The sequence below is a fragment of the Procambarus clarkii genome, chromosome 7, assembly GCF_040958095.1.
Source record: "Procambarus clarkii isolate CNS0578487 chromosome 7, FALCON_Pclarkii_2.0, whole genome shotgun sequence".
In the NCBI taxonomy this organism is placed as follows: Eukaryota; Metazoa; Arthropoda; class Malacostraca; order Decapoda; family Cambaridae; genus Procambarus; species Procambarus clarkii.
The window spans coordinates 7,756,818-7,828,906 of record NC_091156.1 but is presented as its reverse complement, the minus strand read 5'-3'; the positions used below and the strand labels follow the sequence as shown (position 1 = coordinate 7,828,906).

General features: G+C 40.1%; 3 protein-coding genes across 6 annotated transcripts; 2 read left to right on the top strand and 1 right to left on the bottom strand.

The window, feature by feature from the left end:
- Positions 1–12,500: 12,500 nt before the first annotated feature.
- LOC123761322 (2-hydroxyacyl-CoA lyase 1) lies at positions 12,501–21,739 on the top strand. The gene is given in 15 exon segments (XM_069312305.1): positions 12,501–12,566; positions 12,568–12,594; positions 13,168–13,276; positions 14,333–14,502; positions 14,793–14,897; positions 14,899–14,978; positions 15,819–15,846; positions 15,848–16,001; positions 16,226–16,386; positions 18,370–18,549; positions 19,813–19,878; positions 19,880–19,953; positions 20,308–20,533; positions 20,686–20,874; positions 20,876–21,739. Coding segments are annotated over 15 exon segments (1,719 nt in total). The 5' UTR covers positions 12,501–12,515; the 3' UTR covers positions 20,975–21,739.
- Positions 21,740–23,759: 2,020 nt separating this feature from the next.
- On the bottom strand, positions 23,760–30,599 carry epsilonCOP (coatomer subunit epsilon). The gene is made up of 6 exons (XM_045747280.2): positions 30,452–30,599; positions 29,464–29,627; positions 28,197–28,349; positions 27,902–28,037; positions 25,386–25,610; positions 23,760–24,207 (listed from the first exon to the last, which is right to left on the bottom strand). The coding sequence occupies exons 1-6, from the start codon at positions 30,545–30,547 to the stop codon at positions 24,091–24,093; spliced, it is 891 nt and encodes a 296-aa protein (XP_045603236.1). The 5' UTR covers positions 30,548–30,599; the 3' UTR covers positions 23,760–24,090.
- Positions 30,600–30,844: 245 nt separating this feature from the next.
- On the top strand, positions 30,845–39,229 carry Syx18 (syntaxin 18). 4 transcript variants are annotated; one of them, XM_045747277.2, is made up of 7 exons: positions 30,845–30,979; positions 31,469–31,744; positions 32,226–32,423; positions 33,775–33,916; positions 34,815–35,101; positions 36,032–36,157; positions 36,736–39,229. In XM_045747277.2, exons 2-7 carry the CDS (start codon positions 31,469–31,471, stop codon positions 36,838–36,840), a joined length of 1,134 nt encoding a protein of 377 aa, XP_045603233.1. In that variant the 5' UTR covers positions 30,845–30,979; the 3' UTR covers positions 36,841–39,229. The 4 variants fall into 4 exon arrangements, with proteins under 4 accessions (XP_045603233.1, XP_045603235.1, XP_045603234.1 ...); XM_045747279.2 differs by having other exon boundaries at positions 30,973–31,078; XM_045747278.2 differs by lacking the exon at positions 30,845–30,979 and adding an exon at positions 30,984–31,120.
- Positions 39,230–72,089: the final 32,860 nt, after the last annotated feature.

The following is a 72,089-nucleotide window of genomic DNA, read 5'->3' as shown; positions in this document are numbered from 1 at the left end:
GCGTACTCTGATTGGCTATAACCAGGGCGCTGGCTCCTTGCTATTAACTGGTTTTGGATGTTCTTGGCGCGAATTCAGAGAGGGATATATTCTGCTGAAATCTGCCATTGCTATTAGATTTTCTTTTAATTTGCGGTTTATATGGATGCAGAAATCGGTAATTTACCGTATAATGTAATTATACTGTTAGGGTTGTCATCTCAAGGCAGTCAGCTTCGTCCACTGGGTATTTTTTTCACTAACAGAAATAAATTAAATAATAATGAAGAAAAATGCGGGATAGGGAACGGGGAAAAAATGGCGATAGAAGTAGGAGCCGGCTCTCACCCAAACCCTATACAAATTAACGGCCTAACCAACAAGGTTACACCGAGAGCTGGTATACCCCCATATATAAACTTGTTGGTTATCAGTAAGCTAGTGTCACGGCCTTAATAACTTTTATGCAGGTAGATGATATACCTCAAGCCACCACCAAACCAAACCAAACCTCACCTAACCAATGCTAATCTAACCAATATATTTATTATTTTACATGACCATCCAGTCGAGTTTTTTACAGAGACATTGATATTCGTGTACTCAGGTTTACTTGTAAGTTCAAGGCCTAAATATATGAAGGCCTAAAAGTCAAGTCTAAGATACGAATTTACTTCTATATTTGCACAAGAGTTCTTATCATAATTCTAATTATTGAGTACACAAATAAGCATTTTTTTTATGTAGTTCTCATATATATAATATATAGTAAGCTAGATTTAGTATAGCGGGCATCAGTAGTCGGAAATGACTAGGCTATGTGTAGCAGTGGGCGGCCATACAATGACAGCGCTTCCCGCCCTCCCTGTTGCGTAATTTTTAGAACAATATATATGTATATCCTGAGCAAGGCGAGACAGATGGGCAAGTCTCCTTACACCTGCTGCCTCTCTTCACTTAACAGGATATAGGCACTTGGGTGCTAGTCGACTATTGTGGGTCGCATCCTGACAAATTTCCAACATATAAATAAACCCTATGTGATATGTGGCGTGGAAAGATTCTAGAAGGCACAAAAAACATTTTATCTGCACACCTCTCATTAAATTATATATTAGCTAGTTACAAACTGCTTGCACTACAACGGATATAAATAACAATATACTGTATAGAACAATAAAAAATATATAATATTTCACTAATAAAATGCTAATAGTACTAGGCTACTTCTAGACAACTAGTAATAATGCAATGTTTAACATGTTGACTCTCCAATATGGGTAGTCTTTATGTATTTTACAGTCCATAGGTATATTTTTATTTATATGCAGTTGACGATCACGAAACACTGATCATTTGTATGCAGAAAATCCACAGAGAAATGGATAAAACGTTCATCTCTCTCTTCTCATATATATGAGAAGGCACGTTACTTACTAGTCCCATATATATATATGAGAAGGCACGTTACTTACTAGTCCCATATATATATATGAGAAGGCACGTTACGTACTAGTCCCATATATATATGAAAAGGCACGTTACTTACTAGTCACATGTATATGAGAAGGCACGTTACTTACTAGTCCCATGTATACATGAGAAGGCACGCTACTCACTAAAGTCACATGTATATGAGAAGGCACGTGTTGCTTACTAGTCCCATGTATACATGACAAGGCACGCTACTCACTAAAGTCACATGTATATGAGAAGGCACGTTACCTACTTAAGTCCCATGTATATATACATGAGAAGGCACTTTAATTACTCAAGTCACACACACACACACACACATATATATATATATATATATATATATATATATATATATATATATATATATATATATATATATATATATATATATATATATATATATATATATGAGAAGGCATGTTACTTACTGTCCCATGTATATATGGGAGAAGGCATGTTACTGACTAAAGTCCCATGTATATATATGAGAAGGCACGTTACTTACTGAAGTCCCAAGTATATATGAGAAAGCACGTTACTTAAGTTACATGTATATATATTAGAAAGCACGTTACTTACTCAAATCCCATGGAACGTGACTTTACCATATATAAGTAAACTACATGGGACTAGTAAGTAATGTGCCTTCTCATATACATGTGACTAGTAAGTAACGTGCCTTCTTATATATACATGTGACTAGTAAGTAACGTGCCTTCTCATATATACATGTGACTAGTAAGTAACGTGCCTTCTCATATACATGTGACTAGTAAGTAACGTGTATTCTTATATACATGTGACTAGTAAGTAACGTCCCTTCTCATATATACATGTGACTAGTAAGTAACGTGCCTTTTCATATACATGTGACTAGTAAGTAACGTGCCTTCTCATATACATGGGACTAGTAAGTAACATGCCTTCTCATATACATGTGACTAGTAAGTAACGTGCATTTTCATATGCATGTGACTAGTAAGTAACGTGCCTTCTCATATATACATGTGACTAGTAAGTAACGGGCCTTCTCATATACATGTGACTAGTAAGTAACGTGCCTTCTCATATACATGGGACTAGTAAGTAACGTGCCTTCTCATATATACATGTGACTAGTAAGTAACGGGCCTTCTCATATACATGTGACTAGTAAGTAACGCGCCTTCTCATATATATGGGACTAGTAAGTAACGTGCCTTCTCATATATACATGTGACTAGTAAGTAACGTGCCTTCTCATATACCTGTGACTAGTAAGTAACGTGCCTTCACATATACATGTGACTAGTAAGTAACGTGCCTTCTCATATACATGGGACTAGTAAGTAACGTGCCTTCTCATATATACATGTGACTAGTAAGTAACGTGCCTTCTCATATACCTGTGACTAGTAAGTAACGTGCCTTCACATATACATGTGACTAGTAAATAACGTGCCTTCTCATATACATGTGACTAGTAAGTAACGGGCCTTCTCATATACATGTGACTAGTAAGTAACGTGCCTTCTCATATACATGGGACTAGTAAGTAACGTGCCTTCTCATATATACATGTGACTAGTAAGTAACGTGCCTTCTCATATACCTGTGACTAGTAAGTAACGTGCCTTCACATATACATGTGACTAGTAAGTAACGTGCCTTCTCATATACATGGGACTAGTAAGTAACGTGCCTTCTCATATATACATGTGACTAGTAAGTAACGTGCCTTCTCATATACCTGTGACTAGTAAGTAACGTGCCTTCACATATACATGTGACTAGTAAGTAACGTGCCTTCTCATATATACATGTGACTAGTAACGTGCCTTCTCGTATGCATGTGACTAGTAAGTAACGTACCTTCTCATATATATATGGGACTAGTAAGAAACGTGCCTTCTCATATACATGTGACTAGTAAGTAACGTGCCTTCTCATATATACATGTGACTAGTAACGTGCCTTCTCGTATACATGTGACTAGTAAGTAACGTACCTTCTCATATATATATGGGACTAGTAAGTAACGTGCCTTCTCATATACATGTGACTAGTAAGTAACGTGCCTTCTCATATACATGTGACTAGTAAGTAACGTGCCTTCTCATATACATGTGACTAGTAAGTAACGTGCCTTCTCATTTACATGTGACTAATAAGTAACATGCCTTCTCATATACCTGTGACTTTAGTAAGTAACGTGCCTTCTCATATACATGTGACTAGTAACGTGCCTTCTCATATACATGTGACTCGTAAGTAACGTGCATTCTCATATACATGTGACTAGTAAGTAACGTGCCTTCTCATATACATGTGACTAGTAAGTAACATGCCTTCTCACATACCTGTGACTTTAGTAAGTAACGTGCCTTCTCATATACATGTGACTAGTAAGTAGCGTGCCTTCTCATATACATGTGACTCGTAAGTAACGTGCCTTCTCATATACATGTGACTAGTAAGTAACGTGCCTTCTCATTTATATATGGGACTAGTAAGTAACGTGCCTTCTCATATACATGTGACTAGTAAGTAACGTGCCTTCTCATATACATGTGACTAGTAAGTAACGTGCCTTCTCATTTCTATATGGGACTAGTAAGTAACGTGCCTTCTTATATACCTGTGACTTTAGTAAGTATCGTGCCTTGTTTTATATATATTTATTTATTTATTTATTTATTTATTTATTTATTTAAGGTATCTTCTTATGATCACAAGGCAAATATTGGTGAACTTTCAAGGCGAACCAAAGCACATTTCGCTCCAGCACACCGCAGCCAATCACAGTGAGCGTAACATTTCTAGCAGGTGCCGCGACCAATAACTAAACGGCGCGCCAAGCAAGGATGTGCGCGCAGCTTGTGCCCCCCATGTCCGCTTGCCAGAAATTTGCGGGAAAAATTCATTATCGCAACTAGTCAGTCATATATGTATATATTTCCTATGTTTTGTTGCCGTTATGAACTCATAAGACACACATCCTATATGTTTGTTCAAGATGGGGAACGATGTAAATAAGGTTTAAGGGAGGAAGGGGGACGGTGATTTGAGGCATGAAATTAATTTCAGGCTCATATTGCCGCCATCACGGCGAGTCCCGTGTGTCATATGGGACTCGCCATGACAATTATTATGACACGAATGATATAAATTTTATTTTGTAGTGAGATTTCTAAGGTTAGGGTTATATATGAATATAATGTGTGTATGTGTAATAAGGCACCTCCCATCCATACACCACTCCTCACACCCATGCACACCTTACACCCTTATAAACCCTCATACACCCACATATGTATATATATACCTCCCACATCCATATACACCTCCCACACCCATATACACCTCCCACGCCCATATACACCTCCCACACCCATATACACCTCCCACACCCATATACACCTCTCACAACTATATACACCTCCCACAACCATATACACCTCCCACAACCATATACACCTCCCACACCCATATACACCTCCCACAACTATATACACCTCCCACAACCATATACACCTCCCACAACCATATACACCTCCCACAACCATATACACCTCCCACACCCATATACACCTCTCACACCCATATACACCTCCCACAACCATATACACCTCCCACACCCATATACACCTCTCACACCCATATACACCTCCCAAACCCATATACACCTTCCACACCCATATACACCTTCCACACCCATATACACCTCCCAAACCCATATACACCTCCCACAACCATATACACCTCCCACACCCATATACACCTCCCAAACCCATATACACCTTCCACACCCATATACACCTTCCACACCCATATACACCTACCACACCCATATACACCTCCCACACCCATATACACCTCCCATACATCCATATACACCTCCAACACAATCATATACACCTCCCACACACCCATATACACCTGCCACAAACCCATATACACCTCCAACACATATACACCTGCCACAAACCCATATACACCTCCAACACATATGCTCAAACCCCCCCCCCCCATACACATACAATCCTCCCTCACTCATATACAACTCCGACACTACTGCACACCTTCACCCATATTCCCCTATGCACACCTAGCATACCCATATACACCACCCACATCCCTGCACACACCTCCCACACCCATGCAAACCTCCCACACACCCATATAATCACATGTTTGGCGGAAAATGTCTTGGGCGATAAGCCTAGCACACCGGGAAAGGCTGTTTTGGCGGGAAATAAAACGCGGCAACAATGGCGCCCAGCATAGGCTATTTTCTAATAAGAGTATTTATTTTAATGGAGGTGATTTTTTTGCAGTTATTATGTAAGTTATTATAATGAACGTACATTTGACATTCTCAATAGGTGGAGAATGAATTTTGTAATGGAAATTGGGTGCTCAAATTTTCTAGTTAGGCTAACGTAAGGGTCTGTGCATTTTATCAGACATCTTGCCTACACATCCTCGATTACAGCCCAGCCCATGCACCCCCACTTGCATCACCCTCTCACTCCACCCCGAATACCCCCCTCATCCCTCACACATTACCCCTGCACCTAATCTTGCACTGCCCACTCACCCCAAACCACATAACTCCCTATCCGCCCCCTCCTCTCCCCCCATTCATTCCGCATTTCCCCACACCCGCATTAACCCCACTCATCCTATCCGCATTACTCCCTCACCCAACCCGCATTACCCCTTCACCCCATTGGAATTACCTCTTCATCTTTCCAGCATTACCCCTCCTCACTTCTCCCTCAAATCATTCGCATTAGCCCCCCCGCCACCCCCTTACCCTTTCCGCATTATCCTCTCACCCCTTCCGCGTTACTCCCCACCCCTTCCCCTTCCACGGCATTCCTTGTCCTTTTGTGGCATTCCTTATCATCTTGTGACATGCCTTCCGCGTGCTATATCATGATTTCATTTTTCATGTGGCATGCTTTTGATGTACTGTGGTATACTTTTCATTTGATGTGACAAAAGTTAAAAAAATATATAAGGGCAATGTCTAGCGTACATAGAATGCAAGAAATGGATGTAGCCTAATCCTCTTTGGAAAAAAAATGTTGGAGGATTTTAAACTTATTTTTTCTACTAGGAAACATTCCTGTCATGAAGCGAAGCAGTCGCGGAAATTGTGGCATTTAGTAACGAGTTCATTATTATTGTCCCTTGCTAAATTAAATAAATAATAGGTTGCAGTTTCCTCAATTTATTATATGGGTCTGTATCTATTCGTGCGCTAGAGATATCATGTTCATGGCTATCTACTCAGGCAATAAAGTGAGAAACCATGTTTTAGACTATTTTGATAAGTATAGAGTAACACTGAGTGGGCGTGATGCAGGATTCTGCAGTAGGCTTTATAATCAAAATTAACAGAAAGTAATAAAGAGTCCACCCATACCCATCTCCCACACTCATACACACCTATACCCACCCACCCCAATCCAAACACACCTCCCAGTCATATAATCACATGTTTGGTGGGAAATATGTTTTGGGCGGTAAGTCAAGCACACCGGGGAAGGCTGTTTTGGCGGGAAATAGAACAAGGCAACAATGGCGCCCAGCATAGGCTATTTTGTAATAGAAGTATTTATTTTAACTAATATATAAGTTAGGATAATGAACGTATATTTGACAGGTTCAGTGGGTGGAGAAGAGTTTTTGTAATGAAAATTGGATACTGAAATTTTCAGGTGAGGCTAAAATTGGCCTATGCATTTTAGCAGATCGACATCGTGGATTCAAGTTCAAGTATATTTATTGAGACAAGAAAATACATCCTAAAGGGGGAATAGAGTAGCTTAGGCTATTTCTACCCTCCCCCCCTCCCAGACATCGTGATTACACATCTTCACCAAGCCCACCCACCCTAACCCAGTTCTCAACCCAGGCACCCCCACCTGCATAACCCCCGTTTCCCCAAATCCCATAACACCTTTTCCAAGCCCCACCCGCCACTGATTCCGCATTTCTCCTACCCTCATTACTCCCTTACCCCACCTGCATTACCTCTTCACTTCACCCGCTTAACCCCCCTCCCCGCAACCCAATCCATATTACTCCCTCACCCCATCAGCATTACCTCTTCACCCCACCAGCATTACCTCTTCACCCCACCAGCATTACCTCTTCGTCCCACCAGCATTACCTCTTCACCCCACCAGCATTACCTCTTCACCCCACCAGCATTACCTCTTCACCCCACCAGCATTACCTCTTCACCCCATCAGCATTACCTCTTCACCCCACCAGCATTACCTCTTCACCCCACCAGCATTACCTCTTCACCCCATCAGCATTACCTCTTCACCCCATCAGCATTACCTCTTCACCCCACCAGCATTACCTCTTCACCCCACCAGCATTAACCACCCTCTCCCCTTCCGCATAGCGCATCTTGTATGAGAGGTTAATTCTGCATTATTCCCTACGAAAGTTGCTTTATTTCATATAAACGCCCAATTTCTTGAGCTTTATTTAATATACAACTTCTGTATATTTCTGTATATACTTCTGTATATCTGTATATATGTACCTCCAAATATAATTCAAGTACCACCGTAATTTGTTCTTACGTGAATTGTACTAATAAAATTATTATCTGTATTATCATTATAGGTTTCTGTAAGGGTGTTGTCTATGATTTGCGTTTGCTACTGTTTTAATTGCTGATTTATGTTGAATAATTAGGGCTCATAGGTAGTTTTAACTTGTAGATCCCCAGGCACAGGTATCGTAGCTGAGATATGGAATAGAATGGAATGATTACGAGAAAGCACCAAGCCATTACGACTATATAACACTGGGAAGGGGTCAGGATAAGGATTTGGGATGGGACGGGGAAAGGAATGGTGCCCAACCACTTATGGACGGTATGGGATTGAACGCCAACCTGCATGAATCGAAACCGTCGCTCTATCGTCCAGCTCAAGTGGTTGGGCCTGAGATAAGGCTATAGATGAACGAATAGGTGTTACTAAGGCAGAACGAAGTACGTAGCATAGGACTTTCAACCCGTGTCAGTTAGCGCTGCATTTAGAAGGTTGTATCATCAGCAGAAAAAATTGGCGTCAGGTGTTGCGTGGCATTTAGCAGGTTAATGCAAATGAGAAAGAAGAGGGGACTAAGCATACTTCCCTGTGGAATGCCAGTGTTAATTGGCAGTGTGGGAGAAGTAGCATCGTTCACAGAAACATACTGGTGGAGTCTGTACCTAGTCAAGCATAAGACGAAGTTCAAGAAAATTCAGAGATACACCACCAGACTAGTAATAATTCTCGAGCTGAGGGGCATGTGCTACGAGGAGAGACTACTGGAATTAAACCTCACGTCACTGGAAGATAGAAGTTAATGGAGACATGATTACCACCTACAATATCTTTAGGGGAATTGACAGGGTAGTCAAAGACAAATTATTTAGCACGGGGGATACACAAACAAGGGAACACAGGAGGAAACCTAGTACCCAAATGAGCCACAGAGATATTAGAAAGATTTTTTTTCAGTGTCAGAATAGTTAGGGGAATAGAATGCATTGCACTTGCAAAGTGATATATGGTGGAAGCAGATTCCATACTCAGTTTAAAGATAAAATCTAGATATGACAGAGCAAAAGGCTCGACAGGAATGTTTATACCAGTTGGGTGATGGTTGAGAGGCGGAATAAAAGAGCCGAAGCTCATCCCCCGCAAGCACAGCTAAATGGGCACAACTAGGTGCGTACTGGTGCCTGTTGCTGGGGTAAGGTTGCACGTCTAGCATGACGGGATACATTAGCCTCTCTGCACGGGTGCCATATTGGGTTATAATTGACGCATATATTTAGCTTATTGCTGCTTTTGGGGATACTATTAAAATAAACTGGTCTATTTATTCTGAAAAGTGCATGAATTGCTAAAATAAATTGGACTACTTTTTATTATATATCAGCTGATTTTAGTCCACTTTCAGCTGTTCAGCTCTGGCACCCCTGCTCCTGTGCTGTAGTTGCCCCTAACCCAATAATAATAAGCATATATTTGTTATCAGTGAAGAGTATCAAACCATCTTGAATAGGAACAACAATCCAAGACTTCAGAAGCAAACCTTTTATTTAATTAAGATTCATCAAGCTCACAACACTAATCATTAAGCCGTGTTGAGGTATATTTGAAATCATGCTTAATTTTGCCTGTAAAGAGAGCGCCCTTCAAGTGTTGGGTATTGCTCGTGTGTTGGGCACGGGGGCCCGTTCTCTGACGGCCAAGACCACATTTAATACCCTTACGAGGCCAAACTTGGGTAACATTAAGCCAAAAGAGACCAGCAATTTGTTCATGTGCGGAACTTTTTCCAAACGAGCTGGCGGCGTATCTCCCATAACATCAGTCGCTGGTGAGAAAACATTTGTCTGTTTTCAGTGTGTTTATTGGCAGCAAAGTGCTTTCGTTTCCACTAACAGGCGATGTTTATTTCAGCCCCGTGCTCCTAAGGTTTCCCTACGTCAAGAAACTGTCGTACGAAAGTGCCCTTTCCTATCCTACCCGAGGATCCAGAACAGAAAAAGGACATGTACGTCTATATCGCGAGTCACTTCTATTTACTAGTAAGACAATTTTTGGCCGTATGTAGAGTGTACGTCAAAATGCGACGCTCTATTATAGTAGGGCGCAAGGGTAGTCATACGGATTTGTGATTTACCCTTAGAGGGTGCACTGGAGTAAATTTATTTATTTATTTATTTTATTTATTTATTTATATATATACAAGAATGTACATTGGGTTTGTGAGAATACATTGGGTAGTACAGTATTTACATTCTTGTAAAGCCACTAGTATGCGCAGCGTTTCGGGCAGGTCCTTAATCTAGCAGATAATTTTAAGTAGGTAATTTCAATCAGAATTGATAAATGAAAGATACATTACAAGAGAAAAATGAGAAAAATGAATAAGAGCATTTAATAAATAAGAGCACCTCTGCTCCTATTCTTGTAGAGCACCTCTGCTCCTATTCTTGATGTTGTCCTCCAAGTTGTTAATGTTCTGGGGGATGAATGTGTTGGTAGACAGTTTCTTTCCAGTCCATTGTTGATGGAATTTCAGGTATTGGGGGAACTGCTCAGAAGGGATACTTCATTACACTCAACACACTATATTAATTCTATGACTATACTGTGGATTTCTTGTAATTAAAAGGGTTAGCAAATTACTGTACTTTAAATTTATGTTGAGAAATTGTAAATGTATGTATTAACGAAACAAAAATCATTAATCAAACTGTAATCTGATATGTATATACAGTCTGCATAAGGTTCATCCTTTAAATTTGATGCTATATGTTTTTTCAACATGTCTTGCCCACTCTAAATGTGAGCTATATGTTATTCAATTTCTGTCTATAAATTTAAGTTTTTACAACTGTATAATTATCAGTTCAGCCAGAAATGTAATGACTGATATAAATTAGTTATTAATAAAGCTTCTGAATTTGAATAAAGATAACATCTAACATCAATACCTAACAGTAATTATTAATGAAAATACAGTATTTGAATTCTAAGTTGTCACAGTTTAAAAACAATATAACATAGGCAGTCATTAACTATGTGCAATGCATGAACATATCATACAGTATATGATTAGATTAAATCAGTAATGTTCAGAAGATTTGAGCAGTTCACTTTTTGCTATTTTAGCTCGATTAGCTCTCAACGAGTAAAGTTTATAGTCTTATCTTGGTGTACTAGTATTATCTTCCCTAAGAGATAGCAGCAGTAACCCTGATCATCACAGATAAAAGCTTGAAGGCTGTCACAGTGGTAAGAGTGTGTTCACCAGGAAGTCTGTAAATATATCGTTTAATAATTATATAATTGTTATCCTTTTGCTGACATTTTGTGGGCATTTATTTTTGTTCATGCTTGATTGCTTTATAAATTCACTTTCATGACATATTCCCTTTCACAGTAAGTAGTAGCTAATAATTTTCAGTGAGTTAAATTTGTTAGTTCAGTATACAGTAGTTCAATATGAACTATACTGAAAATAATTTACAGTATCAAATGTTGATAAAAGTGTAAGTACAGTATAGCATAACTTTGCTCAAGTTGACTAATTGAGACCAGACCTGTTCCATTTCACAAAGGAGTACAGTGCACTGAATGTTTTGCCAGGTTCTGCTATTTACTGTAAATGTTTTACTTCTCTGTGAGGATGTTTGCCAGTTCCTGAGCCGCGTGTTCTCTGGTTCCGGGGCTGCATGCCCACTAGTGGTGGTTTCTTGTTCCAACTGTGGGTTGATCTTTGATCCCCTATGTGCTCCACTTGCCTCCATGAGGCCAGATATCGGTCCTGGCTCATGGGTTAATTGAGAACAATTATCGGGAGCCTTATATTTGGGGGTGGATTGGTAATAGCAGGACAGTTAGGTCAGGTAAACCACTGGGGAGCTGGACAAAGGGTGGGTTTCATTATACTTGCTGCTCTTATTTTGCATTAGTTCAATATTTATTACTAAAACTAGGAGAATAGTAAAACTTTGAGATATAAATTATGGGTATTTTGTTGCCGAGTTGAGCCAGTCTATCAAGACAGCTTGGTGAAGTAGGTACCACAGTATTCTGGTGCACCAAGTCTTTACACAGAGATTATCACACTTACGTGATGCATCAATGAGAAAATCCGTAGGAACCGTGATGAGGATTCGAACCTATGAACTGGGTGTTCCCAGACACACACTCCACACAACTAGGCCACGACTTTAATTTTTTTCACCACGTCTTTGTACATTAACCAGTTCTTTCTGGACTTACTGTGATCCATTCAAGCAAGATTGCCCAATACAATATTGCTAAAACTTTAATGTTCTCATGTGTTGATGTCTTTGTATTTAGATAAGTATGTTCCTGTATGTTTTTATGTAAAGAATGTAACTATATGCTGCATACTCTGTATACATTATCTCTCTATATACTGTATGTTTATTATAATATGCAGTATATATATTTTTTATTTTGTTTAATTAAACATTTATTTCAGGAAATAATAAGAAAGTAAATGAAAAGATGTCTGGGGAAGAAATTGATGGTGTTCACGTGTTGGTGGATTCATTGGTTCGGCCAGGGCATTGAATATATGTTTGGGGTAAGTATGCAGAATGTTGATTACAAGAAATGTTTAATGTTCTCATTAAATTTTTTTTGTCATGTGATAAATTTCATCATTTACTGTACTGTAATTAAATTTTTAACGACATGTTTTGCTTCATAATTCATAAATACTGTAATAATAATTTGCTGTGTGTAAGAAGAATACAGGACACAATATGAAAAATCATAGAAATCTTAGAGATAAGTTCACTTGGGGCAAAAACTGAAATATGGTGTATATAAGATGGTCAAAATTGAATGTAGGCAACTTAAATTAAGGGTGTTCAAGAATGTGTGTTATTTTAGTGCTGGATAGGACTGTCTTCAGTGCTTTCCAATCACTTTATATGACATTGCAAGGATGCTATAGGCCCTGTGGCATAAATCTTGCATATTACCTAAATTTACTGGTGACATACCTTCTATGCATGCAGGAGGGGAGCATTGTACCATTACCTCTGGAAGCAGCAGAATATCATACTTAAAAAAGGAGCTTTTTGCATGCTGAGAGCAATTTTTTTTGTAATTGCTGTACATGTACAGTACAGCACTTATGTTACTTTTACAGGTAGTTGGTATTCCTATTGTGGAGGTTGCAGTGGCCGCTCAACAAGCAGGGATTAAGTATATTGGTATGCGAAATGAACAGGCAGCATGCTATGCTGCCCAAGCTATAGGTAAGAAGTTGAACTTTGAACATTTGTACAGTATTTTTCATACCAATATCCTGTATGTATAGAGCATTAGAAATTTCAAATACTTATATAAATTATTTTATGTGGTAATTACATTAACATTACAGTACATTTTATTCATTCCTTACTGAAAACCCATTTCTTGCATGTGAAATTATAATACAGTAACTGTATAGATAATATTATAGGTAAGCACAATGGACAGTGCATATTTAGGATAATTTTAATGATAAATCTGTGACATCATTGGAAATATTATTCAGTTGTAATTATTAGAGTACTTTATTTACATTGAAGTGGTTCTGGAAATGTAATTTACTTTTTAAATGCTGTGCTTATGTTTATTTGGTGTATCATGTAAAATATTCATTGCTCAACATTTTAGATCACTACATGTACCATTGTAATGATATTAATAATGCCATTGTCAGTACAGTACTGTATTTCCTTATTTCACACTTCTGGTAACATTTATTTATTTTGGTACAGGCAAACACAATTCTCTGGTAGCCATAATTCCGTAGCTTTCCAACATATTTGACTACAAAACTGTACCTCACCTTTAATTACAGAATGTGGGATAAGTTAGGAATTATTTGGGATTTTGTTAAAATGGTGCAAATACTTTCTTATTGCCAGGTCCATCCACACAGATGTGATAGATTTAAAGCAAGTAGCATAATAATGCAAAACTTCTGGTCCCGTACATAATAGAAAACTCTTTTATTTTACAGTACAGTACAACATTTAAATTTTCCAAGCGAACACATAATAATTGATTCATGAAAATGAATAAGTAGTTATAGCTATCATTAATTTTTTTTATAATAATACATAATTTTTGAGCTAATCATACATAATTTCTGAGCTGTTGCATTAGGTTACTTCTTAAGGTAAGAATTTTGGTTGATAAACAGGATTCATGAATTCAAGCAGGACATTCTGGTAGAGAAACAACAGAAATATTTTTTTTAAGTGTCCCTGTATAGTCTTACCTTACCTTTACATTTTGGCTAGAAGGTTAATTTTTGTCAACAGGTTACTTGACTGGTAAGCCTGGGGCATGCTTGGTTGTGTCAGGTCCTGGCTTGCTGCACACAATTGGTGGGTTGGCCAATGCTCAAAATAACTGTTGGCCAGTACTGGTGATTGGGGGTTCCAGTGATGAAGATCAGGAAGGCTTAGGAGCCTTTCAGGAATGTCCTCAGGTTGGTTAGTGTTATAATGTTAGCTTTATAAAATATGTATGGAAGATATTTGTGTCAACTTCCTCAATAGCTTCCCTCACAGTAAGATATACAAATATTAAGAATTAGTTTAACATCATTTTAACCAAAGATCGGTGCAGGAGTCAAAACCAAGGCACAACAGCATAATGATTAAGATAAGAATATTCAATAATCATATGCATATGTCCTGTTGTTAGTATTCAGTAATAATCAGAATATTTCTTGTAAATATTGAGCAATAATCAGAATATTTTGTTAATGTTTCTAAGGTTGAATCCTGTCGCCTATATTGCAAATACACTGCTCGGCCTCCACGAATTGATACTGTACCATATCATGTCTCTAAAGCTATTAAGTGTACAACATATGGCCGGACCTGGTGCTGCATACCTTGATTTCCCAGGAAATCTCTTGGCTTCTACAGTTAATGAAAAACAAATTGTGCACCTCCCAAGGTACGATATTTATTTGAATACATTACTATGTTGCACAAACTTATTAAGAGCTTCTATGATGAGCATATCCTGACTTGCTGTGTAGCTCCATTTTCCAATCACAGCAATCTTTGCATGTGTCTTAGTATTGACTGTACAGACATATATAAATAATTGTTCTTCAGCCTTACCTTTGCATGTTCCTATATCTGTTTTCACTTTTGTATTCAGATGTCATTTTATGATTAATATACCTACTCATTATATACTTATACTTGTACTACCTTAACTTGCTTTATGTAACAGAAGATGCACAGATTATGGTTTTACAAAAACATACTAAAGTCTGTAGTATGTTTTTGTTTTCATTAAATTTATTAACAAAAAAAAAATTACCAAAGAAGATGCACATCCAGGTGTTAACTTGTGTTGCTGCTCACTGCATTGTCAATACTGTAATTTGTTACCTTTTTCAAATAAGCATGACCCAGTTAATAGAGAAGTTGTACATTAATGAATTTGATAAATTTATTTGAAGAACTGGATTTCTTTCTTGCTGACAAATAGGAGTTCAACTGTAGAGTACCAAAGATCCAATAACTGCTTGAACATTGTTCTGAAAACTAATGTATACAGTAGTTGTATTACTAATGATACACAGTACAGTACTGTACAGTACAGTAATGCTTATCCTGAGCCTTTGAGTTAGGTTTTTAAGTACAGTAGTATAAAATATTTAATCTAAAAATATTGCAGGATTATGAAAATAATTTAAAGGCAGCTATTCTCACTCTGCATTAATTTAATAAATATCCCATTAAGCAAGTCCTCTCTTAAATTAATGATGCATTTGGTTCCTAGATGTCCTACACCTCCCAAGTCTCTAGCCTTCTCCTGACACTGTCTCAGAGGCAGTTGCACTGCTTGCCCACGCACAGCGTCCTTTAGTGGTGGTAGGAAAGGGAGCTGCCTATGCATGTGCAGAAAAGCAAGTGAAGAATTTCATAGAAAAAACGGGTTTACCTTTTTTACCGACACCCATGGGTATGAAACAAACATCACTGTTTTTGTAAGATTAAGATTGAATTTGGTTTTCAGTTCAGTTGATAGAAATATTTTAATATTGAATACGTCATCCTCATTTAGTATGGTATATTCAGTACAGTACTATATGTGATATAATGCGTTAATTTGTTTGGTTCTGGCTATTAGATACAACACCTTTCTTACAGATTAAGAAGTACTGTAACTATAAATTTCATCAACAGGAAAAGGAGTTGTACCAGATGACCATCCTCAGTGCATCTCTCCTGCCAGATCCAGAGCATTACTAGAAGCTGATGTAATTTTGCTTCTTGGTGCAAGGTTGAATTGGATTCTTCACTTTGGTCGCCCTCCTCGATTCGCACCAGATGTCAAATTTATCCATGTGCGTGCAATGTACAATACTCGGAAGAATTACTCAAAGTTTGTCTCATTTTGTTTCACTTTAGGTATGCAATATAGTGTATCATGTTGGAAAACCAGGCTTTAAATTTTATAAAACTTTTTTCAGAGCAGAGCACTTTTTTCAGAGTTTTTATAAAACTTTGTTCAGAAATGCATGCATGCATGCATTTCTGAATAAACAACCTGTTCAGAACCACTTCTGCAAGCTATATATGTGCTAAAATTGTCGTGTTATAAAATACAAAGAGTTAACTTTGTATGAAACATCCAAAGATCATGAGCACAAGCATACAAAAGGCTGACTTAGTTTTGGTAAATGTTTGCAGTACAGTATAACAAAGCAGAGTCCAGGGATTTTAAGAACAGCTTATCTGAAGAGGTACATGTGGAAAACGGTAAATAATGCTTCAAAGAAGTCACATGTGAATGAATAATGATTCCCTTCAGAGAGAAGCCATATTTAATGATGATAGAACCTCACCAAAAATCACCTGTTTAATTTTTGGGAAAAAGATTAGGTTTTGGAATTAAAATGGACAATGTTTTCTCCATGACCAATGAAGTACTATAAACCTTTCAACATTGGCAAGGATGTAGCTTGCTAACCCTATTTCCTGTAGCCAAAGTAAACAAGAAGACTATCTTAAGTTTAACTTTCAAGAAAGAAGGAAACAGTGAAATGCACCAAACAAGAAATTTAAAAAATAATTACATGCCAGTGCAACACATGATAAGCAAAAAGCTTACAAAAAGGAAAGCTAGAGAGATTTATACCAAACCCATATTGAAGAGAATCTATCAAGGCTGTCATTTAGGTAATAATGGTATTAGGCATAAATATGCATGTGATAAAGTACATTACATTAGTGTAGGCATGTGAAAAAAAAAAGACACACACAAGAATAGTCACGATAAGAGAAGACACACTTTGCAAGGCAATAAACCTCTGCAGAGAATATCAAACTGCTTCATACTGTCATTTAGAAGATTCCATATGGATTCCATAAGATTTTTTGAACCTCTGCACCATAGAGCTGCTAAGGAAAACAGCAACATGAGATCATGTGATCGGACAATGGGGACAGGGAAGGCACTCATGGAGAATTACTAAGTAGTGTGTGAAGAACTTAACAAAAGGTTCCAGGTCTACAAATTGGAACCAGATTGATGTCCGAGGAATAACAAAAGCAATAGGACCAGACCAGGTGTCACTGGTTACTGAAAGAGGCTACAGGGATTCAGGCAGGATGACATACTACACCACCACAGGAAACGTTTCAAACTCACTGCAAGGTCATTAATATGCTAGGAGGTGTATCACTGAAGAAAAATCAGTCTGACCAACTATCTTCATGGTCCCCACTGTTGCTAAACCTAGCATGCAGTTCTGCTGGTTGGTTACTTCCAGTATCTCTTTCCTCAAAGCTCCAATGTTATTGTATTGGCAAGGCTACTCCTTTCCCTATTTATGCTTCCTTATGTGCTAATCAATGAGCTTATTGTGAGAGTCCTAATAAATTTACATAAATTATAAAAAAAAAGTTTTTTCTGTCTTTACATTCCTGACTATTTTCAAATAAATGTTCATATAAGTGAGTATTCAAACAACTAATCTGATAATTTAGTTCAGTTCATTGCACAATGTATGTGAATAGAGAATAATGTACAGTACAGTGTATCATATGATATTTGCAGGTTTTTTTTTTTTTTTTTTTTTTTTTTTTTTTTTTTTTTTTTTTTTTTTTTCCTACCACAGACGTGGCCACACATTTACAATGCTAACCAGCATATATACATTTTCTTCTGTCCTCCATGGACAGGGTTAGAGAAGTGTTAAACATACAGTTCAAGGGTTTATTGAACACTCAACCACAGAAGGTGATTCGGTGCTTTTAAAATGCTAAGCTAACCTACATACGTAAATACATAGATACACAGATTTACGTATGCCCTATATTTGCAGGTGGATGTATGTGCCGAAGAATTTCATAATAGTGTGACAGGAAGTGTTACTCTTCTGGGTGACTTAAAGCTGGTGTGTGGCCAGCTGCAGGAGGCTGTGCCAGGCTCTGTTCTTGCCCCACACTCACCCTGGCGGTCTCGCCTCGGGGAGAAAGCACAGGCCAACATGAGCATCAATGCTGTAAGTATATTATTTCAGTTGATTCATAATTCCTAGAACTGTGGTATTATATAATCTATTATGTCCCAATGGAAGAATAATTAGGATCTATATTATACTTCCCTTCATTTTCCATATTATTAGGCAATACTCCTTGTATGACATACCTGATTTCCAAAGTACTTGATGACTAGCAGCGGTGGCTCAAGAAATTGGTGCACGAGAAGATAAAAAATAAGCATTATCCAGCTGGATTGTTCAGCAGTGTACTGAACTGTGGAATTGTTAGTTAGTAGAAAGGAGATGGAGTCAGCAGCAGGAAATATTTTTCAGAACTTGAGAATTAAGAGCTTTCAGTATTGTAATACTATAGTGTATACAAGTATTACATACTATACAATATACTGTATATGAAAGGCCAGGTGCCACTTATGTAAACATATTTTTAACATCTTTACATTATTGTTAATTTTGTCTGTGCCATAAGTTAGGAAATAGGGTAGTGATGATAAAGATGACTAATGACCAATAACCAAACCACACTTCAGAAGATGGAGAAATGTCAACGTTTTGGGACTATTATCAAGTAGTGTGTGATAATGTTCCAGGACAGATCAGTATGACTTGGTAATGGTCCAGGACGGACCGAAACGTTGTCGTTTCTCCATCTTCTGATGTGTGGTTTGGTCATCGTATCTTCAGCCACGTTACTGTGACTCATCGTCTGCGTCTGACTCATTATCTTGCCAGCCATAGTCATCACTGATCTAATTTTTTATCAGTTCCTCCTCAAATTTCAAAGTAAAATAGGAAGTTGGCTATTTTTTAAATTATTAAAGGAAGACATAGTCAATAAAAGCATAGTACTGTATTGTTGATATTCTTCAAACATCCAATATTAGCTAAAGAGAAAGGTTACAGTAACTGATTTAACAAGAAATTATCATTTTGTTACCAAAAAATACTCAGTATTCAAGTAAATGTTCACCTTTTATTTTGGTCACTTTATTGCTGTTCAGAATGTACATTATGTATATGAACAAATCCACAAGGGCCGTGACGACGATTCGAACCTGCGTCCGGGAGCATCCCAGACACTGCCTTAATCGACTGAAGCTATGTATATATTGTATATACATTATGTATATATTGTTATTTTTCCTCTTGGCACATGATTCCTAGGTATATATTCCAGTCATATTTTTATTTCCTGTATAATATGAAAGATATGATATTTGATACCACATTTACTGGGAACAAATTTGTTAAATTTAATTTGCACAGGAAATGGCCCAGGACACTTCGATACCACTGAACTATTATGCAGTGTTCCACCATCTGCAGCAGCTAGCTTCCTTCTGACTGTATTATTGTTAGTGAAGGAGCTAATACAATGGACATTGGACGTACACTTCTGCTTAATAAGTAAGACTCGCTTCATGAAGGATTATCATTTTTTGCAATGATTTAAAAGGTTAAATATTTATAAAGTTTATGCCTCTCATACTGTACTTTAGATTATAAGTAACTGGATTGTGTATTGAAAAAATGTGTGAGGGTCCTCTGAGCTAAACTTTTGGAGCTCCTGGCTGCCTGCCAGAAATGGCATTTGTTATATTTGATGCTTAATTCTTATTTTTTTATGATCTCTTTTTTTTTCACCATGAAAGATGAGAAATGGTGGTATTGATTTCTTTAAGTTTGACTTCTTGCACTACACTAGTGTTGGTTTGTAATAATGTGTAGCACAATGTTAATCATACAAACTATATATTTCAGACATGCACGCCACAGACTGGATGCAGGTACATTTGGTACGATGGGAGTGGGACTTGGCTTTGCAATTGCTGCAGCCCTCTGGGCAAGAGACCATGCCCCAGGCAAGCGAATAGTATGTGTGGAAGGGGATTCTGCTTTTGGTTTTAGTGGCATGGAATTGGAAACCATTTATCGCTACAAACTGCCAATTATTATAATAATTGTAAACAACAATGGTAAGAATGCTGTTTTGTGTATTTGACTTTGAATAAAAGCTGAAATAGTTCTCACTTTTAATTATCAGAGAACTTTATTGAGACAAAAAATTTATCGTACCGAAAATGAACATTTAATTCATATTGATAGAAAAAAAATAGTAATTTTGAATATTTCTGTTAGGTATCTACTGGTGGACTGGATGAAGAATTATTTAATGACATTCGTGATGGAATGGATGCCGCCATTGCAACACCACCTAACTCACTACTTCCAAATGCACACTATGAACGTATGGCATCCGTCTTCAATGATACTGGTTACTTTTGCAAGTCTATCCCCGAGCTACAAGCTTCAGTGACCAAGGCTCTCGAAGGAAGAACATAAACCATCCCTCATCAATGTGATGATCAACCCCATGGCTCAGCGTAAGCAGCAAGAGTTTGACTGGCTTACACGTTCCAAACTCTAAATGAGAGAGAGAGAATGCAGTGTAAACAGAACATAGAGTAAATCTAAAATCCATATACAATACTGTATAATGATAGTTAAGGTATTTGTTTGGGAATATATAAAGAGTTTATTTTACTGTGACTTTGTAAGAGTAACTAATAATTAATGTTTTTGTGAATAGGTTTTAGTATCAAAATGTCTCGTACATGAAAAATAAGGCAGATATTTGTGTATTTGGATACACAAATCAAGATGGTTAGGTAAATTATTGTAGAAAAATTGTCAATATGAAAGCTGTTTCAATTTCAATGACCTGCCTTGTGGCATGTAGTGTGATGTGTATAAAGAATGATGAGCACACCTAAGAAATCTCTGGATGGATTTCACAGGATGATTTTGTCAGGTCATCTATAACTAGTCAAGTTTCCGAGTGCAGTACAATGTAATCTTGTTCAGGCAGACTAATGACTGGATTCCAGTCAGCTCACCAAAAATTCAGGTTCTAAAGAGACACTAAGATTGATTTTTCTGACCCCAAATGATGTGGACAACAATTCATTCTCATAAATAATTAGACAGTATACAGTATTTTAAAAGTAAAATAGCCTCAAATTTTATTAATTTTACTTACCATGGAGATGACCACAATAATTCTTATTAAACTCTGTAGACCAAGTGAAAATATATAGTACTGTACAGTAATGCTAAGCACAAAACCACTCGTACAAAATTTACAAACTACTGTATGGTGTTGAATAAACAACTTACAAGTAGCCTCATCTAACTCGTGCTTTGATTTATTAAGCATGACAACTTTAGCATTTACATTCTCATACTTAATATTTTATTAAGCTTTATTATTTATTAAGCTTAATAATATTTTTCACTTTGAACCATTATCAACATTTTTCTTTAATTTTTTACTACTTCATGGACTTAATTTTCTGGTGATTTTTGTCCATTTTCATGCCAAAATATATCTCGCAATCAGAGGCAAAGGCACACTACCAGTTATGATAGGGTTATGACCTTGAAAGTAAATTACTACATAATTGTAAGTGAATAATCAGAAAAAATTTAACGAGTGCTTAATAGAATAAAAGACTCAGGATTAAGTACAATTAATAACTATGAAATATGAATACAGTACTATATGCTGTAGTCAGGTCAGGTGGGTTTACCAAGAGCTTGGTGAAGCAGATGCTATATTCTGGCACAAATGGTCAACCATCCAAAGGTTGGATGGTTTGCCTCGCTACCATGGTTACAGTACTGGAGCCAGATTCATGAAGCAGTTACGCAAGCACTTACGAAGAGCACTGTCCATCTTCTCAATCTTTGGGAGCTTTGTTTACAATTATTAAACAGTTAATGAGCTCCGAAGCACCAGGAGGCTGTTTATAACAATTAACAACAATTAATTGGGAAGTTTTCATGCTTGTTTAATAAATGTAACCAAAGCCGTCAAAGATTGAGTCAAGATGTACACGTTCGTAAGTACTTGCGTAACTGCTTTGTGAATCTGGTCCCTGGTATAATCACATTGGCAGGAAAGTTTCAGAACCAACCATGGTGTGCTGCAGAAGTCACTCCTTTCAGTTATCTGTACATCACAAGAGTTAACACACCGAATATTACAGTACTGTAGTTTGGTTATGTAATGGACACACATACAGCAACTAGTGGGCACTTCATGGTAGAAAAGCTTGGCTCTTGTGGAAGTATAATTTCGATGTACAGTTGATAATTTTGTAAATGCTTCACCTGTATAGATATCTTGAGAAATATTTAGATATCTGGGAACCATCTGTGAATTGCATAGTGATATATAACCATGTTGGCTTAGTACTTTTTGACAAGTTTGAACTAACTGTACTAAGAGTTGTCAGTCTTAGTACTTTACCACTTCTTTTCCAGGTCAACTATATAGCATTGTAAATTGGTGTTACAAAAATACACCATACCACTTACATAATACAATTTTGTATTGAGGATGATAAGTTATTATGTTCAAACTAGAAGAGTATGTTTTCCTGGTTAACAATTTTCTAGACCATATTCAGCATTAAGTTTCGCAGCATCAGCTAGTGACCGGACTGTTCATTATTATTTGAGATAAATGTATAGCAAATACTGTGTAAAGTATATACATGTACATATTCCTTGACAATAATCATGTACTCCTTGATAATTACCATGGCGAGTTGCAAATATTGCCCCATAAACACAAGTCAGTCGAGGTCACATCACACTTATAATATTGTACTTTACTAAAATTTTGTAATTAAAGTAATTTTTGACATCCAATCTATCCAAGGATCCATAAGCTATTACTAAAACCTCATTACACGAGAAACTTGACACTTGTCATTGTTAAACTCATAGGACATGTATATAATTTAAAGTAACTGTATACTAAAAAAAAAAATAAACTGTACAAGGACAAAACATTTTACATCCTAAAAAAAAAAGTTGGGAAGTTCAGAAAACATCAACTTTAGTAAAGATGCAGCCATCACACTTTGTACCAAGTATGGGAAGCAGTAGGAAAAGTGTGAAAATAAGACATTCATCCGATTCTGGCAGGTACTGAATACCCAGCGACACTGATGGTGCTACATATTATTAAAATAAGGCACCAAGCAGGGAAGACTAACTTGCTTAGGAAGTAAGCCAATGTGAGAAATGGGAGGCAGTAAATTTGGTATTCAAACATTTAACCTCGGGCGTCTGGAAATTCATTACTGTCACACTTTATCATTTTAAGTGGAGCAAGGAGTTGGCAAGGTATTAGAAATGTCCAATTGATAAATATGCAGATTTTATTTGTTTAGTGCTGATTTAATACATAAACATTTTACTTTCACTCCAAATGAATATCCCGTCCCTATCCCAAATCCTTATCCTGACCCCTTCCAAGTGCTATATAGTAGTTTTAATGGCTTGGTACTTTCTTCCTGATAATTCCCTCCCTCCAAATGAATATCCCTAATTGTGGAATGTTGAACCAGAACTTTAAATTTGATAATCATGTGATTTTTTTCAAGTCAGCAGAAATCCTAATATGTTTAGCCAAATAAAAATAACCCCCCAAAAATACTCAATTTGCAAACAAATTTCAAATGAATTATAATATTAAGCAGCATATTGTTTAACTAGACGATTAAACTCCTCCTCTTTGGCCACTATATCTTGTACAAACTTGTGACACTTGTGCTCGTCTCTCAGCTGTGCTAAATATCGGCTAGCAACCTGAAAGTATACAAGGTAATGTAACATTTTTCTTCTAGCATGTCTATCTTTATGTTATAGGAAAGCCATTCAAATGAAGAAATATAGAAGCATACGCTTCCATTTTATCGGAGTATCTGTTAAGCAGAGAGGAAGTCACAACAACAGCTGAAAATTAAACGTCCATCCCAAACGTGAAAAGAAAGGAAGCACCTTCCTTTCATTTCATGTGTGGAAGTTATGTGTATAGTATGTATGGATATTTTGGTAACAAGTAAGAATAAGGTTTAGGCTGCGAAACCTATAGTGTAATAACTAGGACCATTGTTGGTATTTAAATGTCATATAAAAGGTTCATTCTTTCACAGTGTGTTGCTAACAAATGAACCAAGCATGGCTAAGTTTATCTATGCTGTACTTTTTATATTAACAATAAAATATATTTTATTTAAAAAATAAATATATATATATTTTGCAATTTAATTAGTATATTTAAGAACCTATCAATATTTGAATTTCATGGCTGGTTAGACTATTATGATCATCCTATTTTCAAAATATGGTTAGCATTGCCAAGTTATTTTAATTAAATGAATGCACCCCATAAATAGTGAGGGGCCTGCCTCTGTACATGTGCTGTACTACATCTCTTCACTCAAGAATACAATACAAATTTTTCTAAGGCAGCTGCAAAGATGTACAAGTAATACTGTTAAGATCTGAGAATAATTTACTTCATTCTTTATATAGTGGAACTTCCATAGAGGGACTAACCTGGACAGGATCCATTAAAAAACTTTAAAAGGTGTCCATAATCAAGGTTTTTACAGTTTTTATATTTATATATATAGTATCTAATACTGTGCTAATACTTTAATACAAGGCATTTCACCGATACAGTAATTATTATTAAATTAGTTTTCTCGGTAGGAATGTTGAAATTAATAACCAGTGTCTTGTCAAATTTCCTGTTCCCATCAGCATGGGTACTGGAGAGAGAAAAATTAAAAAACCATGATTTAAGTAACATTTAAGATATAGTATACTATATATAAACTTACCAAATAAAAATAATATTAAATGAGGCAAAACACCATACAAGGATCACCTTTTCTGCTGACAGCCATGGCTCTATAACTAACCAAATACAGAACATCATTATAAATGTCAAGACCAATGTAAAAGTTTGAAAGACTCACCTCTTCAGGCTTAGCAGTGTGATGAGCAAGAACCATCAGATTAATTAGGGTATCTGGATTATTAGGATCTTTATCCAAGGCTTCCTGCAAAGCTCCCTCTGCTTCTTCATATTTACCCTGTCCAAGGAAACACACTGCCTGGCCATTGAGAAGAACAGCTGTACTACTGTTCTTGTCCATCATCTCCTGGAAGATGTAGTAGGCATCCTGGAGCTTCTCTCCACCCTGTTGAAGCAAATCCAAATCACATGTAACTCATGATAATCACCGAGTAGGCTGCGATAACTAAGGATAGGATTCTGGATTAGGTAAGAGTACCTGACAAGAAACAGAGTCAGACACAAGATGTCAGAATGGTAAAAGTGGTGTCCCCTAGGGCTCAAGCCTGGGTCCTCTACTGTTTCTAATCTATTTAGCATGAGTGATCTACAAGACATGTAGGGGCAAGTTACTAAATATCAATGTTTAAAGATAATGCAAAGCTAATGACGCAAGTAAAGCTCAAGGAGAATTTTAAGCTGCTGCAGATCCTAGATAAGCTCTGGAAGTGGACAGACTTCTGTTGTAAAAGGCTGTTAAAGAGTTCAGTCCAAGTCGGTACAAGATAATGAACGAGACCAAATGCAACTCACCGGAGATGGGGAATCTTTCATCATACAAATATCACATTTTACTTAGCGAAGACTTTATAAATGGACCGCACATTGTAGTATGCACTGTAAACATTCAAATACTGTATGTCACAAATAAACTTGCAAATCAAGTTTCATTAAACTGCAATCAGGGGCTGCACTTAATCATGAACTATATAGCAACACAGTGAAGTAGATTTTTACGTCTAGTAATTCATCACAAACAAACATTAGCAATCAATCTGTCAAGTTTACTGTTATTACAATGATGATTTAGTTGCTTGTTAATCAACCTAAAACTTTCACACAAAATTACTTACAAAATATTGCTTCCTTCTTAATAGCATCAATTAAATTTTTTTTTTTTACAAATAGCTGTGGTTCAAATTTAACTATAATGCTACATACACATTTTGTACTAATAACAAAACTGTCCTTAGTGTAACTTTGGTAATTAAGTAAAAACGGCTACTGTTACAAGAGGAATAGTTTCTTAAGTTCAAAAGACAGATTTTATTTGTACTGTATCATTTCCTATAAGAAAATCTTTGTGATCAATAACCATAAAAAAGGGGCAATATTACACAGAAATCTAAACTAATATTTCACTTTATAGTGAAACCTCAATACAACTAACCTCCATTCGGCAAATCTCTGGTTGGACACACACTTTTCATGCCATATTTACTCACCCAGTTTGACAAACGAAGTGGGCGATGTGTGGATTTCCTTAGGATGTTAGGACAGTTCACAGATGGAGGCAACATTACAAGAAATAGTTGGGGTCTAGGGAAAGCCACTGAGCATATTTGAAACAAAATTCTATGGTGCTGTTTTAATTTTGCAGTTGCAGAGGTTTACATTCAGTAAACTATGGCCCAATTTTTCTTGGAAAATGAGATTTTGAGGTTTGGACAAGGGAAATATGCTAGATGTGGTTACATCTCTCTACAGAAAGGTTCTCTTGGTTGTTGCCCTTCAAATGACAGGTTGCAATTATATAATTTCTTTCAGTGAAATCAACTTATAGAGCATGGCAAATATAAGGTATGAATGGTAACACTTAATTTGGCTCCCATCACACTTTTTTATTGGGTGCTTTTGGAATTTTGTTCATTGGGCAAAAGGCAACTCTAAATATGGGTCCAATCACTTTTTAATGGTCTTCGTAGATTGGCACACCAAACAAGAAATGGTAAGGGGCATAGGGAAAGCCATTGAGCATATATAAAATCAAATTCTGTAACATTTTAATTTTGAGGTTCTGAAGTTTTCATTTGCAAACGTGAAACCTCATTTTCAAAGGAAAAATAATCCAAGGCTAGGGTGTGTGAAGTATGCTAGATAATAATGTAGTTATGCTATGCTAGATAAGACGTAGTTTAATCTCTCTAAATAGAGGTTTTCATGGTAGTTGTCCTTCATACGACAGTGAAATTAAAATTTTGCTCAGTGAAATTAGCCCTATAGAACATGGGAAATATTAAGGGTATGAATGGTAACTAATTATTGCTGCAATTACATTTTTTGATGAATTTTGTAGATGGACTCAATATTACAAGAAACAGTTGGAGCATTTGGAATGCTAATAAGAATATTTAAAACCAAATTCTTAAGAGTATTCTTTTGTATTCATTTTCAGTTGACAATTTTTTTTGTTCACTCATGGCCATATTATCTTTGAAAATGAGATGTCTCTTGACTGTTTCTAGTGAATAACATTGTGGTTTACTCTTAGAAACTTTAATTTAGAAGTGCATTTATATGGCTTAATTTTTAAATTTTATTCTGGGTAAGTGGTCATCAATGGCCAAGTTAAATATTTGATCTCTGTCCCTATAAATATGTAATTTGTGGTAATAAATAAAAACACTGGATACTAACTGTGGCTATGTGGGTCCAGGCTTGGGCCATTTGGGTCAGCGTAGCATCATCATCCTTCTCTTGTAATGTTTTCAGTTCTTTACGAGCAGCATCCAGACGTTCCATTTTCAAGAATGTTTGAACCATCAGGGCTCGACTGAGGAATAGATCAATGATAATTTCAAGTGTTTAGCCAAGTAATATACATAGGGACGTGACAAAACTGTATCAATTGCTTTGCATCTTATAGATTCAGAAGTACAGTATTAAGAGATCCAAAATTTTACTAATAAAGAATATTAAGTACTGTATTTACCATTCAAGTGCATCTGACTGATTAAGAACTCTGAGTGCTGCTTCATAGTTCTCTTCATGGCAGTAGACAGTTGCTGCTACCACAAGTAAGGCTGTGTTGGTCAGATCAACATTTCCACTCAGTTGTGATTCAAGTTCATTTACAATTGTTGCCCTGTCAAGGTATTAGAATTAACATAAATATTATAGCGAGAATAAATAGAAAGTAATGCAATGTTTCACAAAGTTAACAATACATCCCATGCTATTATCTACACAAATTATTCTTAATACTCAAATTCACAAGGGCCTCGATGAGGATTTGAACATATGCACTGAATGTTCCCAGACATGCTCTAGTCAACTGTACCACGACAGTATAAGAATTGTGTGAAACTTTGATTAAGCTTCAGTGGAAGCCTCGTGAGTGTAGTAGCACTCCAGGTTGAAATTCTTGTACCATGTCTTGGTACAGTTGACTAGAGCACGTCTGGGAACATCCACCACATGGGTTCAAATTCTCATCAAGGCCTTTGTGAATTTGTTCATTGATATATCACGTTATTGTGATTTCTCTATGCATTCTTAATACTCCTATACCCCACTTTCCAGGAATTTGATAATTGTTATTATAGGTATGGAAAATTTAAAAATCACAATACTATACAGTTCTGCACAATATGTGCAACAAAATTTTTGGTCATGTTATTAACAGCAAGTGGAAATACCAAGAAATTATGTGAGGGAAGACTGGAATACTGTATTAATGTTTAATAACAAAATTACGTTTATGATAAAATAGATTACGAAAATAGATTTTAAGTTTGGAAAACATCATCCATATATATATAATGCATTGTTCATATGATTATGTAAAATCACACGATGATGTGTTATAAAATTTGCCATTAAAATAACCACCAAAAATTTTGTGATAAGTATTGTAACAAAATATAGTAGCAAAGTTCAAACAAAATGCATTGTTTTGCAATGGAAAGAGCATATTAAGAATTTATCCACTATAATGAATTACTGAATAATAGACTGGACAAGCAGCTCTTTTCATATGCTAAGAGCCATTTAACCTTTAGACCAAAAGCATTGCCCTTGCCATTCTATTTATTCAAACTTGCACAATAATAGACTTTGATGTCACCCACCACGACAGCACTATGTTATGTCAATGCAACTTGGGTAATTAAAAACCAGTATATTTTAAGACTACTGTATTTGGAAAGAGGAAAATTGCCCTTTGGACCCACTCAGTTTTCACCCAATTTGTTACTGACCTGTTATCTGGGGACTGCAGATAACGTGCTAAAAGCTTGAGTGCCTGAAGAGGAGCTGGTGCAGATGGTTTAATTTCACTCTGGACTACACCATACTTGCGCTGACCTATCAATGCACGGTAAAGAAATACGTCTCGATCTTGACGTAGTTCTGGTGTACTTGGCTGGAAACAAAAAAACTTTCTTAGCATCATAAATATTTGTTTATTATGCATTATTAATAACCTCTCCTGAATAATTAATTTTGAACAATTGTTAAATTATATTAAAAAAAATTATACAGTAATTACTAAAAAATATAAACAAAATTCCATGAATGTTTAGTGTAATTAGATATAATCCTTCAAAGATGTACCTCGAGTTACAACTCAAAATACCTACTAAGTTTGACCAAAAATTTATAAGATTGATGCATCTGATGTCACCCATAATTTAAAGGGGGGAAGAAAAAGCTTTTAATCCAACAACCAGTCCAAAGGAATGGGTTCTATTCACTGGGGTAGTATACAGCACAGGTAAACCTAGACATTTATAAACTCCCTCAGCCTTAGACAACAGCAGGAGAACCACTCCAACTTCTACATTTAGCTATCTTGAGATGATTATAGGTAGCTAGCATACAGTTACATTCTACCTTCTCTAACTTAAGAGAATAAACTTCTATTCCATTTACATTTAATAAACTTCTATGTATAAATTACCCATAGATGATTTCTATAGTTCTATTGCAGCTTGGCCTGAGGCCAGCCTTCTTTAGCGATTGCCTAGTCTATGCGACTACTTTTAATTGTAGGTATACACTGTACTAATATGAATATATTATATGTACAAACTAAGAGTTACTAAATTCACTCTACGATAATATAAATCAATATATCAAGTTGGTACATTGTTCGAGACCATCGACAGTCCGGCACATCATTTAAAAGCCGTGACAGATGCATTGCATTTATTGGATACGTAACCCAACGAGAGAAAAATACTCTACCTGCAATTTCTGGGCCTCATTAATACAATGCTGATAGTTTCCAATGTAAAATGAGGTCTTAACCTCGAAGAGCTCGTCGACTTCTTGGTTTGCCATGTTGACACTTGTGTCTCTGTCAGGCTGATCAACCTACCAGATAGGTTCTAAAGTATTAAAAGTCTTGATTTTCTACTCTTATATTTGAAAATAATAAATATATAGGAATATTTTTTCCCTAAACTATTAAATCTAAATTATTAAATAAAATTTGTTTGTAATATTTAAAATTAGATGAATATAATAACTTAAACCACGAAAGCTTCAACAGTTGCTGTTGGTACGATCGTTCGTATACGTGTATCGCGATTTGCTTTAAAAACTTGAATTATCTTTCAGTTAAAAATACAAAAATATGTAATATACATCTGTATTAAAGTTTGAGTGCTATAACTAATTTACCTATTGAAATATAATAAACTTACTAAAGTATATAATTTTGAGTATGAATCGCAATCAGCTGATCTGTCATCACAAACCAGCGAGCTTAAGGTGACTCATTTTTAAGAAATCAGTTTACAAATGTATTAAATATATAGAACTCCTGGTTTATTCTCGAGGCTGGGTGGCCATCTAGCTCATGTAACGCCTGTGGGTCGATGGAAAGACTGTTAAAATTGTTCCCGTTAGATTGTAAGGCTTTCTTTAACTGCTTGGACATGTGATATGTCCAGCACATCATATGGGAGTCATTAGGAAGTTTATAGATTTGCACTTCACTTTCCAATTTGAGCTATGGGCGGGGGAAGGATCTGGCATTGGCTTGGACGAGAGGCACCAAGGGGTAGGCTTCTGATGTGTACTCGAGATGTTGTGGGCACCTGGTTCTTTATTATAATAATTCATTGTGTCGGGGGACAGGCTGCCAGTATATAGAGAATTATATTTTTTAAATCACTGTTGATGCAGTAAACAATATTTGGTGTGCTTCCTAATTTATCATATACAGTTGTCTTTAATGAAAGTTTTGTATAATATCAGATGACGGTGGAGACAGCAGCTAGCTTGGATCTAACCACACTCTTCAAATCATGTGTGAAGACAATCCGGACCCGCAACAAGGCGATGGGAGTGGCTTTGCCTCAAACCAAGATATTTCCGCCTGCTCCAACACATTCTTCACAGTTTTATTCCAGAGCGAGGGATGTGATGAGCAACATTGCAAGTCATCGTAACTTACTCAAAGATCATAAAAAAAAGTACCTTCAGGACCAGGATCAAACTATGTCAGATTATGAACGTAGTTTCATGGAAAAAGTATGTACAGAATTATAATTAGTTTGTAAGTTGCACAAAAAGTAAATTCATTTATTATGGGGTTAATTTTGATAGAACAGTAATTGTATTAATTGTTATAGTTTTATTATTTGTCTTTAAAATCTTACTTAAATCAGATTAACATTGAGCAAATACTGGTATGAATATGTAATGCACTTACATTTTTGCAACAGATGTATGCAATTTTTTGTATACTGTACTGGTACAGTACAGTTTTTTTATTAGTCACATGAACATCAAAATATTTTTGGGTAAAGCATGTAGTTAAATTGAGTTTTAACTTTTAATTGAGTATTCAGTTTTGACAAATTATGAGATGTATTTTGCTTCCTTTGCTTACTACTGAACCTAATTCCAAAAAACTGTCAACTTTGATTATTAGCATAATAACTTGTATATAAAGCTGGATACATAGATACTGTTATACGTGGTACTGGTATAATCTTATGACACTCCACAGGTGGTGACCACAAATCTGCGTATCATTGATGACAACATCCATAGTCTGAATATTGAGCTCCAGGGTGAAAAGCTCGGGTCCAAAGATGCTCGTGAATGTCAAGAAAATATACTGGCCATATTGAGGTTAAAATTCCAAGAAACAAATTCCACTTTCAAACATATGAAAGAGCAAAGAAGAAAAAAAGAAAAAGAAAAAGTAAGTTTGATACAGTATTTTAAAAATTAAAATAAAAACATATCTTATTTTCCCTATAGGCCTAGAGTATTGTACAGTATATGTGATAAACACTACACAAACAAAAGGATAAACATTTGCATCCAGCATATAGCAAGTGGAACATGACCTGCCACACTTAATGGCCAAGGTACAATTTGTTAATTCACAGACAATTTATTATACAGTCTTCTTTTCTTTGGGCCATACAATAGAGCAATCACATGCAAACATTTTAATGCAAAAAAAAAAACATACAAATTTAACATTGTTATAAATATTCCTGTTCAGCACACCACTAGTTCTTATGTCCTGATTCACTGTGGGTTTTGGTTTTAGCTCTGATTTGAAGATTTACAAATAATGCATTGTTTACAATTTTATGCCATCTTCATTTTCTGTGCACCCTTCAGTAAAGCAATCGTATACAAGCATTTTGATGCTTATAATCGAAATATAAATCAATGATTACTTACACAAGTGAGACATGTTGGTTGTATGACTAGACATAAACATTCTCAGGAAAAAAATGCATGGGATCGGCATCCGCATTAACCACTGTAGAACAGGCTGCAAAAGCCTAAATAATAAAAAAATGCAAATTTTCTTTTCCCCACTCCCATCAACATTATTTACTTCCCAGCAATATTTAAAGAAATTAGGGAAGACGGAAGAGCAGTTACTGGCACTCAAAGGACAGAAAGCACGAGTATAAAGAGCTATGACGTTTAGAATCAAGAATTATATGTACGGGCAGCATACAAAATCAACTAGACCAGGGACGTGAGCTACCACCAGGTGGCAGTTAGCCACATCACTTGGGGGTACTAAACCCGTAGCAACAATTGTTTGCCTTGTTTATTTAGGAGTGCCAGTTTCCTTCCAGGAGGTACTTGTTTAGTGCACCTATGATTTCTAATAGATTTTCCCAGATTTGTGGTTGATCACCTGCCCTTATTGACACATAGAATAAGCCAGATTCTGGTTCCGGCTTCTGGCAGGTGACAGATGAATGCTTTATGAAGGCCTTCATAAAGTTCTTTATTGTCCTATAAAGTCCTGCCCTTCTTCCCAGTGAGACTTTTGGGAAGTTATTCTGTAGTAGTTTTTAATGAGCTATCTTACTGCGTAACGGGATGATGCTTCTGTAACAAATGAACAGATAGATGAATTTTACAAAATAGGCAGATCTAAATACTGTAGCATGATTGTGAGATTACAAAATGACTGTATAATGAAGCACAATGATTATATATTTAAATGATCTGTGTTGTGTACATGTTTGCATATGCTTATGTCCAATAAGGAATATTTAGAATGCATTTTTCTTCAGGACAACTTGTTCCGTGTGCAGCGACCAGTTGGGTCTAAAAAACAGCCTAGCAGTGGCTCGGATGACTCTCACAGGACCCCACAGCTGGCTCAGCTTGGAAGAAAAGAACTTAGTCAGGATACCTGCAAAGGTTCACATCCTGGTAAAGATACTCTGCTTGGTTTTTTCATATTACAGTACAGTAGTAGTTTCACAAACTTATCATTGCACGGTAAACTAATTGTGTAATTTTGGTTGTCACGCAAGAAACCACATGGAAGGGAGAAGGATTCACCGATGATCAGGGATCAGATGCACCTGCTAGACTACTATTACATGGCCTTAAAACTGACAAAAGACAGCCAGACCACACTTTTTGAGAGAAAAAGCAATGTAAAAGATTTTGGAGTAATTTCAGAAGATCTTACTTTAAAAAAACACAATAAAGTTGCTCTCAACTGCAAGAAAAATGACAAATTGGATAATAAGAACCTTCTCCAAACAAGAGATGCAATGACAATGATGATAATTTTTAAGACATTAGTGCTCTCTAGAGTGGAATATTGTTGCACACTAACAGCTCCATTCAAAGCTGGAGAAATTGCTGACTTGGAGAGTGCAAAGATCTTTTTACCAATAGAATACATTTGGTAAAATATCTAAACTAGTGAAACCATTATAATTAAGCACAAAGGGCCATGTGGTAGTAATACAAAAGCTTGTAAATGTTGTTAACTTCCACAGCATACTGAAATGTTTCTCTGAGAATATTGCAGAAAAGAAGTGACTGCTGTATTTCTGGGAGGGACTGCTCGGTGATTTCCCAAGTGGCATTCTGATACCAACAAGCCTTGACCTAACATACCAAGCTTTTACTCATTCTGATTTCCCATAGGATGTGATAACTGTATAATTGAATAACTCTTGTCTAAAACTTGTCCAGCTTCCTATGGAAGGCATTTGTCATTGTCACAGCAATGTTTGTTTATTCTTGATGGAAGAAGGTTGAAGAGTCTTGGGCTTCTTATACACATGATGATGAATATGCTTCTTTCTTGCAGAGTCTTGGAGTCATTCAACTGATAGCCAAAGCACAGACCACTTTAATGGTGAGAGCCTTGAACATAATGGCAAAAAAGAAGTGCAAACAACTGAAAACAAAACAGTGGGTAATGGAACAACAGATCTTGAGAAAACTCGATCTTCAACTTCCTTGTTTGAGGAAGAAATGGAGAGAATGAGCGGGGATCTGAGTGCTGAAGAAAGGCAGATGCTGGAAGAAGAAAATGCTCACCTTTACAAAGAAGTGATGTCAAACCACGAAGAAGTACGTCAGATCACCCGACAGGTACGAGAGGGGAATATGCACATGCTTGCAATTGCAAGCAGTTGTATCAGTCTCATTTGAATTTTTGATACATATATGGTTTATGTTTTTCAGTAAATAATATTGCAGATTTTATACTATATAATAAGTCTGGTTATTTATAAATTTTGTGTGTGTGGTACTTGAAAGAGTAAATAAACATAAAACAAAAACGAGATAGGTTTACTGTTTAAGGATATGATCCACCATTTTGAGGGCCAGCGCAACTGATTAAGGTACTGTACACACACATTAAGTAATACTACACTGTACCTAATATACAATATCATGCCCTGTTATTTTGTTAGGCACTAAACAATATACACTGTTAGGGTAAGTAATTATTTAAAATACTGGTAATATGTTTGTTCTTTACCGGTAAAGAATAAAAAGTTTCTGGTAGTGTAATACTGTAATGAAAACTATATTTAGCAAGTGTCTTGGTCCCAACATTTCTGGATATGATAAGTTGTACTGCAAGTGCAAGTTTAATTTTTTTTTCAAATGGGTGGTTAGCATGTGTTTATAAGTAATTGATAGTCTGTTACTTGGTACTTTGTATGTGAATAAGACTAATAGCTTTCCACAAATATTAGGTCTCCGTGGCGTAGTGGTTAAGACGCTCGCTGTGGCATTTTGTGAGTGCTTTGTCTTAGGTTCGTATCCTGGCCAGGGGAGGATTTACTGGGTGCAAATCCTTAACTGTAGCCTTTACTCAACGGTAAAATGGGTACTTGGTTGTATAAACGATTCTTCACTGAGGGTCGTATTCCAGGGAACTTAGGATTAAGGACTTGCCTGAAACTGCTATGCATACTAGTGGCTGTACAAGACTGTAATAACTCTTGTATATATTAATAGAAAAGTATAAGAGGATTGACAAAGGGGAGTAAGCCTATATAATATCTGCAGGTGGTGGAGCTGAGCCAAATGCAAGACCTCTTCTCGGAAAATGTTGATCTCCAAGCTCACCAAATTGAGGAGAACCAGGAAACTATAATGGCATCGACTGAAAATGTTCGTTCTGGTAATGAGCAAGTGAGTAAAGACGTTTAAATTTAATTTTGTCTGACACATTATACTGTATATGTACTGTATATATATATATATTATATTCATAATTTTAAAGTACTGTATATATATATTAAGTCGCTTTTGTGGTATAATAACTGTGAAAGGTGTTTTAAAAAGGAAAGCTATTGTATTCACAATGAACCATGTTTGACAAAAACAAATTTTTCTGTGTTTTCATACACAGAATGATTGGTATCTAGATATTTTCTAGATACCAATAACACCTAGGGTATCCTTGATATGTAGAATTTTGTAATAATTGTGCGGGAGACAGTACGGTAGATTGGATGTCCCATCCTTAATGTTAGAGAGCTTACCTGACAATGCTTGCATAGTACTGACTACAAAGATGTGAAGTCTAGCTTTAAACTCATTTTATCTTAATATGTTTTTCATTCTTTCCTGGCAGTTGTATTTTCATCATTTTAAGTGGCAAATGAAGCAATGGTAATAATTATAAAGTATTTTGAATTTTGTTTATTCAAAGGCTTGGAGTTAGCCTATATTATGTTGCTAAAAATATATTTCCTTTTCTTCACAAGGTTCGTGAAGCTATGCGGAAGGATGCTGGATTTCGAGTATGGATAATGTTCTTCCTGATTGTAATGTCATGCACAATCCTTTTCTTGGATTGGTACAATGGGTGAGAATGTGAAATGAAACACAGCAGATATGATAAATTATTTGCACACTGTACCTCATTCTGTGAATGAATAGATTGCAAAATTTTGAGTATGAAAATGTGAAGTGGATTAAAAAGGTATAAGAAAGTGGAATATTTATATTTCAACTTGCCTCTGAAACGACCAAAATCTTTCTTACTAAGTCTTAGTGTTGTACAAGCATCTTGAAATTATCACCATTACCTACAGTATCATTATGCCTTTCCCATGTCTCACACTCAAGGGGTAGAGGCGCATTAGCTACTTTCTCCTCCCTTAAAAAAGTGAAAAGCAAAAGAAGGTTATAGATAATAAAAAAATATAACAATTACTTGATCATTCGATTGGGTTGGACGGTAGAGCGACGGTCTCGCTTCTTGCAGGTCGGCGTTCAATCCCCGACCGCCCAGGTGGTTGGACACCATTCCTTATCCCCGTCCCATCCCAAATCCTTATCCTGACCCCTTCCAAGTGCTATATAGTTGTATTGGCTTGGTGCTTTCCCCTGATAATTCCTTCTTTCCTTGATCATTCACAATGCATCAGAGATAAACAAGCTTTTTCACACTTCAGCAGTTGTCTACAGCACCAAATTTTACTTCTACTAGCTTCATTTTCTCCCATGATGTTTACACTGTTTTCCTGAAAGATCGTTCTACATTTTACCCTTTCAGCATCATATTGAGAACATCTTCACTTTATTCATTATCTTGCATTTATCATTCACTGTCCTTGTGTCTCATCTGTATGAAGTTTAACTGAAGTGAACTCTTATTTGTTGCAATAATGAGAGTAAAACATCATAGGAAAAGGACAATTAATATAATTATTTCTGATTTTTCCCCGAGGGCAAACTTTTGAACTGGCTTGTTTATTTGAAATCTCATTTTAATCATGCAGTGCAATATAACAATCTAGCTTGAAGTTTTCTTTTGATAATTACTCATACAAGTATCCACTCAGTTTAAAGGTCTTTGATTTTGCATCCCCAGTGGACTTAACAACCAATTTTGAGACCAATATCTGGATCCTTATTTACTGAGTGAATGTCCAGTAAAGAGGGTTAATGGTTGATATTGAATTTACTGAACTTACCACTGGGTAAAAGGTAGCTGTTATTGGGTTTGTATAAACAATTTTGCCTTTACACACAGAAATCACAATAGCGTGATGCATCAAATGAACAAATTCAGTAAGTTCCAGATCCAATAAGTAAAGTAGAACTTCGGTTTCAACTCTTTTGACCATGTCGTAGCTCAGTCGATTAAGGCAGCATCTGGGATGCTCCCGGACGCAGGTTCGAATCCTCGTCACGGCCCTTGTGTTTTTGTTTGTTAATTTTGTTAATCTCATGTAGGTTGTTAAATCGAGTGGATTCTTGTAATTATATTGCATTAATTTCCTTGCATGGTTTATGTGTGTAGAAGTGCTGAGAGTAATGGTGCTATTTATGGTGCAGTAATTTCTTATCAAGAATCTAGTGAATAACAGGAAGATTTGTTTAAGACAATTTTAAGGTAAATTCAGAGACCAAGGAGAAGAAGAAAAAACAGGTAAGATGAAGTACTTTGAGAAGGAAGTACAGTATTTAATTTTGCAATATAGGTGTTTCAAATGTCTGGAGACATGAAATATGGCTAGCTCTTCAAATGACTGACTGACTTCCTCAATGTAGTCATTTTTCCCCTTGACAGGATCCTTGGTGAATCCAATACCTTTGACATTGCTCAACTTGTGTCTTTTTGCTCTAGTATTGACATCCTGAGTGATATTTAGAACCTTTGGAATATCTCATGACACAAACTGTGGTAAACAGGCTTTCCAGCTTGGTGGTACCTTTTATTAATTGCTTACGAGAACTATGTCAAAATTCTAGCCTCATTTAATTCTTCACTTCTTTAACAACAGGTCATCAGGGTTTGTTTACCCTCCAAAGGGCTAGTGAAATGCCATATATACTGTATGTTGATAAGTATGACAACATATGACTGAAAAGGATTAATAGTTCTTAGTCTACTTAATCCAAATATGGGGTAGCCATGGGCCTGTTTAATGGTCTGTTGAGATTAGCCTTACTTCTCTAGATTTTTATTTGTTGGGATATTTAAGATCCGTTGAAAGGAAGACTTTAAAGATACAAAGAATTTCAGCACACAATATTTGTGTTAAAAAGATCCTGTAGTCTGAAGAAGCTTGCTGTATGATGGCTCTCAAACATTTATTTATAAACTGTTATTAAAAACAAAAGGATTTTAGCAATATGTTTATACTGCATGTAGGTGATGTTAAATTTGTCTTAGGTGTTCTCTTTATTATTATGATGCAGAAATGTTAAGACAAAAGCACACCATAGAAAATAAAATGCCAAACATTAGTTTTGTATTGTTTTATTTCCATGTCCATTAAAAGTATTATTTATTATTTTACACATAATATTAACTGATGAAAACAGTAAAGAAGATTTTATGATGTTAATTTGGCATCTGTCAGGAAGACTATGCTGACCTTGGAGATATTTCTGGCTTGCTGAGGGGAGCTACAAGGAAGACTTGAGGCTTTTGAATGCTATAGATATACTGTGTAGAGTGGAATGTTCAAAAATAAATATATTAGCCTTATAAAAATATGATATATTAGCACTTGGGTGTATCGAATATAAACTCATAGTGTGCTGAGTCGAAACAAGATGTTTTTAGCAATGAAATGCGAATGTGATACCAGAGAGTGTATGCCTGTGGTATGAAATAGTGATGATTAATCTAGTATTTTTGATGAAATTAACCATACTGTACACGTTCAGACAATTTACGGTGAATTTGGTCATGATGTAAAGTTTTGATTAAATTAATATCTGGTCCTATGGTTCTTGTCTCTAATGCTGATAAAGATAAATGCTTACTAGGGCTGTGCTTTCTAAAGATGTGTGTACATAACACAACTGTTGGCAGTGTTGTTGGGCTGCCATCACAGGTAACAAATTGCGCACTCTTAAAAGGACCTGCCTGCTTGGCCTTCCAACGACCACCATAACAGAGGATAGGAAACAGCTCTGGCTATGGTGCATGTTGGTCACACTCGCTCAACTCATGAGCAATTACTTGAGCAACGCCCTATTCTTTTTTTTTTGTCTGAACTGCATTACCCCACTTACAGCCATGTAAGTAGGGTAATGCAGCTTACAGCCGTGTAAGCTGCGTACCTGTATTACTCCACTTACAGTCATGTAAGTGGGTTAATACAAGTACAACATACTTGTAGAATGTTCTGATTCAGGATGATCACTTTTTTCCTTCCTGAACTTTCTCTGGATTACTTATCCTTCCCCTTATTGTCTTTTGTTATTATATTGATAACTGTGATAACCTATGTGATATTTATCATCTTGAATATCCCGTGACACAGACGGTGCTCCATAGTCTTCCCAACTTGGTGTCTTCTTTTCATAATTACTTTCTAAAAATGTGATAAGAAGGATTGCTGAAATTTTAAATAAGTATACGTATTCTATGATAAGAAACTCATTGCTTTACAAGGTCCCAAAAGTCAAGAGCAAAGGTTTTGCACTTGCATATATGCAGGCTAGACCATTTCGAATGCATCACTAGAATTAAATATATAAACATAATACAAATTGAACAGTGACGGTATTCATATATACTGTACTGTAAATGAATATACCAAATTACTGGTATTGTTATTTTACCGGAAACTGAATGTGGGTCAGGTAAGAGTAATGTTCCAGATTTAAAAGATGAATGAAAATATTGGCCAGTGAATATGTTTGAAGATTTAGGAATGAAGGCATGTTTGTTTTGTTTTTACATATCTATGTAGTCGCATATGCAACTACTTGGCTGTGAATAGCAAGATTCGGTAGATTTAGTAAGGTACATAGGAAGGAACAAGGAAGAGGGTGTGGTATCGACTGCCACATTCAGAAAGAACTGAATGAACGTGAGTTATTATGGTCAACTAGGTGCAAACAAGAAAGATAGAATGATGACCAATGATGATAACTGACAGCCAAGATGATTGAGTAGAATGCGACACTAAAATTTATTTGAAATCAATGAGGGCTTTTCGAGTGGAGCGCACTCTTTAACTGTGTGAAGGAAGCACAATGTTGGATGATGAATGAGGGAGTGAGGTGTACTTGAGTGGTTCTCGAACACTCCTCACTCACAGTTCAGTTGTACATCATTATCCTGTTACGTACTTTTATGATGATGGAAGATTCAGTACCACCACACACCAGCAAATTATAATAATTCTTTTAGTCGGGGGGACATGAAGCCTGTGAATATATATACCTTAGACTTGTATCGAACTACTGACCCTCCCCAAGCGTAAAGTTGCCCACTATCTGCTGCCACTGTACTACTTTCTACACCCACAAAACAATCTAAAATTGTTGAAGAACTAGACCCACTTAAGTTACATATTTACCAAGAATAATTATCTTGGTCTTTGATACGATCATGTGAGAGGAATGACTGGAAATAAGTAAGGAAAATCTTGGAAAGCAAAGGTGGTATAGTTAGATTTATTTTAAAATAATAATCTAACAAATAAAATCGAATACTCTCCATAGCAAATCTCTTCGGGAATTTCATTGCGGTGATGAAATAGTCACAGCTCAAACCAGCGACCTGCGAGGCACATATTGTAGCCCTGGCTGTCCACGGATACTGCCACTGGCTACATTAGACACTGTAATAGCCCTGGCTGTCCTCCGCTACTGTTACTGGCTACATTAGACACTGTAGTAGCCCTGGCGGTCCTCCGCTACTGCCACTGGCTACATTAGACACTGTAGTAGCCCCTGGCTGTCCTCCGCTACTGTCACTGGCTACATTAGACACTGTAGTAGCCCTGGCTGTCCTCCGCTACTGTCACTGGCTACATTAGACACTGTAGTAGCCCTGGCTGTCCTCCGCTACTGTCACTGGCTACATTAGACACTATAGTAGCCCTGGCTGTCCTCCGCTACTGTTACTGGCTACATTAGACACTGTAGTAGCCCTGGCTGTCCTCCGCTACTGTCACTGGCTACATTAGACACTGTAGTAGCCCTGGCTGTCCTCCGCTACTGTCACTGGCTACATTAGACACTGTAGTAGCCCTGGCTGTCCTCCGCTACTGTCACTGGCTACATTAGACACTATAGTAGCCCTGGCTGTCCTCCGCTACTGTTACTGGCTACATTAGACACTGTAGTAGCCCCTGGCTGTCCTCCGCTACTGTCACTGGCCACATTAGACACTGTAGTAGCCCTGGCGGTCCTCCGCTACTGCCACTGGCTACATTAGACACTGTAGTAGCCCTGGCTGTCCTCCGCTACTGTCACTGGCTACATTAGACACTGTAGTAGCCCCTGACTGTCCTCCGCTACTGTCACTGGCTACATTAGACACTGTAGTAGCCCTGGCTGTCCTCCGCTACTGTCACTGGCTACATTAGACACTGTAGTAGCCCTGGCTGTCCTCTGCTACTGTCACTGGCTACATTAGACACTGTAGTAGCCCCTGGCTGTCCTCCGCTACTGTCACTGGCCACATTAGACACTGTAGTAGCCCTGGCCAGTATGCGATATGTTCACAGAACTGGTGAAGATGGGGATGGGAATGGGAAAGTAAGCAATTATCAAAAGAAGATCCAAGCGGGAAAGACTATGTAACCGAAATGGTTAAGGTCGCTGGTGAGTGAAGCTCTGAATGAATAAGGATGTGGGGGGGGGGGGGGAAGGGTGAAAATGGGTAAAGGGGTGGATGCTGAGTAATGAGGCATGAGTATTGAATGATGGATACTGAGAAGGCCAATTGCCATGCACTAGAACCGTGATGTTTAATCAGTGGTTTTTCATAGGTGGGAAAACCGAGTTTCAGTTCATTTTAATACACGGAATAGAAACACATATCTACACTTGCCTCTCAATCTTTTAACTGACGGATCTACAGGTTCTCGAACCTGTTGGGCTCTTGTCTTATCTACATTTAAAGCTGTGTATAGAGTCTGCCTCCGCCACTTCCTTAACTTATTATTAATTAACTTCTTTTAATTATTAATTAACTTCTCTGACATGGAACAAAAATTTCGTCGAATTCGGGTAGGCCTACTTAGCCTTCACCCGTTTACCTTGTTCGTGTACCACTTATGTCTTATGGTTTGTTCTTGTTTGCACTTACGGGCTCACCATAGCCCGTGCTACTGGAACTTATCGTTCTGAGTAGCGAATCTTAAACAACAACAACATCTTGTTTGCTATGTGTGGGTGTGTGAGAGTGGGGGATGAGTGTGGATGAGTGAGGGTGTAGGTGGGTGAGAGTATGAGTTGATTGAGGGTGTAGATACTCATCTAGTTGTGCTTGCGGGGTTGAGCTTCGGCTCTTCGGTCCCGTATCTCAACCATCAATCATCTGGTGTAAAGATTCCCGAATCTATTGGGTTCCATCATATCTACATTTGAAACTGTGTATGGAGTCTGCCTCCACCACATCAATGCCTAATGCATTCCATTTGTTAGCTACTCTGACACTGAACAAATTCTTTCTAATGTCTCTGTGGTTCATTTAGGTACTCAGTTTCCACTTGTCTCAATAATTTGGTTTTGTCAACCCTGTCATTTCTTCCAAGAATCTTGGACCTGGTAATCATGTCTCCCCAATTATTCTGTATTTTAGTAGTCTTTCCTCGTAGCTCATGTTCCTCAGCTCGGGTACTAGTGTGGTGGCGTACCATTAAACTTTCTCTAACTTCGTTTTATGCTTGACTAGGTGCGAACTACATGCTGGAGCTGCATACTCTAGGATTGGTCTGACATATGTGGTATACAAGGACCTGAATGATTTTTTACGCAAGCCTTTTTTTTGTGTATTTTGCGTTTATTTTTTAAGGCAGTTCTTATGTTAGCCAAGCGAGCATATGTACCTGTTAATATCCTTTTGGTGTGGGCTTCAGGGAACATGTCTGGTGAAATGTCAACCACTAGATCTTTCCTAATGATTCTTGAAGGATTTCATCTCCCAAATGGTACCGTGTCCTGCTCTTTACACCTATTTTCATTATTTTACGTTTACTCGAATTAAACTCTAGTAGCCATTTGTTGGACCATTCCTTGAGTTTGTCCAAGTCATCTTGTAGTCTCTTGCTGTCCTCCTCTGTCTTAATCCTTCTAAAAAAATTTTGCATCAGCAAACATTGAGAGGGACGAGTCTATACCCACTAGTGGATCATTGACATATACCAGGAACAAGATGGGGCGGAGTACAGAACCGTCTGGGACTCCACTGGTGACATCTCGCCATTCTGAAGTCTCATCCCTTACAGTAACTTTGTATTTCTGCTGCTTAGGTACTCCTTTGTCCACTGTAGCACCTTACCTGCTACTTCTGACTGTTTCACCAACTCAGGTGCCAGCCTTTTATGGAGTACATGTTAAATGCTTTATGACAGTCCAAAATAGTGCAGTCTACCCACCCTTTTCATTCTCGCTTATTTTTTTTTGTCACCTGGTCATAGAATTCTATTAACTCTTCAGAGACACGATTTACCATCCCTGAACCCACGTTCGTGGTGTGTTACAAAGTCCCTTCTCTCCATATTTGCTACTAGATTTTTCTTACGATCTTCTCCATTACCTTGCATGGTACACAAGTTAGGGGCACCAGCCTGTAGTTCAATGACTCTTGCCTGTCACCCTTTTTGTATACTGGACTACGTTAACCGTCTTCCAACTTTCTGGTAGGTCTCCTGTTTCCAGTGATATATTATACACCCTAGAGAATGGTGAACAAAGTGTTTCTGCAGCCTCTTTTAATAGGCATGGTGAGATTCTGTCAGGTCTAACAGCCTTTGTCACGTCCAGATCCAGCAGATATTTCCTAACCTCATTTCTAGTCATATCAAAATCATACAAAGCTTCCAAGTTTACTGCCACCTCTCTCAGCTCAGGGACGGCTCCTTGTTCTGTCGTCGGTGAGAGCATGAGCGTGTAGATGAGTATGGAGTATGGCATGAGGAGTATGGATGAGTGAGGAGTATACATGAGTAAGGAGTATACATGAGTAAGGATGTATACTCATGTATACACGAGTAAGGATATATACTCATGTATACACGAGTATACTCATGTATACTCCTTACATGAGTAAGGAGAATGCACGAGTAAGAAGAATACATGAGTAAGGGTGTAGGATATAATCTCAATATTTCTTCATACACAATACATGTGTCTAAAAAAACAATACAAATTGTCTTGATAACGTGCCACAATAAAAAAATACATCAACAAGTTGCTCTAAATCAAAGCTTGTATAATTATAATGACCAATTCTGCTTAAAAGTCTGATTTCATATTCTTAATATCACTAATATGAAGATAAGAATATGTAATACAAAAGACTAGAGAGAGTAGTTACAAGCAGAGGACAATGGGGCGCTACAGTAATATTATTGTACACTAAAACGCTGCCAGAGGTGGTCCAGGAAGCCGTCGGGTGTATTAAGTGTGTGTACACAGTGTCCCCTGCGTATTGTGCACCCAGGTAACTGTTGTGGTTTCAGATTTAGCTACTCAGAACGAAGTGACCATGTAGCACGGGCTATGGTGAGCCCGTAACCCAGGTAACTTCCGTCGGGATTGTTGTAAGATCGCTGGTAACTTCGGTTACTTCCGAAGGTAGTGACCTTCCGGGAGTGACCGTCCGGGAGTGACGCTCTGAGGTAGTGACCTTCCGCCAGCGACCCGATGGGAGTGCGTGCAAGCAGTTCCCTCCAGTCCACCATCTTGTTTATGTTATGAGCGGCGCTTGACGACCAGCCAATAGTGTGGCTTGAGGTTGTTGAGCGGTAGCCAATCACAGGGCCAGATGTTCACTAGCCCAACCCACACCCGCGTCCGTCTGGTTACTCAACCAATCACAGCTCACCGCGCCGCCCAGGTGAATGGCTTTTTAGATAAATATTTGTAGCGAGTTGGCAGTTTGGGATTTTAGATATATTTAATGACCAAGCATTTAGCAGTAACACAAGTAAAAGAAACAGAGCAGAGCATTACATTTAAACGTTGATGATGACATTAAAAACTTTATTAAACAATATATATGATTTCTTAGTAAAAAAGAGACACATTTCTTCTCAAATATGTACCTCAGTTGCCGCTAAGTTAAAAACAACAGTACTAGCGAAATTCGTATTCAGTTTTCATACATTTGTTTGGTGGACATTATCAAATGAGCGTCTTTTGATCCGAACAGAACATTTGTATAGGCATACAAAAGCAGGCATATACACGCTATACCAAAATAGCCTCCAAATAGCCTCCTCCTTGGAGGTATATCTTTGCCAAAGGTCACTATAATTTTAACTACCACAAACGTTGCCACATTTCTCCTGTACGTGGGACACCCTGGGGGTGTCTCCTGTACGGTGGGACACCCTGGGGGTGTCTCCTGTAGGTGGGGACACCCTGGGGGGTGTCTCCTGTAGGTGGGACACCCTGGGGGTGTCTCCTGTAGGTGGGGACACCCTGGGGGTGTCTCCTGTAAGTGGGACACCCTGGGGGTGTCTCCTGTAGGTGGGGACACCCTGGGGGTGTCTCCTGTACGTGGGACACCCTGGGGGTGTCTCCTGTAGGTGGGACACCCTGGGGGTGTCTCCTATAGGTGGGGACACCCTGGGGGTGTCTCTTGTAGGTGGGACACCCTGGAGGTGTCTCCTGTAGGTGGGACACCCTGGGGTGTGTCTGCTGTAGGTGGGACACCCTGAAGGGGTGTCTCCTGTGTCCTGAGACACCCTGGGGGTGTGTCTCCTGTAGGTGGGACACCCTGGGGGTGTGTCTCCTGTAGGTGGGACACCCTGGGGGTGTGTCTCCTGTAGGTGGGACACCCTGGGGGTGTGTCTCCTGTAGGTGGGACACCCTGGGGGGTGTCTCCTGTAGGTGGGACACTCTGGGGTGTGTCTCCTGTAGGTGGGACACCCTGGGGGTGTGTCTCCTGTAGGTGGGACACCCTGGGGGTGTGTCTCCTGTAGGTGGGACACCCTGGGGGTGTCTCCTGTAGGTTGGACACCCTGGGGGGTGTCTCCTGTAGGTGGGACACCCTGGGTGTGTCTCCTGTAGGTGGGACACCCTGGGGGTGTCTTCTGTAGGTGGGACACCCTGGGGTGCCTCCTGTAGGACGGAAGAGGTGGGGTAAGGTGACGAGAGAGGAAGTGAGGGAGGGTTCACGTAGGGGAAGGAAGAAGGAGGGGGGGGGGGGAAAGAAGAGAAGAGAGAAGAAGTGAAAATCGGTGAAGGTAGGTCACAGGGGAGGTGGGGGAGGGCAGGTCAGGGTACAGGTCACGTGGGGTGAGTGGGAACATGATGGATTGGGTGGGGTCGCATCATCTGGGTGAGACAGCACACAACCTTCCCTATCCCCTATTCCCATCACTTCAATAATACCCTCGACACGGTAGCACACGGTTGGCTACGACTGAACTCGATAGCACGTAAGATATGGATATTGTAGAATATCGCGCAATGCGGTAGCGTGGAAAAAATATATATGTGGGAAACGATGACACTGGAAGAGGGATACAAAGTGACTGAGACACGACATACACACCGTGGAGATCATGGGACAGAGAGGTTAAAGAGGAGAGGGAAGATGGTAAGACACTAGAGGTGAGACACGGTAGGACATGGGCACGTGAGTGGCCGAGACACGGGAGGACATGGGCACGTGAGTGACCAACACACGGGAGGACATGGGGACGTGAGTAGGCCAGACACGCCCCCTACACAAGGAGGATACAGGACGAACAAGAGTCACAGGTGGAGATAAACGTATAGAACATGGCACGCCAAGCCCCATGTACACGTGGAACTGTTAATACCAACGTGGGAGAAATGAACTTGCACAGGCGAACACCAGCAACAAAATTCCAAATGAGACGAACACGATGAGCACCGATAAACATAGGAAGAACACAGTTAGAAAATGGGAGGGGGGGAAATGGCACACAGGCAAGCATAGCGAAGAAGGGAGAGACACAAGTCACAGACAATACTGGTAACACGGAGAACAAGGGCATGGGGGATCATGGGGGACTCGGAGGAGACAATGGACGCCAGAGATATTTTGAACATGGCGATGGTGGACACACACAGGAAGGGGGACGGCGAGGGGGACATTGGGAGGGGAAGAACACGGGGAGGGGGGAAGAGAGCACAAGAAGGATGAGAGGCCACCACAGCACAAGATGGGAGATAACACGGACCAAAACGTGTTTCTCTACTGCTGATGTCGTGCAGCTTCTGCTGTTGCTGCTGAGTACTGCTGCTCCCGTTGTTGTGCTGCTGCTGCTGCTGCTCTCATCATTATAGGCCTATTGGTGCTGGTATTGGTCAGTTGTCTTTCCGGACAGACAAGCTGACTTCAGTCCAGGCTGAACCTGTCAGCATAGATGTTGGCAGAATTAACTCTGAGTTAATAGACAATGTTCTCAAGGATCGTCCATATGGTCCAACATCAATAATCCTTCATACCCAGTCTGGCCGCTGTTAGAACGTGTTCTCACAAGTAGATGTACTACTTGAGAGCTTTGTCTAACACGAGATCTTCAGTTTCAACTTTCTGAAGAGCATATTGGTGAGCCAACCAACTGGCCTAACCAGTCCGGCCACTACCCCAGACCAATACCCCCCCCCACACACACCCGTCATCCTGCAAAGTTGGATGAGACTAGCCCTTAGCGTCTGGTCTCCAGACTTAGACATACAGACACTCTCTTGTATAGATGGAAAGAGGGAGCATGTTAGGTAAACATGATCGTAAGGGAATGATCAACGTGGTGAATTTGTGAAAGAGAATACTCTCAGGCTCTACACTTTGGTAAGGCTGACGTTGGCAGATTAGTAACCTTAAACACAGGAGGAAGGTTGTCCTCGGGAGGTGACACCACTCCAGTACACGATGACTTAACACTGGATTAAAGACATTCTCCTTTAAAAATAAACATAATCTTCCATATAAATCACTAATGCTAACAGTAATGTCCCGAAATGTATAACCACGAGATTAAATTATCTGATTGTGAAGAAAAAATTCAAGTAAAGTGAATATAAAATTAACATAAGAAATTGTATAGTGAAGACGAGACATTCTTGAAGTGAAGAAATGAAAAATATACACAAAAAAGTCATGAAACAATGAATTCAAGTTGGTTAAGTTAATATTTTGAAAATAAATAGAAAACACATTAGTTCGGAATTTGGGTTTCAAATCTATATACCAAATTACAAAGTGCGTTCATAGTAAGTCACAGGAACGTTTCATACAAATAGACCTTTTATTGATACTTTCACTCTTAGGTTCTTAAATCAAGTTGGTCGGGAACGCTATGCATGTTAGTGGCTTTACAAGAATGTAAATAACATCAATGCTACGTACTCTCATATTATATATATATATATATATATATATATATATATATATATATATATATATATATATATATATATATATATATATATATATATATATATATATGCGAACAAGCTTGAATGATCTCCAAGCATATATGCAACTGAAAACTCCACACCCCAGAAGTGATTCAAACCCAGACCGCCAGAAGCACAATGCAACTGGTGTAAATGGTACCTTATCCACTCGACCAACAGTGACCGTACAAAAGACGATGATAGCCGAGGCTATTTGACCACCGTCTCAACGGCACTTTGATGGTAATCTTGGGCATAGTTATTTCATCAAATCGCCTCACTTTGTGGGGCCACGTAAGCAACACAAATGCGAACAAGCTTGAATAGTCTCCAAGCATATATATGCAACTGAAAACTCTACACCCTATAAGTGACTCGAACCCAGACTGTCAGGAGCACAATGCAACTGGTGTATATGGTATCTTATCCACTTGACCATCGGTGACCGTACAAATGGTCAAATAGCCTCGGCTATCATCGTCTTTTGTACGGTCACTGTTGGTCGAGTGGATAAGGTACCATATACACCAGTTACATTGTGCTCCTGGTAGTCTGGGTTCGAGTCACCTCTGGGGTGTGGAGTTTTCAGTTATATATATATATATATATATATATATATATATATATATATATATATATATATATATATATATATATATATATAAATAAGCATGTACCGATATATGATTATACGATGGACCAGTTGCTAGAGCCAGGTGGCACAAGGCATGATAACAGCTCCTCCTAGCTGGCACAATTCACAAAGGAACAATAATACCAATCCTAATGAACGTAACAAAAGGGAGAAGGTAAAAACTCAAGAGAAATCTCTGCGCCAGAGTATTAGTGGAGTGGATGAGGACAAGGAGCTGGGATAGGAGGATAGAGTGAAGGGATGGTGCCCAACCACCTGGATCATCGGGGATTGAACCCCGACCAGTCCAAGAACATGGGTTAGAAAGGGAGGGATAGAGAAAACTAAAGCAGGAGGGAAGTGGAGATGAACGGTCCAGGGTCAGGTCACGTGATGGATCACTCGTGGGTCACGACCCCTGTCCTCGCCTGTGTCACACACCGGAACGCGAGTTTGGGGACGTATACGTGGGTTGTATACCCTATACGTGGGTTGTATATCTTATACGTGGTTTCTATACCTTATACGTGGGTTAGATAACATAAAAGTGGAAAGGGAAAGAGGGCTAGAGAGGTGAGAGGAGGAGAGCTAGAGAGGGGTGAGGGGAGATGTCTCCCATTCTACGCAAATACCTTCTACGATCTGGATTCTTGAGATTGAACAAACATTCCTCTGTTTTCTATTTTATTTCGACGTTTCCTCACAGCGTATCAGTTTCAGGAATATACACACATGGAGGCTGGTGGAGGCTGACTCCATACACAGTTTCAAGTGTAGATATGATAGAGCCCAATAGGCTCAGGAATCTGTACACCTGTTGATTGACGGTTGAGAGGCGGGACCAAAGAGCCAGAGCTCAACCCCCGCAAACACAACTAGGTGAGTACATGTCACAGATAACACGAGTATACCAAAATTACACGCAAGAACATACACACATACATAAGCGTGGGTTTATTTCATCCAAACACATTCTTAGGAATGAGTAGTCCCTACTCATAGAGAGCGACGGAGTATAGGGTGATTGTCGTCTAACGGGAGGTGAGTGTTGTTGAACACGACGGGCATCTTCCCTCTGGCCAGAGGTAAGCCATCAAACAGTTGGATGCTCGACGTTAAATTCATTCGAGTGATAATTACTGGAACTAGCTGGAGAGTGCAAATGGCCTTTGGTAGTCACAGTCTCCCTCGGTCACTGGTGCGTGTAATGATTGTGGCGCCCATCACGACGTCCTGGCCACTCAGGACGGTGTTGTGGCGTCGTGAGAAGGCGTCTCACACTTCATTTGTATGCAGGAGGAATTCAGCAACACCACTTTATAGTGACTTTGTACTCCCACTTCTGCTATAACAACATTCGAAAGTATTCAAGCAAGAACCAGCCCAAGAACCTACACTGTCACCATATAGACTACCAGCACCACACACACACACAAAACCATAACACCACAACGCCCTCCAGTGAAACACAGCACCACCACAACCCTCTCTACCCAACAGCAGCACCAACACAACCCTCTCCACCGCAACACATCAGCACCACAACCATCTCGGCAACGTCAACAGCATCCATCACAACACTGCAACTATTATCATCGCATTGAGTACTACCACAGCTGCAATAACTACCACCATAACCACAATTACTACCATAAAGAGCTATCCCACCACAGTTGATTGAAGATTGATAAGCAGGGATAAAGACTTAAAATTCGACCGCCACATGAACAATTGAGTATATCAATTACCACAACCACAACTCGACCAACAAATAACGAATAAGAGAATGGAACTTGGATCAAAGCGGGCGGCTCGCTCTGGAGTCTGTATCTGTCACTATTAGGAAGTGTGGAGTGTTTGTGGAGGTGGCCGGACTGACGTGGAGGGCCCTCCACCGCCACGACTGCTCCTTGTCCAGGCGGGCTGGGAGGGAGGCAAGAGATACAGAGACACAGAGATACAGAGACACAGAGAGGAGAAGAATTGCAGGCGATGAGTCACAATAACGTGGCTGAAGTATGTTGACCAGACCACACATTAGACGGTGAAGGGACGACGACGTTTCGGTCCGTCCTGGACTAGTCTCAAGTCGATTGAGAATGGTCCAGGACGGAACGAAACGTCGTCGTCCCTTCACCTTCTAGTGTGTGGTCTGGTCAACGGGGGAAGAATTAGTACAGATCGGGTAAAGAAAGAAGGAAGACATTTACCAGATATAAAAGACAAGACCAACAAAGGAATATTGAAATAGCTAGAATAATAAAACAACTCTTGTCTGTTTATTGTGCAACTAAGCAATACTGGATGATAACCTAACGACAATAATGCTCTGACATTAGTGGTTCTAGAATTTTAATAAAAATCAAGTAACAATTATACCAATAACAGCCATACCATTAACAGTAACAGCCATACCATTAACAGTAACAGCCATACCAGTAAGAGTTAGAAATGCAAATGCCACCTGTATAAACAGCAGAACCAATAATAAAACCTGTATCAGTAACAACTGTATTAATAACAACACGATTAACACCAGTACCAATAGTACTAGTACCAATATCAACACCTGTGCCAATATCAACACCTGTGTCAATATCAACACCTGCAGGAATTCCCAAGTCAATAACTATGATCTGCATCACTGTATAGAGAAATGAGTTACATTGGATGTCTCCAATCACACTCACAATCAGGGACCTTTTTTCCCTCCCACACCAATCCTACCTCCTTCCTCACTGTCCCTTCTCTTACCAAACTACCTCCTCACCGTCCCTTCCCCCCTGTCATTCTCACTATCCCTCTCAGTTCCTCACTCCCTCATCACCATGCCCTTTTAACCCTTCTGCATTTTTTCAACTTGAAACTTAACCCTCTCGAAGTCGATTAATTTCTGTTGTTTTGACTTGTCGATCAACCAAGAGGTGGTAGTGATGACGGAGGAAGGGAAGGGGAGAAAGAGGGAGAGGGTAGAGGGAGAGGGGAGGGAGAGGAAGGGTGACAGGGTAGGAAGAGACCTGGGTGGAACCCTCCACCATCCTCTCCACACACGCCCCTTTAACTCTGCCAATTCATGGCCCCCCTTATCCATACCCCACAGAGACTCCCTCGACACACTGGCATCATTAATCTCCTGTTGTACAAATGACCTGAAATTGCGCGCGAATGAGTTTCACCTCAACAGAGACCACACCCATTCTCTCACAGGCCACGCCCCCCTTCCCGAAACTACAACCTTTTTTGCACCGTGCAGTCATCACTTCCCCAAGAATATTTCACCCTTTCACATACCACTTCTCCCTCTCACAGACCACTTCTCCCTCTCACAGACCACTTCTCCCTCTCACAGACCACTTCTCCCTCTCACAGACCACTTCTCCCTCTCACAGACCACTTCTTCCTCTCACAGACTACATATAATCTTTTTGAGATCACTCTATTCTTTCATATACATTTTCCTCTTCAACGGATCCTGTAGTTCAACCTATTAACCAGTTTCGATAGTTCTACTCCCACATTGGAGGTCAGGAGTAGACGCCAGGATGCCTGGCCAGGAACCTGGCGTCTTGGCATGACTGTTGCTTGCATCGCTCCACAAGTCCACATATCCATTACATACAACTTAACTGATCCGGCACTTTATGGACGAATGTTTCCACATCCCTTTTGAACATTTAGACATATTCAAAAAAATATTTCTTAGATTTTATTGGCAGGAGGATGAAAGGTCTCGAGTCTCTGATGCTCATGCAGTGTTCTTTGGTTATGACGATGACAATTCTGCTTTTCTCTGTAACCATTCTGCATTTCCTTCCATAAGTTTGCTCCAATAAATTTTGTACTTATTGTGCATGCTTGGGACCCGACCATCGAGTACCTTCCACTAGTACGCGTAGGATGTACTTTGAACGACGTAGGATGCACTTTGGACGACGTAGGATGCATCTTCATCTTTCACAGAAAAGATGATAACTTGGTGTCTGTTTCCCATCGTCGAGGACAAGATGCCTGTTAGGCTTATCGAGGTTAGCCCCTCTGAGCCAATTACTGCCTTTCCTCAGTAGCCAACCCACATTACTTACTCAAGTCTTGAAGCGAAGAAATCGCGATAAGTGGATAAAAGTTAAGATAAAACAAAATAAAAAAGTGTTGAAGATAAAACGTGTTGCCAATCAAAACGACGTGTTTGAACAACAGAGAGAGAGAGAGAGAGAGAGAGAGAGAGAGAGAGAGAGAGAGAGAGAGAGAGAGAGAGAGAGAGAGAGAGAGAGAGAGAGTGAGTGAGTGAGTGAGTGAGAGGGAGAGGGAGAGAGAGAGAGGGAGAGTGAATGAGAGTGAGAGAGAGGGAGAGAGTGAATGAGAGAGAGAGGGAGAGAAAGAGAGAGAGAGAGAGAGAGAGAGAGAGAGAGAGAGAGAGAGAGAGAGAGAGAGAGAGAGAGAGAGAGAGAGAGAGAGAGAGAGAGAGAGAGAGAGAGGGTGAAGGATCCTTCTGAAGATGTATTATTAAATATGAAAGTACTTAAGGAAATTCATGTTTCAATTTTTCCTTCAATTTTTCAATATAAATAAAATATATATATATATATATATATATATATATATATATATATATATATATATTTATATATGTATATATATATATATATATATATATATATATATATATATATATATATATATATATATATATATATATATATATATAACAGCCAATAACCTAAGAATAAAATTGCCTCTTGCACTTATTGGCAGGGAATTTCGGCGGCCTGTAAAAGAGGACGAGGAAGTGTTGACGTCCCGGTTTATATTAAGAAAATATTTTCCCAGCCTTTGCTATATCAACACCGACATTTATTAATGTATTGAGCGTGTTTTGAACACTTTTTCTCTCCAGTATCTGACAATACACAATAACAAAAAAAGGCTTGTGTCGTTGAAGCCAGATTGTTGTACCATTGAAACTCCCGAACTAAAAAGGTGATTACAAGTAGCAAACAGGGCATCCCTCACGAGGATGGCAACACTGCGGCTCAGCTGGACACACTGTTGCCAACACTCTTCCATATCTTCACCACCTTGAGGATAGATCTTACTGTAGCCGCAAGATCTGGCTTCCTGCATACAAGTGGACCATTACCGGACATCAAGCGGCAGACAATAAAGACAAACCTTAAGATAAAAGAGGAAACTAAAGTGAGAGGAGAGAGAGAGAGAGAGAGTGTGTGTAGGCGTGTGAGAAGGGCCGCCCAGTCCTCTCTCTCTCTCCCTTGAGACTCTTCCATCAAACGCATCGACAGACTCTCTCACAAGGCCCCGCCGCCCGCCACCCCGCACACCCACACCGATATACACCCACTTATTCCTACACCCGTACGGTTAAACACACATTTGTTACACTCGACTCACTCTCATACACAGATATCATGACTTTTACACCGCTGAGAACCTATTAATATCAGCAGCTTTAAAGGTATCTGGACATTCCTCCCTCCGGCTGGCGTCATTAATACTGGTAGATCGTCTTATATTATATATATAATAATGTAAATTTATTTAGAAAATATATATGAAGTGAATACCTAACTATAAATCTTCTGAAGGTTGCTTAAACTTATCATTATTATTTGTCATTGTTCTTGAAAGTATCGACTTGTAATTTCCTCCTCGTCTGACCCCGGAACAATGCGATGCTCATCTTTGTGGAGAAATATGAAAACAAATCGACTGTTCGCGTGTCACAGCGACTATTCGTATTTTATGTATAACCACAGGAAACATGATTGGTGTGATATCAGCTTGGTTGTAACACCAGGCTAGCAGAGTGGCTGTAACACCAGGCTAGCAGAGTGGCTGTAACCCCCTCTTCCCCTTCGCCACGATGCAACCCACAACAGTCGTCTGACACCCAGGTACATATGTAATGCTAGATGATCAGAGGCATCAGGAATAAGGAAACGTGCCCAGGAATCGATTCCTGAACCTTTCGTTCATGATCCTTCTGCGCTGACCTATAGATGAAGTCTAGCTACAACATGCCACCAACACCACCACCAGTGATCAGGAAATGAGCCAGGAGGAACATTCACAAACGTGACGTCCCAAGACGCGTCCCAAGACAGCGACCGCTCTGAAGACCCTCAAGAATGACCATCCTTAGACCCAATCAGCACTCAAAGTACAAAACAATTAAAATGTGAGAAGCAAGCAAGCTAACGTCCATTAGGAGGTAGAAGACAACCAAGCCAACACAAGAGGGCTCCCAGATACGTCTACCAACACTGGCTTAAACTCTTACTTCATATGCAGACGAGGAGTCACAATAACGTGGCTGAAATATGTTGACCAAACCACACACTAGAAAGTGAAGGGACGACGACGTTTCGGTCCGTCTTGGACCATTCTCAAGTCGGTTATCACAATCGACTTGAGAATGGTCCAGGACGGACCGAAACGTCGTCGTCCCTTCACTTTTTAGTGTGTGGTCTGGTCAACTGTTACTTCATCAGCAGCTGTCCTCCACCTCCTTCAGATAACAACATTAGCCTTGCATAAAGCCACCAACACAGGCCAAAAACGGCCACACTAGCGGCGGCCCCTTTTCAATTCACAACACCAAACACAACAAACTCCAAACCCGTAGCGGGTCATTATAAAATTTACACCCCTCTCATATTTATTCCATCCTTCCATTTTCAATTTTCTTCACCCTAACCCTCCCCTCCCTGTCAAAACCTTTGTCAGAGAACGAATAAACATCCAGCCACATCGGGAGTTAAACATCGCCCTCTTTCACTGGATCTGTGGTACTAATTCTAGCTCCAAGAATAAGCTGACTAGTAAGTGGTGTCCTGGCCATGCACCTGGAGCTGCAGGTCCTCGCTGACGACCAGACCATGAAGGCACACACGTCTTGTATATCCTCAACAAGACAAGAACAATACAAGTCATGAGTACAAGCTAAAATAACTAGATTGAAACAATAATTCGCCACAACATCACAAGCCACAGTAGTGAGGCTGGAACAAATAAAGCCTGAAGCCACATGGAAGAAACGAGGTTAAGGTTCGTCCAGGACCCATTGTCTCGACCTGATAATGATCCAGGACGCACCAAAACATTGACACTTTAACCGTCTCTGCCGTTCGGGTTTAGGATTTATTTAATAACACAGGTACACATGCATAGTTCAGGAGGCAATACTGAGCATGATGCTGGGGATTCTTTAGGTCGTCAACTAACCTTTTCAGGATGCAACCCACAACAGTCGTCTAACGCCTGAGAATCTATTTACTACTATGTTAACAGAGACATCGGGTGTAAGGAAACGTGGCTGAATGTCTCGTTCTGCGTAGGAAGCGAACCCGGATCCCTAAGGTTATGATACGACTGATCTGGGCGCTCACTGTGTAGTACGTGCGCTCAAGAACAAAACATTGATGACATTCATTGGTGATGGAGTTTGAAGTAATGATGTACTGAGACAAGAAAGCTCTCAAAGTAACATTTTGAGCTCCGTTAGTGATCCGGGTCCACAAGCGCCAAGTACACAGGGTGTGACTGGAGATTTCCAGTGACACTTCTTTGGGTGTATATAAAATGTGGCTTAATAAATGGTGAATATATATCAATAGTCGGTATTAATTTGTCCTTTACAGGTGTCAAGCTAGTCCTTGATAATGATTTATCAGGTGACAGCAGAAGGAGGACCCTTGACTCTATTATCATATCTAATCCTCAGGTGAACTTGGAACGGAGACAAAAGAAGTGTTCAAATACTCTGCCGGTGACGTAACCAGCTCCCAAGGTTTCTTTATTTACATGGAATCTCCTGCTATCTACATCAGGAATTGAGAGTTACACATAAAAAGCTGTAATGCAAGATGTTGCGGATCTCGCTAGGATTAGACAGCTTAAATTATTTAATTGTCTATAAAAACAGGATCTATGGAATAATTTATTTAAATACTGTTCTCACCAGGTGTAGATCAACAGGGTTCCCTCCGACTGTTGTGTGGGGAACAATAACCCGGGTTGTCACACAACCCAGAGGTTGTGTGACACACACAACCGGATTAACTCTGTGCAACTCTGTCACACAACCTCTGACATTCGTTCATGGCAAACAAAATACAAACTATTGAATGTAGTTTTTCCCACTGAAGATAACCTAAAGTTATCCAGACAGAATATGACGGTAATAGCTTCATATCAACATATTTCAATTAATTTTGAAGTGAGTCTTTAGTCAAATACTCATAAACTGCTCCTTGTTAGCTCGGAAGTCAGGAGATAACAGTGGCCGAGGCGAGCGTGTCTGAACCAGGGGATCAAGCGCTTGTGTTGACCGCTGCTCCATGAAGGTCCTTGGCTCATCATTTCATGGGCCCCTTTTGAAAAGCAGAAAGGCGAGGGGAAAATGCCTAAAATGCGCTAACCCACCTCTCAGTCCCATCACTATATCAAGTAACATCAGAGTACGAAAATATCGAACCTACCTTTTTCCCATTCACTACCAGCCCGATAACCCATTTCTCCTCCCTTACCAATGCACATAACCCCCTACCCTCCAACACCAATTCAGACCCCTCAACAATGTACAAATCCACCGAGGTCCACTTAACACAGCAGTTTACCTACAATTACCCACCAACAAACCATCTCATTCAATTGTCCCAGCCAAAACCCTAGCCCCAGATCTTAACGACCCTCTTTCCAGCCACCACCAACCTCCTCCCCAACCCGCTTCAACCCCCCCCCCAGGCCCCATCACCCCCCTCCCCCATTCAAGCCCCAACACCTACCTTCCCAGCCCCAACAAACTTACTACCCAAGACTAAAGCAAATTACCGGCTGTGTTGACCTTTTTTCAAGACAGGACGAGGAACGATGCCGAGCGCGAGAGGTCAACCCAGGTCGCTTCAAAGGCCGACGTGTCAGAGGTGATGACGGATGGGAACAGTAATGGGGGTCATTAATGCAATGACCTCGCATTCGGTAGGGGGGGGTGTAGGACGTGACCTGACCTCCTCGCCAGGGAGGGCAGGAAGCAGAAGAGTCCCCCCTCCCCCAGCAGCAGGTCCTACGTCTGCTGGCTGTGCACTTGGCAGTTGAATAGTTCTTTGTGTTGCCAAGATGGTCGCTCGTCAGAGCCACATCTCCAGCACCGAACATGCAAATGAAGGTTATTCTGGCGAGTGGTACCTCTGTGTGTGGGCAGGACACCGGCGACACGCCATGCTCTCACAGAGTCTAAGTCTGAATGTTTGTATGCATATGTATCCACGTAGAGCATGTGTATATCTATTTAGATGTGCATATGTATCCACGTAGAGCATGTGTATATCTATTTAGATGTGCATATGTATCCACGTAGAACATGTGTATATCTATTTAGATGTGCATATGTATCCACGTAGAGCATATGTATATGCAATTATATGTACGTATGTATTTGGGTAACTTATGTACTGTAGTTACACCTTTATTGCGTGGTCACACCACATAATAACACCATTCGTTACCCTATATATAGAAACCTTACCTTATATGGAAACAGGGTATATCAACTACTGGTCGGCTGGGATAGTAAGCTGGTAGATGGGATGACGTACCTAATTTACACCCAAGCTTGTTTCAGGAAAATGATACTGTACTATGGTGTCGGGTCTGGGGGTTACAGGGAATAACATCTTGAATTCCTGTACGTCTTATAAAGGTGACAAAAGTATAGCTCTTTCTCTCTCACCGTGGAGCCTGACAGCTGAGTGGACAGCACTTCAGATTCGTAGTCTTGAGGTTCCGGGTTCGATCCCAGGTGGAGGCGGAAACAAATAAGCAGAGTTTCTTTCATCCTGATGCTCCTGTTATCTAGCAGTAAATAGGTTCCCAGGAGCTAGGCAGCTGCTACGGGCTGCTTCCTTGGGGGGTGTGTAACAAAAAAGGAGGCCTGATCGAGGACCGGGCCGCAGGGACGCTAAGCCCTGGAATCGTCTCAAGATAACCTCAAGATAAGATAACCATCTTTCATTGTGTCACTGTACTGTCTCCGTTGGCCTACACTGTCTACACTGCTCCTTACAAGTACACACGGTATCACCGGCTACAGTGTAGTACACAGGATAAAGACTCCGAACACTTTCATAGCGAGTACTGTCAATGTTCACCTGCAAGATGTTGACACCATCCCGCGGCCCACTCAGCAATGTACAGGCTGATGACCGCAGCTCAGATTACTCGGGCCAGTAATTACTGTGCGTCAGCAGTTGACTGTTGTCAGGGTGTCCACCTGTTGTCAGGGTGTCCACCTGTTGTCAGGGTGTCCACCTGTTGTCAAGGTGTCCACCTGTTGTCAGGGTGTCCACCTGTTGTCAGGGTGTCCACCTGTTGTCAAGGTGTCCACCTGTTGTCAGGGTGTCCCACCTGTTGTCAGGGTGTCCACCTGTTGTCAGGGTGTCCACCTGTTGTCAAGGTGTCCACCTGTTGTCAGGGTGTCCCACCTGTTGTCAGGGTGTCCCACCTGTTGTCAAGGTGTCCACCTGTTGTCAGGGTGTCCACCTGTTGTCAAGGTGTCCACCTGTTGTCAGGGTGTCCACCTGTTGTCAGGGTGTCCACCTGTTGTCAAGGTGTCCACCTGTTGTCAGGGTGTCCCACCTGTTGTCAGGGTGTCCACCTGTTGTCAGGGTGTCCACCTGTTGTCAAGGTGTCCCACCTGTTGTCAGGGAGTCCACCTGTTGTCAGGGTGTCCACCTGTTGTCAAGGTGTCCACCTGTTGTCACGTGTCCACCTGTTGTCAGCGTGTCCACCTGTTGTCAGGGTGCCCACCTGTTGTCAGGGTGTCCTCCTGTTTTACTGTCAAAACGTCAATATTGCGGCGTTTTAATTTGTAACAATAAGCCTCATTTAAACAGGTAGGTCTATTCCGTAAAAAATGCAACGTATTTGGTGAGAGTTCAAGCCTGTGTACTGAACAATATCACCAAGAACACTGATAACAACACCAGAACATTATGAAGAACAAGAACAATACCTGAAAGAGAAGATAATGGTTCTGCACAATACTGAATTTTACAATAATATCTCTTATTGTAAATCGTCCTCTACTTCAGGTTCATGTGAGACATGTTTTCATGTGCCCCTGTGTGCCGCTACACGCACATGTGTGACGCTACACGCACATGTGTGACGCTACACGCACATGTGTGACGCAACACGCACCTGTTTTGGTGCAGCTTTAGAAAAGCAGGAGAGAGAGAGAGAGAGAGAGAGAGAGAGAGAGAGAGAGAGAGAGAGAGAGAGAGAGAGAGAGAGAGAGAGAGAGAGAGAGAGAGAGAGAGAGAAAGAGAGAGAGAGAGAGAGAGAGAGAGAGAGAGAGAGAGAGAGAGAGAGAGAAAGAGAGAGAGAGAGAGAGAGAGAGAGAGAGAGAGAGAGAGAGAGAGAGAGAAAGAGAAAGAGAAAGAGAGAGAGAGAGAGAGAAATCAGCATCTATCACTGGTCTAAACTGGCATCTGATCAGACTCACTTCTCAAACTACTTATAACATAAGAACATTAGAATCAAAGATACTACAGAAGGCCTATTGTCCCATACGAGTCAGCTCCTATTTACATCCACCCAAATTCATTCACATATGTCTAACCTACGGTTGAAACAATCAATCAAATCCAAGTCTAATCAATCTAGCTGGAGACCCACTATGACGTTTTATTGTGCAGCTGCCAACCCACCAGTTGCCCTTGACAGCACAGACGCCCACAGGTGTTCTGAAAGTTGATAATTGATAACAGTTATTTAGAAGCTACTTAGAATCTTTCAGAATCTTGGGTCTTGAGTTCTTTAAGTACTTGTAGTGTTCTGATGTCTCCATTATGTTTCAGGATATGTCATTTCCCATTTCACCTCCAAATCCCTCTTTAATTTCATAACCTCCTTCACCTTTATATTCCCCTGCACTTTCATCTTCTCAGTTCGCCTTCATCTCCCTTTTTATTCTCTTCTCCGATCTCAGGTTTCCCAATATTATTTCAGAACTCTTCCTTTTACTTCAACTCACCTCTGCCTCCACCTGCCCTTTCCACCTCCACTATATAATTCCACACACAATTTCTCCTTCAAATTACAGCTTTTCCTTTCATCTTAATTTACCTATTACATCTCTCTTTCCTCCACCAAATCCCATTCCACCGCCATCTACATATCCCTTCCACGTCAACCTAACCCTTCCACATCTTACACTCTCGGTTCTATCTTCCCTCTATCCTTCCCCGTCTCCTGTCTCCCCCAAGAGCCCGTCAGTTGAAGTAAGACAAGACAGAAGCAGCGGTGTGACCTGTGCTGACCTCGTCTCTGTGACGTCACACGACCCTGATGGATTAGTCGGAAGCTGATGCCCGCCTGCAACCCTGGGGGTCAGGACCGTGTGTGGGTGAGGGGTGAGGGAGGAGACCAGAGTCAGGGCCGTGTGTGGGTGAGGGGTGAGGGAGGAGACCAGAGTCAGGGCTATCTCCTCTATTTTCCCTCAGTATCCTCTACGTTGTGTGGTAGAGACTGTGTGTGTGTGTGTGCACGAGTCTCTAAGTGTACTTGTGTGTGTATATGTCTCTGTGTGTGTATTTACCTAGTTTTCAGTTCACACAGACATGAAGTAACATACTAGCGGTGTGTGCGACTGTGTATGTGCATATATGGGTGTATATTGTCGCACGAGAGACAACCTGGACCCACTGCTGGTGTGCTGGAGCCAGATCAAATATATACTATCAATGAAAAAAATTATTGTTTGACGAGAGGTATGGGAGAGGATAAACGGAAGGGGAGACTTAGAATGGTGGGAGAGAGAAAGGGGAACTAAGTGTGGAGAGGTTTCAGGGAAGATAAGTAGTAAAAAAAGATGGGAAATTGGAGTAAGGGAAGGAATGAGAGTGGTGGAAAGAAATGGAGGGAGGGAAAGACGTATTGGAAATAATAAGGGATAGGAAGTGTGGGGATAGGAAGTGAATGGGTGAAGGGAAATAGAAGGAGCCATGCAGTGAAGGGGAAAGGGGCGTAAGGAAACAAAGTAGAAGGGGAGAGGGAGGCGAGGGAAGAGAAGTTAGGCGTTACGCTTAAGAATGGATGGTACTAAGGGTTGTATGTACCGCACCTTTCCCCTACCCTCTCTCCCATGCTCACATCCTCAGAGTGAGCAAAACATGCACTCATCCATCCTGGCCTGTCAGTACTCACCCATCCCCCACCACCACCACCACTTCCCCCGGTATGCAAGACTCACTCAATTACTGTAGGGAAGACGGGGAAAGGGGGTTAGAGTAGCAGAGAGGAGGAGGAAAGGGAAAGCAGACAGCAAGGGAATGGGTGGAATTCACATGTTTGCTCCCCCTTCCACTTTTGTTTGTCGCCATCTTCGCTGTCTTGACCTATCGTCCCAACTTAGTAAGCTATAGTTCTGCTTCGTTCTCTATATTCCCCCCCTCACATTTAAGGAATTGTCCCATTCTACTATTTACAGAAGGTTGTCCCACTCTACTATTTACAGAAGGTCTTATATTGGTCGACCTTCGTCACGGACTCAGAGGGTCGTCGGGGCTGCAAGGTAAGTTTTCAGCGACTCGTAAACAATGCCACGTGCTTCCTCTTGCACTCTCCCGCTTGCTTACTCTGGTACTTTGTTACTGACAAGTTATCACGGCGCTGGAACCAATCGTTTTGCCGTTTGCCTTTCCATTGGAGACATTCGGCGCCGTGGAGAGGGGGGACCTGATCATCAGTATCAGCTCTAATATCAGCCCTAACCTCAGCCTTAACCTCAACCCTGCCTTCAGACCTGATCTCAAGCCCTAGCCTCAATCCCTAGCTTCAGCCCTGACCTTAGCCATGCCTAAAGACCTGACGTCAACCTCAACCTCAGCCCTGAATTCAGCCTTGGCCTCAGCCCTGACCTCCGAGATACGAGAGAGACGAATCAGGTCCAGAAGCCGAAGAGATGAACAAGAGATGCGAGGATAAAGGGACATATTTAACGAATATAAGAGACGACAGAGTTAATCAACGAGACAACGTTTGGGATTCAGAATAAAGTAAAATCTTGGAGAAACCGAAACAAACAGGAGAGATAGTGAAGAACAGAAGAAACAAGATTGAAAAACACATGAAAGACACGTGTGACAAAGCTTGGAGAGATGAGTTATGAAAAACATTAATACAAAATAAATCAAATGAGAGAGAGAGAGAGAGAGAGAGAGAGAGAGAGAGAGAGAGAGAGAGAGAGAGAGAGAGAGAGAGAGAGAGAGAGAGAGAGAGAGAGAGAGTGAGAGAGAGTGTGGGGGGGAAGAGACAAAAGGGAACTATGGGAGGGATGGTGTTGGTGACGTCATTGATGGATCACCACAAGATGGCGGACGCGTGCCAGTCTGGGTCAGATCAGGTCAACAGGGCGAGGTCACGATGTGTGTGTGTGTGTGTGTGTGTGTGTGTGTGTGTGTGTGTGTGTGTGTGTGTGTGCTCACCTTATCTACCCGTGATGCAGCAAAGTGTAAGGGCAGAGGGCAAAAGAGGTAAGTGGAGAAAGGTGCCAGTGGGGTAGTAGAAGGCGTGAGAGGGAGAAAAGAATGGGGTGGCGGAAGGAGAGGGGAAGATGAAGGGGGTTGGGGGGGGGAGGATGGGAAAGGAGGGGGAAGGGTTTGGTTGGGATGGACACTAGCGGGCAGCATTGACAGTGAGATGAGTGATGAGGTTTTTCATTAGCAGCTGGCTACTATCCCTTCCCCCAACATCCCCCCCCTTCCCAGTCACCCCCCCCCCTTCTACCCCACCCCCGCCTCCCCCCCTTCCCAGCCACCCCAACCTCCCCGCCCCTACCACACTACCACTATAAACCTTACATGTATGTCCATCGTCGTCCTTATCACTACTCACTCACGTAACGCCGTGCATCACATGGAGTGCATTTTTCAGGACTGGCAGAAAGTCTTTGACATAGATGAGGCTAATTTACTAACTGGACAAACGGCTGAGGTTATTTGATTGAAGGTCTGATACTGACTTGCCAAAACCAACCACTATTATTGTTACAAACCTGGTCCTACTTTAATGAATATGTTCATATGATGACATATCAAAGGTGAAAGGAATATTACATTTTTTTGCCAGCTATCAAACGACAGATTTGAAAGCTCAAAACAGGTCATTCAAGGGTAGTGAACATTAACTTTTACAGTGCATCATGCAGGCGTTTGTTACTTCTGACTGCTGTACAAACATGAACAACAGGCGGGAGGGAGGAAATTATCAGGGGGGAAAGCGCCAATCCACTACGATTATATGGCACTGGAAGGGGTCAGGATAAGGATTTAGGATGGGATGGCGGGAAAGGAATGGTGCCCAACCACTAGGACTGTCGGTGAATGAACGCCGACCTGCATAAAGCAAAACCGTCGCTCTGCCATCCACCCCAAGTGGGTGGGCAACAGCAGGCAGTAATAACAAGAAAATAATACAATAATACAAAATAAATCAAATGAGAGAGAGAGAGAGAGAGAGAGAGAGAGAGAGAGAGAGAGAGAGAGAGAGAGAGAGAGAGAGAGAGAGAGAGAGAGAGAGAGAGAGAGAGAGAGAGAGAGAGAGACATAAAATAGAGGGGAATTGACAACGTGGTAGAGAAGCAAAAATTTTAAGAATAAAAACAATATAACTAAAAAACATGGTTGGATTTAAAGACAATGATAAGGCACAAAGATGTGACAAAATATTCATTTAGCGTAAGAGTAATAGGAATCTAAATGACAGACGAGTAAGAAGTAGAAGATAACACCATTCACAATTTTAAAGGTTTAAAGATTAGATAGGAGACAATTAGATCTGAGGTCATTACATTAGACGTTCAGTGGTTGGACAGGCGAGGTTCGAAAGCTGAAGCTCGATCATGCTACACAAATTGATGATCTTTCTCACACACACACACACACACACACACACACCTAACTGTGCGCAAGCACAATTAGGTGAGTACACACACACACACACACACCTAACTGTGCGCAAGCACAATTAGGTGAGTACACACACACACACACACACACACACACACACACACACACACACACACACCTGATCCCAACGGTGACCAGCTCACAACGACCACTGTGATGACATGAAAAATGAAAACAATGACGACGATGAACCTCGTCATCATTGTTTTCGAGGACAAATGACGAGGTTCTCGTCACTTGTCTGACGAGGACAGTGATGAGCACGGCAGCAGAAGCAAGTGGAGGAAGGTAGAGGGACAGGCGGCGGCGACAAAGGGTTGAGTGATTCATTACTGCTTATCGTAGTAATACTGATTAATCCGGCGTCGATCACCGTGATTGGCACCCCGACACGATACCTCTACCTCCCCCTCTACGTGACCCCTTCTCCAGTCTCCGCTCCTCATTACCCCGCTCCTGGCCTACACCCCGTCCAGGCCTATGGTGCCCTTCCTCACTGGTCTGGGTGTGTGCTCACTTACATGTGCTTGGTGGTGACCGAACTCCAATTCTGCTATTTTAATCTGTCGGCTTCCACAGTGGATTTCGACCCTCGGATCTTCCCGGTGCTAAAATCTTCGTCGTTTCTGTCTCTTTTTATTTTCGTATCTTACAGTATTCCTTTACTCCTTCTCACTGGATGTCGTGTTTCTGTCACCTTCCATTCAAAGATTCGTCCCGTCTCACCAACTTCTGCTATCCATGTTTCTTCTCTACGCCCCGACTCATATCCATAATCATATCCTACCTCATCCTCTTCCTCTCATCCTCCAGCCCCTCTCTAAGTTTTCTTTTCTTCCAACACCATCACGCACTTTGACTTACCCCATCAGTCCTTACCTTTAGATAGTCACCTTACAACTACGCCCTTTGTAACCACTCTTGTAATGACTGAAATCTTGAAAGTGATTTCCCATTTTTTAATTATTTCCTGACTTTTTGAGCCCATATACAGTCTTGTCTTCATGGGAATCTCGAATAAAATCTTCTGGTCCACGAGTGAAGGCTGTCCCCATATATTTACCATTGTAAACCTCCTCCTGCTGGTACAAGCAGGAACCAAGACTCACAATACCTATAGAGTGTACCAGGAAGAGGCGTGCAGCTGGTGTGAAGCACTCTACTAAGAGGAATGGACTGTCAGCGCCCACTCGACAACGGGACCATAACGACAGCATGATAGGTGGAAGCCGAGTACCTAAATGAGCCACAGAGACATTAGAAATAACTTTTTCAGCGCCAGAATAGTTAATAAATGGAATACATTAGGATATGAAGTGATGGAGGCTGACTCCATACACAGTTTCAAATGCACATATGATTGAGTCCAATAAGGTCAGGAACCTATGCACCAATTTATTGACAGTTGAAAAGCGGAACCAAAAAGCCAAAGCTCAACCCCCGCAATCATAAGTATGCGAGAACATCAACACAGCTCCCAGATCCACCCATACCACCATAGTACGAAGATCTCTTTGTAACAAACACATCATTCAAACACCTAGAAGCCAACCCGAGCATCCACAGGATCAGCAACAGGAGAGCAGACCTCTTCGTTCATTACCACTCCACCCAGACACCAGATGAATCTCCTCCACTGATCAATATCACTTCATGACAGCTCACCGCCCATACTTAGTATATTATCTAACTCTTTGTCACAGGGAGATTAATTAACTTGCTGAGGGAGCTGTATCGGCCGCCATTGAGCATGAACTCACGTACCTGTCCTCTTACCGGCGATTCACACCTGGTCATAAATTGTGATTAATAATGAGCGGTTACAGCATAGATAACCATGCATGCGTGCGTGTGTGTGTGTGTGTGTGTGTGTGTGTGTGTGTGTGTGTGTGTGTGTGTGTGTGTGTGTGTGTGTGTGTGTGTGTGTGTGTGTGTGTTTAAGCCTACGTGTAATTACGATTTTTGCTTCTAAAACATGTTAAAATATACACAAGAAAGTGCTCAAACATATACCGTTTCTCTTTCCTTTGTTTTTTATCCGTTTATCACATTCTTCCTCGCGTGTTGTCTCCCGTGACCTACACACATGTATACTTGTGTAGATATGACAGAGCCCGATAGGCTCAGGAATCTGTACACCTGTTGATTGACGGTTGAGAGGCGGGACCAAAGAGCCAGAGCTCAACCCCCGCAAACACAACTAGGTGAGTACAACTAGGTGAGTACTTGGCGAGGAGAACGACAATGCGCGTACCTGCGCGAACACAGGTTAAATCAACATATCCTAAGAGGGAGACACACTTCCTTAAAGCTCCATTTATTGTAGAATGTCGTCAACCTGTCTGAGCGTTTACATATCTTTTAATTAATGCATTGAAGCAGCTTAATACCCATTTCAAGCAAGAATCAAAGTCTCAGGAGCATTTCTCGCTTAACCACATCAAGATAACACACACATCAACACAGGAGTTCCTCAATATTTGTCGTGGTCTGACGTGAGGTATAAACCCATCACTCTGATGCAGAGCTGGCGAAAAGTGAGCAAGATAGCGGCGGCCGAGTAGCGTTTGATCCCCCTGCAGTCTAGATAAGAGGATTACACACCACGATTATGAGATCCCCTGCACTCGATTTGATATCGTGATATTTACTAATTTAGCGCGATGAAATTTTATATTTTGGTGGCGTTGTTGGCTGCGCGTTATAAGAATTTTACAGTGTCAGGGCTCTCAGGTTGATTATCAGTCCCACATAACTGAGGTCACTGTATGTTTACACGGTAATTCAATTATTTACACCTCAAATTTGGATTCCTCATTCTCAACATAATGAATTATGAATTATGAAGCGAGATATCTATCCCTAAAAAAACCTCTTTTACATTACGAGTGAGAGACGACGCCTGAGACAAACTGCTCCCAAGTGGGAATATCTTGGGTATGATAGTGTGAAGTGATAACTACTCCGTTATAGTCACGGAATAGTTATCACAGTAACAAGGTTATCGCGAATAACCGAACTCAATTACGGGCTCGCCATAGCCCGTGCTACATGGACATTTCGTTCTGAGTAGCTAAATCTAAAACAATAATAACATCCGTTATAGTGGATCTGACCTAGTGAACGTGACCCCTGGGTTAGCTTAACCTAGTGAACGTGACCCCTGGGTTAGCTTGACCTAGTGAACGTGATCAGCCCATCACCAAGGTCGTAGATAGGTGATGGCCTCCTCCTAGCTACTCTTAGCCTATGACCCACTCTGTAGGTCTGCTACAGAGTGGGTCATAGAGTGGGTGTGGTGTGGTGGAGAGAGAGTGTGGTGCTGGTGTGGTGGAGAGCGGGTGTAGAGCGGGTGTGGTGTGGTGGAGAGCGGGTGTGGTGTGGTGGAGAGCGGGTGTGGTGCGGGTGTAGAGTAGGTGTGGTGTGGTGCGGGTGTAGAGTAGGTGTGGTGTTTGTTGTGATAGTGTAGCGGGGTTTGGTCACCATCTAAAATCTAGGTCGATAATTGAGATAAAACCAGATCAGCTTAACAGATAAAGATTACAAACTTTCAATTATATTCAATGAGTCAAGACCACATTTACCCACTTGACAGGTGAAGAGGTTGACAGCTACTAGAGTAGTGGTGACAGGTGAAGGGGTTGACAGCTACTAGAGTAGTGGTGACAGGTGAAGGGGTTAACAGCTACCAGAGTAGTGGTGACAAGTGAAGGGGGTTGACAGCTACCATATAAAATAATGGAATGGATGAAAAGTTTGTTTATTAATTCAAGGGGGAAGGTAACAGTTAACTTTAAAATATATTTTGAAGCAAAATACCTGATCAAAAGTTTTGATATTTTTCAGATTAATTATTATTAAATGGTTATTCTAGGGTATCGAGTTATGTAATAATTAATATAAAGTAATTTGTATTCATCTTAGCACTCCATGTACTCCCATATCATAAATTCAATAAATAAAGGCAATTATCAACACATCTAACGTCACCTAATGACCTCACCAACACCCTGGTGACGTGATCAATACTCACGTGACGAAATCAACTCGACGTCACCAATAAACATTAACGAGATTCAGTCACATCGTACTTGTGTAAAGGAGGAAATGTATATGTTTATCTCTCAGAATGTTCGGTAATACGTTTATTGCTTGTGATGTGTGTATGTATGTATTAACACGTTGTACTGAACGGGGTGAGAATAGCTTGAGCTACCTCATCCCTTTGTGTGTATTTTACCTCAATAAACGTATTTCAATTTCAATTCAATTTCAGTCACATCTCTCGAGAGGTCATCATTCGGGCACCCAAAACCACTAATTATTTCTCGAGCTCAACCACTTGGGCTGGACGGTAGAGCGACAGTCTCGCTTCATGCAGATCGGCGTTCAATCCCCAACCGTCCAAGTGATTGAGCACCATTCCATTCCTCCGTCCCATCCCAAATCCCTATCCTGACTCCTTCCATGTGCTATATAGTCGTAATGGCTTGGAGCTCTCTCCTGATACTTTCCCTTCCCTTTCCCCTTCTCTCCAATCATGCCACTGAGAGATAAACATCAAGATGAATGACGGAATGAGAAGAATAACATCGGCTAAAGAAGGTGTAATTGTTGTTTTAAGAGTGATAGCTGCAAGTTTGGTGGATATACGAGCCTCCAAAATACGTACATAACACACTGGGGCAAAAATGTTTCAAGTGGTTCCCTTCCATTGCTTTGAGTGGCCACGTCCGCATCCGCTACAATCAATCGGTACCAGAGAGACTCTCTTTTTACCCTAATTTATCAAGGACTCTGAGTCTGTAAGTTTCATTTGTATTTTATACAGTTTAATGTGGTGTTGTGGACACGAGGGTCTAAGTAGGAGTGTTGTGAGGACGTGGGAGGATACCCACAACTGGCCGAAGCCGCAGTGGCAGGGAATCGGAGGTGGAGCTCCCATGTGATCCATCACCGGGCTAACAAACACGCAGAACGCGGTTGGAAGTTGCATCAAAGAAGATCATATTAACACTAGAGTCGGGTGGCATCAGACCAGCGGCCGCCTCCCTCCCTCCCTCCCTTGCTAAACATGTTTCAAATGTTACCCTCCTCCTGCTCTTCCACCGCTAATTGTTTTCCCTGACAACTTTTTCACGAGAAGTTTTAGTGCATGCTTCGGTGTGTGTGTGTGTGTGTGTGTGTGTGTGTGTGTGTGTGTGTGTGTGTGTGTGTGTGTGTGTGTGTGTGTGTGTGGGTGTGTGTGGGTGTGTGTGTGTGTGTGTGTGTGTGTGTGTGTGTGTGTGTGTGTGTGTGTGGGTGTGTGTGGGTGTGTGTGTGTGTGTGTGTGTGTGTGTGTGTGTGTGTGTGTGTGTGTGTGTGTGTGTGTGTGTGTGTGTGTGTACTCACCTAGTTGTGCTTGTGGGGGTTGAGCTCTGGCTCTTTGGTCCCGCCTCTCAACTGTCAATCAACTGGTGTACAGATTCCTGAGCCTACTGGGCTCTATCATATCTACAGTTGAAACTGTGTATGGAGTCAGCCTCCACCACATCATTGCCTAATGCATTCCATTTTATTTTTATTAACATCTTTATTGACAAAATTTAATTACAATTTTGCCTAATCTGAGGAATTCAATTAAGTCTTATTAAAGTGAGGATAATGCTGGTATTCACTGTCACGCAGGACAGAGGGTCATACACAAGACAATAGGTCTAAATTGTAGGACTGAAACATATATATCATGGTTACAATCAATGTTTCAGTGTATGAATATGTAAAAACAAAACTTTCTATTGTGCACTGCCGCACAAGGGCAGGGATTCATAAGAGATGCAGCTTAAAAATAATATAAATAAAACTGTTGAACGACTGATGGCATTACACTGATCATTATTCAGATTGAATCGTCGCCAGTTTGGCTAAGTGAGAGCCTCACGATGGCGCTGCATGTTTAAGAACTGGTCTAACGTATGTTGTACACAGTGACCAGTAAAGATTCTGTATCCAGACTCCTGAAGACAGACTAATGTTTGCCAGTCCTCTCTGTGCCATTAATGTGTATCGATTCTGGGGTAATGTCTATTCGACGGTAATTTTTTTGTCCTACTCCTTTGGTCGTCTACCTGAAAGAGAGTATTGTCGTTTCCGTTCC

Coding starts and splice junctions, on each gene's coding strand:
- epsilonCOP (XM_045747280.2), bottom strand. CDS start 30,547: ATGGCAAACCAAGAAGTCGACGAGCTCTTCGAGGTTAAGACCTCATTT. Junction 29,628..30,451: donor ATGAGGCCCAGAAATTGCAG/GTAGAGTATTTT, acceptor TTTTGTTTCCAG/CCAAGTACACCAGAACTACG. Junction 25,611..27,901: donor CCTGGACCCACATAGCCACA/GTTAGTATCCAG, acceptor TTGCTTCAACAG/GGTGGAGAGAAGCTCCAGGA.
- Syx18 (XM_045747276.2), top strand. CDS start 31,170: ATGGGAGTCATTAGGAAGTTTATAGATTTGCACTTCACTTTCCAATTT. Junction 31,272..31,468: donor TGGACGAGAGGCACCAAGGG/GTAGGCTTCTGA, acceptor GTATAATATCAG/ATGACGGTGGAGACAGCAGC. Junction 36,158..36,735: donor TTCGTTCTGGTAATGAGCAA/GTGAGTAAAGAC, acceptor TTTCTTCACAAG/GTTCGTGAAGCTATGCGGAA.